At 39.2% G+C, this 72,089-nt stretch overlaps 4 long non-coding RNA genes across 4 annotated transcripts; 2 read left to right on the top strand and 2 right to left on the bottom strand.

Annotated features, from left to right (window-relative positions):
* Positions 1-26,629: 26,629 nt before the first annotated feature.
* On the bottom strand, positions 26,630-39,861 carry LOC123331443. Its single transcript, XR_006548088.2, has 3 exons — positions 39,699-39,861; positions 31,172-31,263; positions 26,630-27,162 (listed from the first exon to the last, which is right to left on the bottom strand). It is a non-coding gene; the product is annotated as an uncharacterized LOC123331443 (long non-coding RNA).
* LOC123331444 lies at positions 26,964-35,506 on the top strand. Its single transcript, XR_006548089.2, has 2 exons — positions 26,964-27,060; positions 35,049-35,506. It is a non-coding gene; the product is annotated as an uncharacterized LOC123331444 (long non-coding RNA).
* Positions 39,862-39,996: 135 nt separating the features above from the next.
* LOC123331440 lies at positions 39,997-55,650 on the top strand. Its single transcript, XR_006548087.2, has 2 exons — positions 39,997-40,378; positions 54,744-55,650. It is a non-coding gene; the product is annotated as an uncharacterized LOC123331440 (long non-coding RNA).
* Positions 48,369-57,869, bottom strand: LOC123465301. The gene is made up of 2 exons (XR_006640500.1): positions 57,813-57,869; positions 48,369-49,257 (listed from the first exon to the last, which is right to left on the bottom strand). It is a non-coding gene; the product is annotated as an uncharacterized LOC123465301 (long non-coding RNA).
* Between the last annotated feature and the right edge of the window lie 14,220 nt (positions 57,870-72,089).

Here is a 72,089-nt window from a genome sequence, read left to right as displayed (position 1 = left end):
CTGTGCTATAGAGCAGGCTCTTGTTAGTTGTCTATCTTATATGTAGTTGAGTGTGGATGTTCATTCCAAGCACCTGATTTACCCCTCCCAATATTTCTCCTTTGGTAACCATACATTGTTTCCAATATCTGCAAGTCTGTTTCTGTGTGTAAATGAGTTCATTTGTACCATTTTTTAAAAAATTAGATTCCACAATGTCAGACTTTATTTTTCTGGGCTCCAAAATCACTGCAGATGGTGACTGCAGCCATGAAATTAAAAGATGCTTACTCCTTGGAACGAAAGTTATGACCAACCTAGATAGCATGTTCAAAAGCAGAGACATTACTTTGCCAACAAAGGTTCGTCTAGTCAAGGCTATGGTTTTTCCTGTGGTCATGTATGGATGTGAGAGTTGGACTGTGAAGAAGGCTGAGCGCCAAAGAATTGATGCTTTTGAACTGTGGTGTTGGAGAAGACTCTTAGAGTTCCTTGGACTGCAAGGAGATCCAACCAGTCCATTCTGAAGGAGATCAGCCCTGGGATTTCTTTGGAAGGAATGATGCTAAAGCTGAAACTCCAGTACTTTGGCCACCTCATGCAAAGAGTTGACTCATGGGAAAAGACTCTGATGCTGGGAGGGATTGGGGGCAGGAGGAGAAGGGGACGACAGAGGATAAGATGGGTGGATGGCATCACTGACTCGATGGACGTGAGTCTGAGTGAACTCCGGGAGCTAGTGATGGACAGGGAGGCCTGGCGTGCTGCGATTCATGGGGTCGCAAAGAGTTGGACACGACTGAGTGATTGATCTGATCTGATCTGATGAGAGATATTATATGATGTTTCTCTTTCTCTGTCTGATTTCACTTAGTATGACAATCTCTAGGTCCATTCAGGTTGCTGCAAATGGCATTATTTCATTCTTTTCGATGGCTAACATTTCGCTGTACCACATCTTCTTTATCCATTCCTCTGTTGATGGATATTTGTGTTGCTTCTGTGTATCGGCTATGTTAAATACTGCAATAAGCATTTGAGTGCATGCATCCTTTCAAATTGTGGTTTTCTCTGGATATGTGTCCAGGAGTGGGATTGCTGGATCATATGTTAGCTCTATTTTTAGCTTTTTAAGGAATCACCATACTGTTGTCCACAGTGGTTGTATCAACTTACATTCCCACTAACAGTGTAGGAGGGTACCCTTTTCTCCACAACCTCTCCAGTATTTTTTTGTGTTTTCTGACCTGTATGAGGTGATACCTCATTGTAGTCTTGATTTGCATTTCTCTGATAATTAGTGATGCTGAGCATCTTTCCATGTTCTCTTTAGCCATTTATATGCCTTCTTTGGAGAAATGTCCATTTAGGTCTTCTGCCCATTTATTTATTTAAATTTTACATAGAGTATATGAGCTGTTTGTATATTTTGGAGATTAAACCTTTGTTGGTCACTTTATTTGCAAATATTTTCTCCCATTCTGTGGCTTGTCTTTTCACTTTGTTGATGGTTTCCTTTGCTGTGCTGAAGCTTTTAAGTTTAATTAGATCCCACTTGTCTATTTTTGTTTTTATTTTCATTACTCTAGGAGGTGGATCCAAAAAGATATTGCTGCAATTTATGTCAGAGAGTGTTCTGCTATGTTTTCCGCTAAGAGTTGTATAGTATCTGGCCTTACATTTAGATCTTTGATCCATTTTGAGTTTATTTTTCTGTATAATGTTAGAGAGTATCCTAATTTTGTTCTTTTGCATGTAGTGTCTCAGCACCACTTATTGAAGAGACTGTCTTTTCTCCATTATATATTCTTGACTCCTTTGTGGTAAATGACTTGACCATAGGTACGTGGGTTTATTTCTGGAATTTCTATCCTGTCCTGTTGATCTATATTTCTGTTTTTGTGCCAGTACCTTATTGTTTTGATTACTGTAGATTTGTAGTTAAAATTCTTATACTATTCAGTTCTGTGGTCCTAAAATACCAGAAATCTGTACTTGTCAAAGTCTTTTTCATGAATCTCCTTGCAGATGACTTAATTTTGCAGAAATACTCTTGCACAGCATCAGAGTAAAACAATAACTCTCCAAAAGTGACATAACATATAAAGACCTGATGAGAGTTCATTAAATAATGGAAGGAGCAAGGATATCTGCTTATTTCTGTGAAATTATAAGATAATAACTAGAATTATGACTGATAGCATTATTCTAGGACATATCAGATTTCCAGGAATTTTACACAATTTTTCTGGAACACATACACCTATATCAAATACAAACAACATAGAGAAGGCTTAGCATTACTTCTTATTTGATAATTCTTTCCATGTAATTTAAGATATCAAGTAAGCCTAATTAGTTTAATATCTCCCTTTTTATTAGAAGAGAAACAAGTCTTTTGAGATGTTCTGGGGACCCTCTGGAAAACCTCAGTTAGTTCAAAGTTAAATTCATTTAGAATTTGAGTTTTGGAAAGTTTGTTAAAAAATATCAAAGTTGTTTTAAAACACTTGGTCAAATAGGATCATAAGTCATTATGAAGTAATACTCAATTATCCATTTAACCACAGTGACAATTAAACCCTTTGCCAGATAAATACAGAAAGTTAAATAGTTGTTTTTTTAAAAATGATCTTAGCTTTTTTAATAGAGAAGATTGGGTGTGCTTAAGTAAGCAAAGACCTAGTAAAGACAATGCAGAAAATTATTTTTGCCAAAACACAGAATCTTTGTTTCCTAGGCAGATTATTTTAAAAGATAAAGAATCTTTCACAATTTCTTACACAGAAGAAAATATATTTTATATTTTTTAGGAACATATGCGTTCTCATAGCAAACTTTTCAATGTGGCACAAAATATGTTTACTACTAAACTCAAATATATTTAGTTTCTCTGTAAAATTAAAACCCAAACAGATAAACCTATGTTCAATAATTAATGTTTCAGTATTTTATCTTACTTGGAAATCATCTAGATATTTAATAACTGTCTGTCATTTAATTTAACTAAGGGAAAATTTAAGGATTCAGGTTACCAAAAAGATTTGCAAACTATTTGCAAAGTTCACATAAAAATTTCTTATCCTACTTACATATATTTAATTTACTTATTCTTAACAATTATATTAGACTACCCACAAAAGAGGCCTCCCCGGTGGCTCAGTGGTAAAGAATCTGCCTGCAGTGCAGGAGACGTGGGAGACTCAGGTTCAGTCCTTGGGTAGAGAAGATCCCCTGGAAGAGGGCATGGCAACCTACTCCAGTATTCTTGCCTGGAGAATCCCATGGACAGAGGCACCTGGTGGGTTGCAGTCCATGGGGTTGCAAAACGTCGGACACAACTGAGGCTACTGAACACAGCACAAAAACTCCATATGACATGAGACAAAGTCAGCCAGTATTTCCAGCTATTTTTCTGACTGACAAATTTTGTAAGTAAGGACTTTAGTTTCCTAAGGCCAGAAGTTTGTAAAACTTGCAAGCCTTTTGAGATACATGAGGAAAGTTATTGAGTTGGTAAAAATAGGTGAACTTTGATGCCTCTAGAGTTGCATTTCTAGTTTTGTGAAGATTTGTAAGATAAAACAGTTCCTCTCAATTCCTCAAAGAATTGGATTGCAGCTTATTGACATCATAGGTTGACCCACGCATCGAACAACATCATCTTTAATTTGCGTTTTTTATATTAGGGAAAAGATTTCTAGATAAGATGGAAATCAAAAGATTTCTATAGTCTGGATTTAGAAACTATTTGCCTTTGGAATGTTTTAGTAAACCCTTTTGTAAAGGCTTTAAAAGGTTTTTTTTTTTTTTTTTTTCCTTCCCTCTCTGGGAATGTAGTTTCATTTAAGCTGAAGAGAGGAAAGGAAAAAATAATTTCTATCAGGCTCTAAATATTAGCTGCTAATTTCTGACCAAATTCTGACCACGGAGCTGCTTAAAAAACAAAACAAAACTTTAAAATATCTTGTCAGGTTTCAGCTGGCATAAATAGTAAGTATTCCTAGCAGTATTAAACAACTCCATGTGAAACCAGAGAGAACAGGATGGGGCGCAAACTTTAAAAGAATGACATAGCCCAAGGACACAGCATAAACTGATTTAGTCAGTTCAGTCACTCAGTTATGTCCAACTCTGTGCGACCCCATGGACTGCCGCATACCAGGATTCCCTGTCCATCACCAACTCCCGGAGCCTACCCAAACTCATGTCCATCACGTCGGTGATATCCAAACATTTCATCCTCTGTTGTCCCCTTCTCTTCCCGCCTTCAGTCTTTCCCAGGATCAGGGTCTTTTCCAGTGTGTCAGTTCTTCACATCAGGTGGCCAAAGTATTAGAGTTTCAGCTTCAGCATCAGTCCTTCCAATGCATATCAGGACTGATTTCCTTTAGAATGGACTGGTTGAATCTTCTTGCAGTCCAAAGGACTCTCAAAGGTTTTCTCCAACACCACAGTTCAAAAGCATCAATTCTTTGTCACTCAGCTTTCTTTATAGTCCAACTCTCACATCTATTCATGACTACTGGAAAAACCATAGCTTTGACTAGAAGGACCTTTGTTGGCAAAGTAATGTCTCTGCTTTTTAATATGCTGTCTAGGTTGGTCATAGCTTTTCTTCCAAGGAGCAAGCGTCTTTGAATTTCATGGCTGCAGTCACCATCTGCAGTAATTTTGGAGCCCCCCCAAAACAAAGTATCTCACCATTTCCATTGTTTCCCCATCTATTTGTCATGAAGTGATGGGACCAGATTCCATGATGTTAGTTTTCTGAATGTTGAGCTTTAAGACAACTTTTTCACTCTCCTCTTTCACTTTCATCAGGAGGCTCTTTAGTTCTTCTCTTTCTGCCATAAGTGTGGTGTCTTCTGCATATCTGAGGTTATTGACCTTTATTCTTGCCATCTTGATTCCAGCTTGTGCTTCATCCAGCCTGGCATTTCGCATGATGTACTCCACATGTAAGTTAAAGAAGCAGGCTGGCTATATACAGCCTTGATGTACTCCTTTTCCTATTTGGAACCAGTCTGTTGTTCCATGTCCAGTTCTGACTGTTGCTTCTTGACCTACATACAGATTTCTCAGGAGGCAGATCAAGTGGTCTGGTATTCACATCTTTTGAAGAATTTTCCAGAGTTTGTTGTGACACAGTTAAAGGCTTTGGCATCGTCAATAAAGCAGAAATAGATGTTTCTCTGGAACTCTCTTGCTTTTTCGATGATCCAGCAGATGTTGGCAATTTGGTCTCTGGTTCCTCTGCCTTTTCTAAATCTAGCTTGACCATCTGGAAGTTCATGGTTCATATACTGTTGAAGCCTGGCTTGGAGAATTTTGAGTATTACTTTGCCAGTGTGTGAGATGAGTGCACTTGTGCGGTAGTTTGAGCATTCTTTGGCATTGCCTTTCTTTGGGATTGGAATGAAAACTGACCTTTTCCAGTCCTGTGGCCACTGCTGAGTTTTCCAAATTTGTTGGCATATTGAGTACAGCACTTTCACCTCATCATCATTTAGGATTTGAAATAGCTCCACTGGAATTCCATCACCTCCACTAGCTTTGTTCGTAGTGATGCTTCCTAAGGCCCACTTGACTTCGCATTCCAGGATGTCTGGCTCTAGGTGAGTGATCACACCATCGTGTTTATCTGGGTCATGAAGATCTTTTTGTGTAGTTCTTCTGTGTATTCTTGCCACCTCTTCTTAATATCTTCTGCTTCTGTTAGATCCATACCATTTCTGTCCTTTATTGTGCCCATCTTTGCATGAAATATTCCCTTGGTATCTCTAATTTTCTGGAAGAGATCACTAGTCTTTTCCATTCTATTGTTTTCCTCTATGTCTTTGCACTGATCACTGAGGAAGGCTTTCTCATCTCTCCTTGCTATTCTTTGGAACTCTGCATTCGAATGGGTATATCTTTCCTTTTGTCCCTTGCCTTTAGCTTCTCTTCTTTTCTCAGCTATCTGTAAGGCCTTGTCAGACAACCATTTTGCCTTTTTGCCTTTCTTTATCTTGGGGATGGTCTTGATCACTGCCTCCTGTACCATGTCAGGAACCTCCATCCATAGTTCTTCAGGCACTCTGTCTATCAGATCTAATCCCTTGAATCTATTTGTCACTTCTACTGATTAGAACCAGATAAATCCAAGATGGCAAACAAGTTGAATTTCACTATACTCTGAGCCTCAATATACATTCATTGCAACACTTCAGCAAGCTACACAATACACCCACCAGTGGCATGAAAGTTCTGAGGCCAGTCCGCAAGGGTAAACAGTGGTCAGTGGCCCAATTCCTGGAATTCTCCACTCCTCCCTTGGAATAGTTGGAATAATCCTCCCACTTATTAACCACACCATATTTTAATGCCAGTCTCTCCTTCTGAAATGGCCCACGCTCCATCTGTGGAGTGTTGCTCTTTAAATGAACCCAATTCTTACCTATCACTTTGTCTCTCAGAGAATCCTTCTGCCATGAGACATCAAGAGCCTGAGCTTCATAAGTCCTGAAAACGAGTGTATGGCCTCAGCTAAAAGACCATGGGTTCAAGTCCCAAACTGGATTTTAGCTAGGTTCGAGTCCCAGCTGTGTGGGTTTACATCCCAGTCAGAGGTACATGGTTTTCCTTGGACTCTAGAGACATCCCCAAAGAGGATGGATGCAAAAGATATTTCATTTTCCTCTTTCTATTGGGTACTATGCATTTAGGAGAGCTGACTTTAGTAATAATTCTCATCGTTAGTTTCTGCCTGTTTTCCTAGGTCCCCATCTGCAGCTTTGGTATCTACCAGAAATTGGCAACATTTTCCTTTCATTTTAATTTTTGTTTTCCCTTGTCTCTTTAGGAGAATAACATTGAATCATAAAATTGAAAAAATGAAATGTAAAATCCCACATTGAAATATAAAATCAAATGGGGGGGGGCATCTATATGGGAACTTTCCCTTAAGAGTAGATATGGAGATGTCTCTAAGGTCATTAATTTGGTGGACTTTTGTTTATAGTCATGCAAAGGCAATTCAGCAACTAACCACCATCACTACCAAAGGCAATTCAGACATATTATTAGAATGAATTCTCAAATAAATGAGGATAGAGGGAAGCAGTAGGAGTTACATCAGGCTTATTTGTTTAGGTACCTCTTATATCATTAATTTTTCATTAACCTTTGCAGTGAATCTTTTAATGAAGCTATTTTGGAATTCTGAAAACTTTTGGAGGCTTCTGCATACCGATTAAAATAGGTATCCCACTCTGCTTGCTTAATCTGAGAACCTTAACTTTTAAGCGCACTTCCTAATTGAAACATTCCTCATAATGGCCATGGTTATTTCCCTGAGTGCTGACAACAGTTTGGTAGGACCCTTAACTGCAAATGGAGTTTAACCCATGTTTCTGTCCAGCCATATCTAACCACAAATAGGATGTAACCCCTCATTTCTGTCTCAGTATTTTGGGAGGCCCCCAAACTGATGGTTACCAAGCTATGTTCTCATGACACAAAATAATGACCTTGTCTGATTCTAGGCTGTTTTTAGTAATATTTTTCCATTTTGTAGATATTTATTGCTTCTAGGGCTCTAATTCTTAGACATAAAATAAGCAAGTATTCTGGAAGGTGGTGTGCTTAACTCTATAGAATTTAAGGATTCTATCTCTTTTAGTTAAACCTTTGGGTCTCTTGGAGCCAAACTAATATCTGAGAGGGATGTGCCACTGGTTTGGGAATTGTGCATGATTTCACACACAGTATCTTGTTGTACAGAAATTTTCTTGAGATTGGCGGATGCCCTAGAGTCAATTTAACTCATTCTGTAATCAACTTACTCTAACATGGCGGGGGTCTTAGAGTGAGCGGGCAAGCACTCTAACAGCTTTGAAATGCTCAACCAAGGTTCATCAATTCTGCACCCCCCCCACCCTTTTTTTTTTTCAGCTTCTGAGATTCCCATTAGCAGTGGCCCTTACTGGACCCAGTTAAGCTCAAGTCAAACCTAGTCTGATCTCCGTTTAGTTCTGGACCCAAACCATTTTTTAAGATGGACCCAGTCCAGTGTTTAAATCAGATCCAGTCTGACTCTGGCCAGTTACCACCAACAGATTCCAATGTGGAATCTTGGGATTGAGAAAAGACCTGAACCAGCAGACCAGAAAGGATGAGAACTGTGGGCTGATTCCAAAAAAAGGAGGGACTACAGCTGCCACTGGTAGTTCCCACTGTGGAATCAGGGACAAAACCAAGGGCTTGGGTTCCCAAGAAATGGGGAACTGTGAAAAGCCAGTTAGACTGGGAGCTAGATGCAGACAGCTAAGCTCAGAACTGAGAGGAATTTAACACCCGGGCCTCAGAAGACAGAACTCAAAAGGGTTCATGGCTACTATGCCAGTGTTACTCATTGTCCCAAAGCTGGCATAGTCTCCTTTGATCCCACTGCTGCCAGCAAGTCTGTTAAAAAAAGTCAACTCAATAAATTTGAAGAGCTCATTGGCTTTATTCAGTGATTCAAGAATCAGGAAATATCCTATATGGATATTCTGAGGACTGCACAAAATGGAAGACTTTTATAGGCAGAAGGGGGAAAAGTATGGATTGTTTCAGATAAGGTCATCTTCCTTTACAGGATGAAAAAAGTCCATCAGGGAATTGCTTCCTTAGTGCTGACTAGGAAATTCTAGACTGGATGATTAAGATTATACTCCTGAGGGAGGTTGAGTCTACAGTTAGGTTAGGTATTAAATGTTGATTTGGTGACATGGGTTTAGCACCTGTGACTCCATTTTGGGCCTGTTGTCGCTTTCTTAACAGAAAAAAAAAAAAATGCATAAAACTTGAGTGAAAGATAGATAAACTTGCCTTTGGGTGATTTAATTTAAAATTCAAAATGTTCAGAGAGGTAATGAAACAAATATAGGTAAAATGTAAAATGCAGAGAAAGTGTTAACAGTTGTGTAAAGATAAATGAGAGTTGGACCATAAAGAAAGCTGAGTGCCAAAGAATTGTTGCTTTTGAACTGTGGTGTTGGAGAAGACTCTTGAGAGTCCCTTGGACTGCAAGGAGATCCAATCAGTCAATCCTAAAGGAAATCAATCCTGAATATTCATTGGAAGGACTGATGCTGAAGCTGAAGCTCCATCATGAGCATATTTGGCCACCTGATAGGAAGAACTGACTGACTGGAAAAGACCTTGATTCTGGGAAAGATGGAAGGCAGGAGGAGGAGGGGATGACAGAGGATGAGATGTTAGGATGGCATCACCAACTCCATGGACATGAGTTTGAGCAAGCTCCAGGAGTTGGTGATGGACAGGGATCACCTGTTGGTGATGGCGTGCTGCAGTCCATGGGGTTGCAAAGAGTTGGACATGACTGAGTGAACGGAACTGAAAGATAAACTTTTTGGGAGTTTATTTGAATAAAATTTGATTCAAACTGGGCTGCACCAGAATGGTAATGGTTAGGAGTGCTCCTCCACTAGGAGCCAGGAGAAAGACTTTGTGTACAGAGAAGGTGTGGAAGCTAGGAAAGGAAATTATTTGGCTGCATGTGTGTGTGCTCAGTTATGTCCAGCTCTTTGTGACCCCTTGAACTGTAACCCACCAGGCTCCTCTGTCCATGGGATTATCCTGACAAGAATACTGGAGTAGGTTGTCATTTCTTTCTCCAGGGGATCTTCCCAACCAGGAACCGAACTTGAGTCTCCTGCACCGGCAGGTGGATTCTTTACTGCTGGGCCACCAGGGAAACCATGGCTTAAAAATTAGTTGGCTGTTTGTGATTGGTTGTCCTTTGGTTTCAATCTCTTAACCTTGAGGCATTTATAGGCTTAAGTTTCAGTTTGCTTACATTGGCCATGACTTCAGTCTAATGTCCTCCTTGTGTAATTAATTTGACATACTAAACACTACAAAACAGACCATAAAATTAAATTTAAAGAATGTTTATAAAGATGACTCATCAAATGACATAATTTTCAATATTTAAATGGACAAAACACAACATTTTAAAATAAATTATTCAAGAGTTTCAGGGGCTTGCCTGGTGGCTCAGTGGTAAAGATCCACCTGACAAATATACAATGGGGCAAAGACAGCCTCTTCAATAAGTGGTGCTGGGAAAACTGGACAGCTACATGTAAAAGAATGAAATTAGAACACTTCCTAACACCATACACAAAGATAAACTCAAAATGGATTAAAGACCTAAATGTAAGAACAGAAACTATAAAACCCTTAGAGGAAAACCTAGGCAGAACACTGGATGACATAAATCAAAGCAGGATCCTCTATGATCCACCTCCTAGAGTAATGGAAATAAAAACAAAAATAAACAAGTGGGACTGGATTAAACTAAAAAGCTTTTGCACAGCAAAGGAAACTATAAGCAAGGTGAAAAGACAACCCTCAGAAGGGAGAAAATAATAGCAAATGAAACAACTGACAAAGGATTAATTTCCAAAATATACAAGCAGCTTGTAAAATTCAATACCAGAAAAACAAACAACCCAATCAAAAAGTGGGAAAAAGACCTAAACAGACGTTTCTCCAAAGAAGACACACAGATGGCTAACAAACACATGAAAAAATGCTCAATATCACTCATTATTAGAGAAATGAAAATCAAAATGACAATGAGATATCACTTCACACCAGTCAGAATAGCCATCAGCAAAAAGTCTACAAACAGTAAATGCTGAAGAAGGTGTGGAGAAAAGGGAATGCTCTTTCACTATTGGTGGGAATGTAAATTGATACAGCTACTATGGAAGACGGTAGGATATTCCTTAAAAAACTAGCAATAAAACCACCATGCTGCTACTGCTACTGCTAAGTCACTTCAGTTGTGTCCGACTCTGTGCGACCCCATAGACGGCAGCCCACCAGGCTCCCCCATCCCTGGGATTCTTCAGGCAAGAACACTGGAGTGGGTTGCCATTTCCTTCTCCAATGCATGAAAGTGAAAAGTGAAAGTGAAGTCACTCAGTCGTGTCTGACTCTTCGCCACCCCATGGACTGCAGCCTACCAGGCTCCTCCATCCATGGGATTTTCCGGGCAAGAATACTGGAGTGGGGTGCCACAGCCTTCTCTAAAAACTACCATATGACCCAGTATTCCCAAGCCTAGGTATATGCCCTGAGAAACCAAAACTGAAAAATACACATGTACCCCAATGTTCATTTGCAATAACTAGAACCTAGATGTCCATTGACAGATGAATGGATAAAGAAGTTGTGGTACATATACACAATGGAATATTACTCAGACATAAAAAGGAACACCTGTGAGTCAGTTCTAATAAGGTGGATGAACCTAGAGCCTATTATACAGAGTGAAGTAATTCAGAAAGAAAAAGATAAATATCATATACTAACGCATATATACAGAATCTAGAAAGATGGTACAAGAATTTATATGCAGGACAGCAATGGAGACACAGACATAGAGAACAGACTTATGGACATGGGAAGACGGGAGGAGAGGGTGAGATGTATGGAAACTTACATTGCCATATGTAAAATAGATAGCCAATGGGAATTTGCTGTATTTCTCAGGGAACTCAAACAGGGGCTCTGTATCAACTTAGAGGGGTGGAATGGAGAGGGAGATGGGAGGGAGGCTCCAGAGGGAGGGGATATATGTATACCTATGGCTGATTCATGTTGAAGTTTGATAGAAAATAACAAAATTCTGTAAAGCAATTATCCTTCAATTAAAAAATTTAAAAAATTAAAAAAAAATAAAAGAATTCACCTGCTAATGCAGGAGATATGGGTACAATCTCTGGGTTAGAAAGATTCTCTGAAGAAGGAAATGACAACCCACTCCAGTATTCTTGCCTGGGAAATCCCATGGACAGAGGAGCCTGGCAGCTGTAGTCCATGGGTCGCAAAAGAATCAGACACGACTTAGTGACTAAACAACATATTATCAGGGATAATTATGAAAAGGGATAGAGCACTGAACTCCCTGGGAAGAGAGAATTATCACCTTGGTAGGAATTATTCTTAGGGTGGCCTAAGAATTCCTAGTGTGGCCCACCTCTGTGCAGCTCTGAGACCTGGGAAGGCCAAATTGCCACCAATGACAGAGGTTGTTATTTCTTTGGATGATTCTTTTCATTGTTGCAGATTTAAAATGTTGGCAATCTTGTTCAAACAATGCTTGAAGAGTAATGAATTGACATGCTTTGTGTGTATTTTCTAATTCTTTCAAGCAGATCTCCAAATATTAGGATAGTAGAGGGAAATGTGTGTTCCAGTGGGTAACTACACATTGTCTACAGCACATCCTTCCAGGTTATCTGACAGTGATTTTGTGGGGAATATTTCACAATTCCAACATTTGTAGATAACGATGCAACAAAAAATGATTCTTGTCTATAGACATACAAGCTCTGTTCTGTGCTCAGTTGCTCAGTTGTGTCCGACTTTTTGCGATCCCATGGGCTATATAGCCTGCCAGTCTCCTCTGTCCATTGAATTTCTCAGGTAAGAATATTGCAGTGGGTTGCCATTTCCTTCTCCAAGCTCTGCCCTATAGAAATTCAATTCACTTACTTCCTTTCATTGAGGAACTAAGCTAGTTTTGTCTCTTTTTCACATTCATTTCAACATGCCTTATCTATAAATGTGTCTGTTTGAATTCTCCTTTGAACAGATTATAGAATTTTACCCATTAATGAGTTAGGAAAGGCTTTAATATGTGCTCACTTTCAGATCTGTATGAGTTACAATTTACTGTTTTTTTTTTTTAATTGATCTTTAATGTTACTTAAGAAACAAGCTTCCATTTACAGCCGATTAGTTGAAATGAGTGATCAGAACTTATATTTAAGAGGCATGCTGTATCTGCCCATACCAATTAAACATATTCTCTGCTTAGTGAATATGGTAAAGAACTTTTTGCACTAATCAGCTTCTCACTAATCAATCATTTTCAGTTTGATCGGCTTCTCTGCAAGGGATGCAGGAAAGGATGGCTCGCCCAAGAGTAATCTCTGTAACTACCAGTTCTTTCTGCATCTTTCTACATAACAGTTCTTTCAGACTGTTTTTCCTTTCTTACAGGGCTGATACTATTCTGTGAAGTACAGAGCTGAATTTGCTGTTGATCTCAAAACTGCTGACTGTTCAATTACACTTTATGCAGAATTATTGTTGTTTAGTCGCTAAATCTTGTCCCACTCTTTGTGACCCCATGGGCTGTAGCCTGCCAGGCTCCTCTGTGCGTGTAATTCTCCAGGCAAGAATACTGGAGTGGGTTGCCATTTCCTTAACCAGGGGATTTTCCCAACTCAGAGATCAAACCTGCGTCTCCTGCTTGGCAGATAGATTCTTTACCACTGAGCCACCTGGGCTTCCCTATGTAGAATTTTGAAAGTCCTAAAAGAAAACCTTTTGTCTTCTCTTCTCTCACAATACTTCTGACACCAAATGTGTGGGGGATTTACCCACACCAACTCTTTCTCCAATTCTCTGAAGACACCAACTGGGTGTCCTACAGTTTAATTAATTTCTGACACCCGCTGCCTGTCATTAGTGCAGACCCACAGGTTAAAGACTCAGTATCACGAGACTGCCTCCCTCAACTTCAGACATCAATTCCAAGTCCAGGTTGTCACATGTGGTTCTCATTGACTCTAAATCAGAAATTCCCATGACCTTCCCCTAAGATATGGTAATTAAACATGGCTCACAGAACTCAGGAAAATAGTTTACTCACTAGATTACTGGTTTATTACAAAGGATACAACTTAGGAACAGCCGCAATGAAGAGATGTGCAGGGCAAGGTCTTGGGGAAGGGGTACAGAGCTCTCTTGGAGCACACCACCCTCTTAGCAACCTGAAACTCTCTGAATTCCTTTGTCTAGTGTTTCTATGACAATTCCTTTACTTAAGCATAATTAATTAAATAATTGGCCATTCATGATTAAGTCAATCTTCAGACCCTGTCCTCTCCCCAGGGCTCAGGTGGTGAGGCTGAAAGTTCCAACTCTCAAATCACTAGGTTGGATTCCTGGCAACCAGCACTGCCAATTCATAGAGGTTTTTCCAAAAGTCACTTCATTAACAAAAACTCAGGTGTGGTTGAAAGGGGACTTGTTATGAATAATAAAAGACCCTCCTTTCACCTTCCTGTGCCCATAGGACAGAAAGCCACACTCCAACAGTGGGTATCTGCTGCCAAGTAAGAGTTTATTTCAGTACACCAAGCAAGAACAGGCAGCTCAAGCTCAAAAGACCTAAACTCACTTTCAGGTGAGGGTTTTTAAAGACAACATTAGGGGAGAGGATTGCAGGATGGTGATCAGCTGGTAGACTTTCTTCAGATTGGTTGGTGGTGAAGTAACAGGATGATGTTTAGGGAATCTCAATCATCAACCTTCTGGATTCAGCCAGTCTGGGATCAGCATATAGTCACCATCCTCTACCAGAGCGGGTGTTAGTTTCTGCAGAACAGCTCAGAGATGTCCATCAACTGTTTCTATATCCATTTAGGAGAAACCAGGAGTGCGTTCCTGTGTGTGTGCTGAGTTTCTTCAGTCAAGTCTGACTCTTTGCTAAGACTGTAGCTAATGAGGCAGTGGAGTAAATTCTCAAAATGGCTCCTCTGTCCATGGAATTCTCCAGGCAAGAGTACTAGAGTGGGTTGTCGTGCCCTCCCCCAGGGGATCTTCTTGACCCAGGGATTGAACCCATGTCTCTTGTGTCTCCTGCATTGGCAGGAGGGTTCTTTACTGCTAGCACCAACTGGGAAGCCCCAGGAGTCCTGCGACTCTTGTCCTAATCATTAACTGTTTGAGCCTACTCTCTGGGACTTGAAGGCCTGTGGGCTTTTGTAAACCCGCAAGTTCCCCCCACCCCCGACCCGAGGTCCTGCTTGGATTCAGAGGGATAGGACAGTAAGTAATCCTGGGTAATATATATGAATTCTTTCTCTTTTTTCCTACATCTCTCTAGAAGGTAACATAAACATATTTCTTTTTCCGTTAGAATTTTGTATCTAATCTAAAGATACACTCAATAAGCATGGAAATCTTAACTAAGATGTAAATTTTTCTTTAAGAGGGGCATAAAAAAATAAAATACATTACTTAGAATTCTTTACCCAATTACTTTCACTCTATCATAGTTTCTGAGGATGCCAGCTGTGTTTTCCTTGTGGTAAAGACAGGCAATTTGAGTAAATTAAAGAATGTTTGCAATTGATGTGTACAGAGCTGTCCTTGGAAGTATACATGGTATTTTCAAGATGAAAGAGTCTAATAAGTGTTTCATCTTTTCAGTGTTAGGACTGGTAAGATGCTGTCCTTTTTCTTTCTCAATTATGATTATAAAACTAACATGACCTGAAATTTTATATAATAATATCTGTATGAGTTTCCTAGGGCTGCTCCTGCAAAATACCACTGCCTGGTGGCTTAAAATAGCAGCAATTTATCATGTCACAGTTCTGAAAGTAGAAATCGGAGATAAGATGTTGGCAGGGTTAGTTCTTCCTAATAACTATGAAGAAGAATCTATTTCATGTCTCTCTCTCATCTGGTCATCAACTGGCAATTTGTTGTTCCTTAGCTTGTGGAAACATTACCCCAGTCTTTGCCTTTTTCTTCACATAGTGTTCTCTGAATATGTATGTTTGTGTTCAAATTTCTCCTTTTTATAAGGACACCAGTCATACTAGTCCGATATGATCTTGTCCTAACTTAATTAACTACATCTATGATGATGATAGCATATTCAAAAGCAGAGACATTACTTTGCCACCAAAGGTCCGTCTAGTCAAGGTTATGGTTTTTCCTGTGGTCATGTATGGATGTGAAAGTTGGACTGTGAAGAAGGCTGAGTGCCGAAGAATTGATGCTTTTGAACTGTGGTATTGGAAAAGACTCTTGAGGGTCCCTTGGATTGCAAGGAGATCAGCCCTGGGATTTCTTTGGAAGGAATGATGCTAAAGCTGAAACTCCAGTACTTTGGCCACCTCATGCAAAGAGTTGACTCATTGGAAAAGACTCTGATGCTGGGAGGGATTGGGGGCAGGAGGAGAAGAGGACGACAGAGGATGAGATGGCTGGATGGCATCACCGACTCGATGGACGTGAGTCTGGGTGAACTCCGGGAGTTGGTGATGGACAGGGAGGCCTGGTGTGCTGTGATTCATGGGGTCGCAAAGAGTTGGACACGACTGAGCGACTGAACTGAACTGAACTGATGATGACCCTATTTCCAAATAACATCACATTCTGAGGTGCTAGGGGTTAGGACTTTAACACATAAACTTTGTCGAGACACAATTCAGCCCAAGAGAATATCACTCACTGGACACCTTCCATATGATTTGGTCAAAGCATAAGCACGTAATGATGGGAAGGTGTTTTCAAAAAGTTTTTCACAGTATTGAGACAATTTACTCATTGTCAGCACATTAGTCAAAAAGAGCCTTACATTCTGATTGTTTATCAAATACAGATGATTGTTAGTGTCCTGTGTGGTTGCTGGTATTGTGAATTATCTGCATGTATTATAAGACTAGTATCACCTGATAGCACAGCTTTTGTTTTTGGTAACTACAAGGAGAGCATGTTTCTCCGTTTCTTGTGGTAGTGATTACTATAGCACATAGATTAAGCTCATGAGAACTGTGCTGGTACCACTGGAGCAGTTTCTACATCAGGCTGGGGATGTCAAAGTCGAGGCTTACTCTGGGGGGAAGTCAGAAGGCAAGATGTCTGGTATAGTTTCTCTGTTTTTTCTTTTCTCCCTCCACCTCCCTGGTTCCCTAGGTGAAGTGGAATACAGAGGGAATGTTTGCTTGATAGTAGCTGTGTTTAGAATCAGACCTGGGCAGTGATAATGCATGCAGAATATATCCAGAGTGTAATACTAAAATAGTATGTATATCCAAGTTTATAAAATAAATTTCTTTTTACTCATTTATTCATTCATATATCCATTCAGCAGTCATTGAGAACCTCTATAGATTAAGGGTTAAGGTCAAGTGCTTGGGAGTTAAGATATATATGAATTATAATCTAGATTCTATTATTAACTAATTACACGACCTTGGGCATTTTCTTTATATTTCTGAAACTCAATTTTCTTATCTGTATATATTTGAAATAATAATACTGTCTTGATAGATTAAATTATACATTTGGGGGTAAGAACCCCCATATCTCAATAGCCTGAAATGACAAAAGTTTGTTTCCTTCTTAAGCTACATGTCCTTCATTGCTGGCTAAGTTCTCTATACCACATGGGCTGTCCTCCAGAACCACAGAGCAGCCAATATTTGGAACATTTCCCATTGCTATGGGAGACGGAAAAAGAGATCTAGAGGAGCATTTTTATCATTTTTGCTCATAACATACTGGCCAGAATCAGTCACTGACCCACTCAACCACAAGGGACCAGGAATTGCTTTACTATCACGGAGAGTGGGCAAGACCTGGTGAGCAACACACAGACTGTCACAAACCCCCTTCTGTAGGGTATAAAGAAGGACTTCATGCAAGTATTTGTGTGTGTAAATATATAAAGTGCCTGGTACAGTGACTGATAGGGGCATGTTAGACTCTCAGTAATAATAGTAGCTATTATTATTCTTGTACATTATCACTATTAATCACCTGTATATGCCAAGCACAGAGCTAGGTACTGGGAAGCCATAGGCTATCAGTGAAACTCCAACTGGGGGCAAGGAGTGAGACAGCTGTGACTTAGGAAGGCTATCATCCCTTACCTTGAATGAACAAATTAATAAACCCAGTTTGTTAATTGGTCATAAGGGAAGTGGGCTAAAGCAGTGTCTAAATATTGTCTCATTTAATCCTCACCCCATCCTATAATTAAGGATATTTATGCCAGTTCACAAATGAGGTAAACACTAATTACCTTTTAAAAGGACTACCAATTTTTACTCCCATCAACAATATATAATAATAATGCATGTTTCCTTGCATCTCCTCCACAACTTCCAGTTACCAATCTTTTAAATGTTCATTAGGAGACATTTAGGAAATAAATAAAAATTTATGGCTGCTTTAGTATATATTCCTCTGATTACTCAAGAAGCAGAGAATAATTTCTTATGCTCACTGACTGTGCTTTTGTGTACTGATAATTCATATCTTTTGCCCATTTTCTTGTTGGATTGTTGATTTTTTCTTATTGATTTGCAAGAGTCCTTTAAATATTGTAATAGCAATTATTTGTTATATATGTTACAAATATTTTCTCTAAGTCTCTTGCTTCTCTTTAATATTACATGTATCTTTTACTAATACAGAATATAAAATCTTATGTGTGTATGTATCATGTATTGGTCAGTCTTTTCTCATGGCTTCTGGACTTTATATGCCAATTCAGAATATCTTTCCTACTGAAATAAAAATAATTCTTTATATTTTGTTCTATTAAGTTTCTTTTCATAGTTTACTTTTTAGACAAGACAAAATTAACTTTTGCATAAGTTCTGAGATAGGGATCTAATTTTATCTTTTCCTAGAGGAGTCATTTGTCTCAAATTCAATTATTGATTTGGAAATTCTTAATTACATACACACACACACACACACACACACAAAAACACACACACACACAATTTTCTAGACTATTTTCCCCCCATTGGCATTACTATAGTGTTTTAGAAACCATAGCCTTATCGTATGTCTTAACAGCACTGAGGATTGATCCTCTCTCATTGTTCTCTTTCCAAATATTTTTGTCAATCTTGTGCTTTGTCACCATGAACTTTTAAATCTGATTTTTAAGTCCCACAAACTATTCTATTAGGATTGCCCAGATGTATTGATTAATTGGGGAAGAATGACAGCTTTATACTGTTGAAGTTTCACATTCAGGAACATGATGTATCTTTATATTTATATCTACCTTTCTGCCTTGCAATAAAGTTTGATAGTTTGCTTTATGTAGGCTTTACATATTTCTTTTGAGTGTTATTCTCAGGTATCAATGAGCTTAATTGCTATGCTTTTGAATGGAATAAATGTTTCCATTATGTTTTCTGCTTTAATATTGTTCATATATAAACTTTATTTTTGTTGTTGAGCTTGTATCACTGGCTCCCTAAATTTTTACACTGGATTCAACAGTTTTTCATTTGATTCGTTTGGATAGTCTAGAAGAAAACTGTAGAATTTACAAACACAACTTTTTGTATAGCCATTCTTATTGGGAAGATAGAAGCCACTTAAATATTTACCACAAACGGAACGTGAAACAAGAAAGTGGTTACAGAGGTGAAGGGACCCTTAAAAAACTACATCAGCAGTGACGAGATAACCCAGGGGTTATTAACAGCAGGAAGCCACATTACTAGATTGAAAAGATAAAGAGAAGAGGCAGGGTTAATGGAGCCTAGGGACCAGCTCACCCTCAAAAAGCTGGAAGCTTCGTGGGCCAGTCCCGTGGGAGTCATGTAGGAGGAAAGCTGCTATTTTCTTAGCGTTTCTTTTTGATTTCTTTGTAGCATGTGAAAATGACAGCCCTTGTTTAACTCTCCGACATTTCATTGTCCTTTGATTTTTGTTGCTGGGCGCAGAAATGGTGTTTTAAAGGCAGATGTAATAGTAATAAAATAAGGATGGTGACAAATTCAGGGTATTTGTTCTTTGGGGGCTATGTATAGTTTCTCCATTAACTTTCTTTTATCTCTTTATATGCTATCCTTTAGATACGCATTTTTATCATGACTTTAAATTTTAGATACATTCCAAATTTTGCTTCTGGTTAGAATCTTTCTGGTCTGTCAGTTATTACAGCTCTTTATGAATAAATTGCCTCCTGACTTTGGTGAATCATTTATTGACACCAAAACCTTGGTTTACTTTGTTCTTTTCCTATTCTAACCAGCAGACCACCTTTCTCCCTTCCCTTTAAGCTATAGCAATAATATGTGGATTTAAGTCTAGGCTCTCCTACTAGTGGATTTGAAATCTTAGGTGAGTTAATTTATGTATGCGTTAAGAATTTACATGTAAATGGGATTTTCTGAGTAAAATGGGATTCTTTATTTTCCAACTTTATAAAGATAAAAGTAACATATAATACTGTGTAAGTTTCAGGTGCACATTTTTTAAAATTCATGCTTAAAATTTGTAATAAGAATAATTGTTTTAGATCATGAACAAAAATCCTATGACTTAGGGCTAAGTTATCTTTGGTAACATAAAGGAGAGCAGATGAAATCAAACAGTAAAGTGAGAATCAAGATTGTAGGGAAGTAACAAATGGTGACAAAGAAGGCAAATCAGAAATGATGAATAATTTCAGTCATATAGGAGAAAAGGGTTTTCAGGGGAAATGTGGAAAATCAGACAATATGCTATGTGTACAAAATTTGCAGAAGGCAGAAATCTATAAACAGTTAAAAGATAAATAAAATTTCCAAGCAACTGTTAAAATCTTGTTGAAGATGGGAATCATGAACTTGGAGAAAAGCTAGATGGAATATTTTTGTGACACCACTCAGAAAAACTCAGGACTTATTTAATACTTGGAATTTTTGAGTAGCATATCTGTTTTGCATAATATGCAGAAAGGAGGATCAAATGAGACAGAGATCCTTGAAGGTTAGAGGTCACAGTGAAATTGTTTAACCAAATTTCACTCTGGAAAACACAGCAAGTGAAACCAAAAATGACCTGATATGTAGAGAAAATAGAAAATAGGACCAGAAATCTTAAAAACAGGGACAGCAATTGTAAGCTTATGATAACTACTCTTTCTCCTCTATCTTGATTCTCAAATCTTAATTCCCATTAAAAATTAGCTTCACTACGATGTGATAACTATAGTTATCACTGCAGTATGATTCATAGGAAAGTTGTTAAGAAAGTAGAGCCTAAGAGTTCTCATCACAAGGAGAGTTTTTTTTTTCTTTTCTTTTTATTTTACCTTATGAGATGATGGATATTAAGTAAACCTATTGTGGTAGTAATTTCACAATGTATGCAAATTAAACCATCATGTTGTACACCTTAAACTTATACAGTGGTATATGTCAGTTATTACTCAATAAAAACTAAGAAAAATAAAACAAAAATCAAAACAAACAAACAAAAAAAGCTGCTGCCAGAGAAGTTGTACAAGGCTGAAAGGAGGTGGGAGAAATACCTAGGCTTCTCCCTTTCTCCACTCTCCAGTCAGTCTCCTACTCTGCCTGCCATCTTTTGGATTTAGCTGGACACCAGCTGAAAAGGAACCAATACTGCAGAGATTGCCCACCTATGATAGTGAATCTGAGCACAGGTAGGTCTAGAATTGGATCACTTTCAAATATTTATGCCTCTAAATTCTTTTTCTCATTTAATTATACTGGTGAGGACCAGCAGCACAAATTTGAAGAGTGCTATGGATAGGACATCTCTGTGCTTATTCTTGATTTTTGAAGGGTTACTTCTAATGTTACAATCTTAAATGGGATGCTGAGGAATTGAATCCTTTGTAACATACACTGAGATGATAATATAAGAATATATTATATATGTATATATATACATTAATTTACTATATTGATGTGCTGAATTGCACTGATAGACTTGCTAATGAGCGGAAGTGAATCAGCCTTCCGTTGTTTGGAAAAACCTTACTTTGTAAGTATATTGTTCTTTTTAATAAAGTGCTATATTAGATTTATCCATATCTTATTTAGGACTTTTATATCTATGTACATAGGTGTTATGAAACTAGAAAATTATGCTAGCCTTGAGAATGAGTTAAGACCCTTTCTATCTTTTCTATGCCATATATATTTAATATAAAGTTTTCCTAATCTTTTTTTTGAATGTTTGGAAGAACATCCACTTAAAACCTGATGTTTGATAGAGCGGTGGTGGTGGTGGTTTAGTTGCTAAGTTGTGTCCAACTCTTGCAACCCCATGGACTGTAGCTTGCTGGGCTCTGTTCATGGGATTCTCTAGGCAAGAATACTGGAGTGGGTTGCCATTTCCTTCTCCAAGCAATAGAGTATTCATAACCTTTTCAAGTTCTTCTATGATTATACTCTCTTTCTTCAGCCAATTGCTAAAATTTGCTTTAGTAAACTTTCATTTAGTCAGGAAGGCAGGAGAGTTTATGGGCATCTGGGTCTCCAACTCTTAGCCAGCTGCCTTGAAGACAGTCCCTTGTGTGGTTGAGGGAGGTTGCATAACCAGGATTGTTGTTCTAAAACTGATGACTTGCTTCTGTAGGAGAAATATGTATCTCATTAGGTGTCAATTTGGAGAATGGTATAAAGAAAGAGGACACTTATTCCATTATTTTAGGGATACATGTATCTGACTGAACCTCACTCAGAAGAAAAGTGGTACCAATGTAGCCAAGGACATGCTGTCTCAGGGATAATCTCCCAGCCATCTTTTCATGTGTGAAGCCAGAAAGTGCTATCATATAGGGATAGAAATTGGGCAGTTCCCAGGGTGAGCGACTTCAGCTAATTAAATACACTTTAAGACCAGAGGTTTCTTTTGTAACCTTAGAACCAGTCCTAAACTGGTCCATTTTCTAACAAGATACTGAGTTGTTTTTCAGAGACAACAGAAAACCATCAGTCATGTAGCTGAAGCACACACAGAGGAGAAATTTTGGCCTCAAACAATGCCTGGAGCCAGTGTTTCCCCCCTCACAGAGCCAAAGAACTTGGAAATGATCTGAATGTCAGAATCTTCTCAGAAGTGAAGGGTCCAGTGTCCAGGAAGAGCTGGTGCTGAAGCACCTTTATCATACCTTCCTCTAAAGGGCCAAGTTCTAAGCCCTCCAATGCAACCTGCTCGCCAGCACTTCCACATAACAGCCCTCCTCCTCTAATTCAGAGACGTTTGACCAAAACCCAGATCTGGGACACAGATATGAACTGTGCCTTCTGTATCTTTGCCAGCAATAAAGTTTTTTCTCAAAAGCTGATGCTGTAATATTGGCTTCTGTGTTCACTGGGCATCAAGCCCTTTGCTTGGTAACACTCTTGTGTTGTTCACCAAAGTTGGGAAAAGAACTTAGTTTTCTCACACTACCCTGCTGTAAAGCAAGAAATGTTTATTTTTAAAGTGACTACAGATTATGAAATGTATTGTCTTACACAAATTTAAAGCCGACATGTGACACTATGAGGCATCTATGGAGAGGGATAGATTTCTTCACACCTCGATCCTATTTTGATTTAGGGGAAATGAGGTTAAAACTGACAACCAGGGCAGCCTTACAAGAAAAAAGAAGTATATTTCTATGTTAGTCTGTGGTTAAATTCATGTAAGCATGACCATTGTTAAGGTTAGCTTTGCTTTGAAGGGAAATGTTTTCAGTTGATTTTATGTGTGAACTCCCACCACCCTCCACCACCACCAAAGTCACTGCATGCTCTTTGTGCTTCTACCATTTTTACTGCACTGTATATTAACCTATGCCTGGTTCCCACCTGCAACCTCTCTCATTCTTTCCCCTATCCCCATGGGATGGCAGAACAATCCGGATAAACCGTATTAGGAGGAAAGAAATAAGAAATAGCTTCCTTGTTCCAGGAATGTGCTCTGTGTTTTCCAGATGTTAAATGAGGTAATTGCCCCAAACAATGGTTCTCAAACCTAAAGATGGATCATGTGGGTTATTATTTTTAATCTGATTCTTGGTATGGAAATTTGAGATCTGCTGACTTAGCTACAAGAGCTCTGCATTCTAGTTAGGTGAACTTTCATTGAATTGAATACATGTTTGCCACTTACTATGTTTGTGGCATTGACAAGTGTACTAACCATTTAAAGATTAGTCTCTTCTTTAGAAAATGAGTATATTAATAACAGTATTAAGAACCAGTTCAGTCCAGTTCAGTCACTCAGTCATGTCTGACTCTTTGTGACCCCATAAATTGCAGCACGCCAGGCCTCCCTGTCTATCTCCAACTCCTGGAGTTTACCCAAACTCATGTCCATGGAGTTGGTGATGCCATCCAGCCACCTCATCCTCTAAATGAGATTAAATGTGTCTATTGAGGGCTTAGCAGAATGCCTGAAACACTGTCAACAATCTTGGTATGGAAATTTGAGATCTGCTGACTTAGCTACAAGAGCTCTGCTTTCTAGTTAGGTGAACTTTCATTGAATTGAATACATGTTTGCCACTTACTATGTTTGTGGCATTGACAAGTGCCCAAGTCAGAAGACCTGGATTATTCTCATAAGTAGTGTGTTACTTTGGACAATTTATATAATTTCCTTGTCCCACTATTTAATCATCTGCAAAGTACATTTATGTTTTTCTTTCTATTTTTTAAAAAATTTGTGATATGTTTTTATATCTCTTAATCTTCAAATGGGCTTCCCTAGTGGCTCAGATGGTAAAGCGTCTGTCTGCAACACTTTATATGGCATTATTTATCATTTGGAGGAGAAACCCTTAACAATGAATTAATATGTGGTAGATGGGGAATTGAACATAAGTTCTCTGATATTCCCTTGTGGCTCAGATGGTAAAGGATCTGCCTGCAATGAGGGAGACCCAGGTTCAATCCCTGGGTAGGGAAGATCCCCTGGAGAAGGAAATGGCAACCCACTCCAGTATTCTTGCCTGAGAATCCCATAGACAGAGGAGCCTGGTGGGCTACAGTTCATAGGGTCGCAAAGAGTCGGACATGACTGAGAGATCATTCTTTTGTTTCTATATCACATGGTCCTCAAATAAAGGACTTGAACTCAAAGCAATCTATAGATTCAATGCAATCCCTATCAAGCTACCAATGGTATTTTTCACATAACTGGAACAAATAATTTCACAATTTGTATGGAAACACACAAAAAAACCATGAATAGCCAAAGAAATCTTGAGAAAGAAGAATAGAACTGGAGGAATCAACCTGCCTGACTTCAGGCTCTACTACAAAACCACAGTCATCAAGACAGTATGGTACTGGCACAAAGACAGAAATATAGATCAGTGGAACAAAATAGAAATCCCAGAGGTAAATCCACACACCTATGCACACCTTATTTTTGACAAAGGAGGCAAGAATATATAATGGAGAAAAGACAATCTCTTTAACAAGTGGTGCTGGGAAAACTGGACAACCACCTGTAACAGATTGAAAGTAGAATGCTTTCTAACACCATACACAAAAATAAACTAAAAATCAATTAAATATCTAAATGTAAGGCCAGAAACTAAAACTCCTAGAGGAAAACATAGGCAAAACCCTTTCTGACATAAATCACAGCAAGGTCCTCTATGACCCACCTTTCAGAGTAATGGAAATAAAAGCAAAAGTAAACAAATGGGACCTAATTAAAAGCTTTTGCACAATGAAGGAGACTGTAAGCAAGATGAAAAGGCAGCCTTCAGAATGGGAGAAAATAATAGCAAATGAAGCAACTGACAAAGAATTAATCTCAAAAATATGAAAGCAGCTCATACAGCTCAATACCAGAAAAATAAATAACCTAATCAAAAAATGGGCCAAAGAACTAAACAGACAGTTATCCAAAGAAGACATACAGATGGCTAAAAAACACATGAAAAGATGATCAACATCACTCATTATCAGAGAAATGCAACTCAAAATCACAATGAGATACCATCTCATGCTGGTCAGAATGGCTGCTATCAAAAGGTCTACAAACAATAAATGCTGGAGAGGGTGTGGAGAAAAGGGAACCCTCTTACACTGTTGGTGGAAATGTAAACTAGTAGAGCCACTATGGAGAACAGTGTGGAGGTTCCTTAAAAAACTGGAAATAGAACTGCCATATGACCGAGCAATCCCATTGAGGAAACCAGAATTGAAAGAGATACGTGTACCCCAATGTTCATCGCAGCACTGTTTACAATAGCTAGGACATGGAAGTAACCTAGATGTCTATCGGCAGACGAATGGATAAGAAAGCTGTGGTACATATACACAATGGAATATTACTCAGCTATTAAAAAGAACGCATTTGAATCAGTTCATATGAGGTGGCAGAGAAGGCAATGGCACCCCACTTCAGTACTATTGCCTGGAGAATCCCATGGATGGAGGAACCTGGTGGGCTGTAGTCCATGGGGTCGCTAAGAGTCGGATACGACTGAGCGACTCCACTTTCACTTTTCACTTTCATGCATTGGAGAAGGAAATGGCAACCCACTCCAGTGTTCTTGCCTGGAGAATCCCAGGGAGGGGGAGCCTGGTGGGCTGCTGTCTCTGGGGTCGCACAGAGTCAGACATGACTGAAGTGACTTAGCAGTAGCATATGAGGTGGGTGAACCTAGAGCCTATTATATAGAGTGAAGTAAGAAAGAAAAACACCCATACAGTATATTAATGAATATATATGGAATTTAGAAAGATGGTAATGATGACCTTATATGCAAGACAGCTAAAGAGACACAGATATAAAGAACAGACTTTTGGACTCTGCAGGAGAAGGTGAGGGTGGGATGATTTGAGGGAATAACATTGAAACATGTATATTACCATATGTGAAATAGATCACCAGTCCAAGTTCAATGCATGAAACAGGGCACTCAAAGCCAGTGCACTGGGACAACTCTGAGGGATGGGATGGGGAGGGAGGTGGGAGCGGGGTTTAGGATGGGGGACACATGTACACCCATGGCTGATTCATGTCAATGTATGGCAAGAACCACTACAATATTGTAAAGTAATTAGCCTTCAATTAAAATAAATTAATTAAAAAATAAATAAAGATACCATAAAAAAATGAAGAACTACAATGTCAAACTGTGTAAAAATGCAGAAAAATTGAGACCCATTGTGAGGGTCCAAGTGGCCTTCAAATATGAACTTAAAGCCCAAATTCCAGCTGCCAATGTGAAGTTGTCTCCCCACAACTTCCATTTCCAGTGTCATCACTCCCCCACAGCTAAGATATTCAAAGGAAGAGAGCAGAGGAACCCAGTCACACTGGTAAGACCAAGAGTGGATTCAAATCTGCTTTCTGAACAGTGTTTTTGAGAGATATGACCTCTCTTTTGCTGCAGACTGCCTCCCTCCCTGTACAGTCACCAGAACCCTGGGAGTAAAATGAGCTGCATTCTACCAAGTTGAAGTGTCTTCACTTGAATTCTGGAGGCCACAGGTATGCAAGTAGAGTGAGGTTTTTCCTGTTTCCTCAGATCCTTCTGCATTCATGTTTTGTTTTTAACATTCTTAGAGGATACCAAGGAAGGGGTGACAGAACCTAGAATTTAAAGAAAGAGCAGGAGTTATAGAACTGCTGGCTAAAAACTGCGATGTCCAAAGCTGATGATGAAAGATGGGAAGTACCACATATTCCCAAAGAGTGCCAGCAATTAGGATCAGTCTCCTGCCTGCAGGACTTACCACCAGGTGACAGTGTATAACCAGCAGTTCACTATCTATCAATCTTGCCCAGGTATCCCAACTCAAAATAAGAAAAGCATGGAAGAGATGGACTAAATGTTAGGAGTGGCTTATTTTTGTTTCCTTCTTAGGGTGTGATGATTTCTCCCCTCCAAAGGCGAGGAATGGGGTTCTTTAGAGCTCCTCATAACTGTTGGGGGTATCCTCCAAGCCGGATAGGTTAGCAGTTGTTATTTAAAGAATGCTTAATGTGCGGTAGAACCTGTAGACACAACTTGAATGTCTTCAGAGTAGTATGGAGGAAGAGTTCTTGAAGGATGTACTGTGAAACAAGGAATTCCCTTGTATTATAGGGTGGGTAGAGTTTTTGCCTAACCTGAGACACTTTTGAAAGTGAAAGGGGACACTATAATTATTCCTGGACAACAGTTGTAAAATATGTCAACCAGTATGTCTGATTATCTAAATTTACTTTAGTATACTTCATCACAGAGAGTGTGATATATGCATGCTAATTACTTTTAATCTACAAACCCTATGGGTAATTAGTTAGTATTTGAAGACCTCTAATTGGCAAGAGTGAATGTCAATATTCTAGGAATCAGCAAACTGAAATGGACTGGAATGGGTGAATTTAACTCAGATGACCATTATATCTACTACTGCGGGCAGGAATCCCTCAGAAGAAATGCAGTGGCCATCATGATCAACAAAAGAGTCTGAAATGCAGTACTTGGATGCAATCTCAAAAATGACAGAATGATCTCTGTTTGTTTCCAAGGCAAACCATTCAATATCACAGTAATCCAAGTCTATGCCCCAACCAGTAATGCTGAAGAAGCTGAAGTTGAGTGGTTCTATGAAGACCTACAAGACCTTTTAGAACACCCAAAAAAGGTGTCCTTTCCATTATAGGGGACTGGAATGCAAAAGTAGGAAGTCAAGAAACACCTGGAGTAACAGGCAAATTTGGTCTTGGAATAAGGAATGAAGCAGGGCAAAGACTTATAGAGTTTTGCCAAGAAAATGCACTGGTCATAACAAACACCCTCTTCCAACAACACAAGAGAAGACTCTACACATGGACATCACCAGATGGTCAACACCGAAAATTACATTGATTATATTCTTTGCAGCCAAAGATGGAGAAGCTCTATACAGTCAGCAAAAACAAGACCAGGAGCTGACTGTGGCTCAGACCATGAACTCCTTATTGCCAAATTCAGACTGAAATTGAAGAAAGTAGGGAAAACCACTAGACCATTCAGGTATGACCTAAGTCAAATCCATTATGATTATACGGTGGAAGTGAGAAATAGATTTAAGGGCCTAGATCTGATAGATAGAGTGCCTGATGAACTAGGGAATGAGATTCATAACATTGTACAGGAGACAGGGATCAAGACCATTCCCATAGAAAAGAAATGCAAAAAAGCAAAATGGCTGTCTGGGGAGGCCTTACAAATAGCTGTGAAAAGAAGAGAAGCGAAAAGCAAAGGAGAAAAGGAAGGATATAAACATCTGAATGCAGAGTTCCAAAGAATAGCAAGAAGAGATAAGAAAGCCTTCTTCAGCGATCAATGCAAAGAAATAGAGGAAAACAACAGAATGGGAAAGACTAGGAATCTCTTCAAGAAAATCAGAGATACCAAAGGAACATTTCATGCAAAGATGAGCTCGATAAAGGACAGAAATGGTATGGACCTAACAGAAGCAGAAGATATTAAGAAGAGATGGCAAGAATACACAGAAGAACTGTACAAAAAAGATCTTCACGACCCAGATAATCACGATGGTGTGATCACTCACCTAGAGCCAGACATCCTGGAATGTGAAGTCAAGTGGGCCTTAGAAAGCATCACTACGAACAAAGCTAGTGGAGGTGATGGAATTCCCGTTGAACTATTCCAAATCCTGAAAGATGATGCGGTGAAAGTGCTGCACTCAATATGCCAGCAAATTTGGAAAACTCAGCAGTGGCCACAGGACTGGAAAAGGTCAGTTTTCATTCCAATCCCAAAGAAAGGCAATGCCAAAGAATGCTCAAACTACCACACAATTGCACTCATCTCACACGCTAGTAAAGTAATGCTCAAAATTCTCCAAGCCAGGCTTCAGCAATATGTAAACCGTGAACTTCCTGATGTTCAAGCTGGTTTTAGAAAAGGCAGAGGAACCAGAGATCAAATTGCCAACATCCGCTGGATCATGGAAAAAGCAAGAGAGTTCCAGAAAAACATCTATTTCTGCTTTATTGACTATGCCAAAGCCTTTGACTGTGTGGATCACAATAAACTGTGGAAAATTCTGAAAGAAATGGGAATACCAGACCACCTGACCTGCCTCTTGAGAAATTTGTATGCAGGTCAGGAAGCAACAGTTAGAACTGGACATGGAACAAGAGACTGGTTCCAAATAGGAAAAGGAGTTCGTCAAGGCTGTATATTGTCACCCTGTTTATTTAACTTATATGCAGAATACATCATGAGAAACGCTGGACTGGAAGAAACACAAGCTGGAATCAAGATTGCCGGGAGAAATATCAATAACTTCAGATATGCAGATGACACCACCCTTATGGCAGAAAGTGAAGAGGAACTCAAAAGCCTCTTGATGAAAGTGAAAGTGGAGAGTAAAAAAGTTGGCTTAAAGCTCAACATTCAGAAAACGAAGATCATGGCATCCGGTCCCAACACTTCATGGGAAATAGATGGGGAAACAGTGGAAACAGTGTCAGACTTTATTTTTTGGGATCCAAAATCACTGCAGATGGTTACTGCAGCCATGAAATTAAAAGACGCTTACTCCTTGGAAGGAAAGTTATGACCAACCTAGATAGCATATTGAAAAGCAGAGACATTACTTTGCCAACAAAGGTTCGTCTAGTCAAGGCTATGGTTTTTCCTGTGGTCATGTATGGATGTGAGAGTTGGACTGTGAAGAAGGCTGAGTGCTGAAGAATTGATGCTTTTGAAGTGTGGTGTTGGAGAAGACTCTTGAGAGTCCCTTGGACTGTAAGGAGATCCAACCAGTCCATTCTGAAGAAGATCAGCCCTGGGATTTCTTTGGAAGGAATGATGCTAAAGCTGAAACTCCAGTACTTTGGCCACCTCATGTGAAGAGTTGACTCATTGGAAAAGACTGATGCTGGGAGGTATTGGGGGCAGGAGGAGAAGGGGGCAATAGAGGATGAAATGGCTGGATGGCATCACTGACTCGATGGACGTGAGTCTGAGTGAACTCCGGGAGTTGGTGATGGACAGGGAGGCCTGGCGTGCTGCGATTCATGGGGTCGCAAAGAGCTGGACACGACTGAGTAACTGATCTGATCTGATCTGAATTGGACATGCACACTCCCAAAGTAGTTGGTTAACGTTTGAATGACTGACTAATCAGGAACCCACTCTCAGAATGCACATTGGCTTCACTTATCTTTGTTACTTAGCATAATGAATATTAGAAAATCTTCATTATTGGAATCAGTGGTGCTCAAGATGTGTGGATAGACTAGTAATATTGTGCAGCCAGTTTTCTCCCTTCTATGAACAAGGTATAACTACTCATGGAATTCAAAAGCGTTCACTATTTGGAATGGCTCCCTAGGTTTAGGATTCCAAGGAAATTGAGAGACTGTTTTCAATTTCATAATGGAACATTTTGTTACTTGACCCTGACCAGAAGGCTAACTGAATATCCTTGCATCTGCATGGCTGGACAGAAAGCTAGAATTTGATTAGACCTACAGTACAAGTTGTAAGACTGTTTTACTGCCTTCCATAACATTTGCCTGTATGGGTAGCAAATTTACTGTAGTATACCACGTGGTACCAAGGTTGAGGGGAAGGACCCATTCAGTCTTTACTCACCTCTAACCATAGGACACTATAGATATCCTCTATGAAGATCCAAACTGGCTTAGGCCACTGTGTGATACTTGTCATTTTCAGCTTCCTCCCCACTATGGAAAGGAAAGGATGCTTGACATAAGTACTTTGAGATCTGGGGTATGATTGAACTTGTGACAGATGCTCACTGGGGCCTGGAGATTTCTAACACAAGGGGGCCAATTGATTAACATATGCTTCCTGAAGTAACTGTGTTACAATGCAGCTAGGAAGTGGACGTGGGGTGGGGGAAGCAATTGCTAAGAGGTCCAATTATTCCAAGATCCTTGGATAGTGTGGAAGAGGATTCCAAATGAAGGAACCCAGAGATTACAGGAGGCACAGGAGCTCTGGGCTGTGGACTAGACAAGGGGTTGGGCACTGCATCATTGGAAAGTCCATGGGAGACATCATTGTCATTTCAAAAAGGGGCTTGCTTGATTGGGGGAGGGGCAGAGTGAAGTTTTACATCATTCCAAGGAAACCATGCACAATGATTATGCAGTGACCACTGCATTGGCAGAGGCTTTCAGCCTTAGCTGGCAGAACCAGAACAAGGCGGTGGGGAACCCCTTTCTAATACTGAAAGTAGTCTCCCTGTGGGCTTCCCAGGTAGTGATAGTGGTAAAGAACCCGCCTGCCAATGCAGGAGACATACGAGATGCGGGTTTAATCCCTGAGTCAGGAAGATCTCCTGGAGGAAGGTATGGCAACCCACTCAAGTATTCTTGCCTGGAGAATCCCATGGACAGAGAAACTTGGAGGGCTAAGGTCCATAGGCAAAGAGTCGGACATGACTGAAGCAACTTGGTACCCATGCAGTCTCCCTAACAACTCTGTTTCCCATCCCTCTTCCCTGTCCCCATAACATAGGTCCTAGAAGAGAAAGAGAGAATATAGTTCTCAGAGCCTCTTTCTTCCTCCTCACTTCAAACTCTCAGAAATAGGGAAATGGATATTTTACTAAAGATTTTTAGGCTAACCAGTGGTTTAATGATGTACCAAGAGAAGGAATTGATGAAATTCTAACAGTTTATCTCTGTTCTTTCTCCAAATTCTTCCCTCATTTGTCCTAGAAAAACTCCCCTAATTTTCCTTTTACGTATGGTTTAAATTAGTAGCTTCAGTGAGACTGCTACCATCAATTAGGGGAAATCAGTGGAAGTGTTCTTAGACTGTTTCCATAGAGGGAGGGTACAACTGGTTTTGATGAGCTGGAGCCGGAGAAGATAAATGTCCTACAATAAGTAGCAAAGTCCCACACAACAAAGAATTGTACCATGTCTTCCATGATTCTTGAATGTCCTGCTGGACAGACATGTACGTGAGAAGCTCTAATTATCTGAGACAATGGCAACCCACTCCAGTACTCTCACCTGGAAAATCCCATGGACGGAGGAGCCTGGTAGGCTGCAGTCCATGGGTCACTAAGAGTCAGACATGACTGAGCGACTTCACTTTCACTTTTCCTTTCATGCATTGGAGAAGGAAATGGCAACTCACTCCAGTGCTCTTGCCTGGAGAATCTCAGGGATGGGGGAACCTGGTGGGCTGCCATCTACGGGGTCGCACAGAGTTGGACACGACTGAAGCGACTTAGCAGCAGCAGCAGCAGAACTTACCTTAATGTGTGTGAGTATGTGTGTACGTATGCTGTATGGCATGATTTTAATATACACGAGGTCTTTCAGGAATGCAACTACTATGCAAACCAGAAGAGCTTGGTGGCTTAGTTTTAAAATTTTCTGAGAGTGTTTGTCATTTCCAATAATCATATCACTAACAGCCATACTGCTTATGGCATTTGAGAGGCCAATGAAACCTACCAATATCAGTCTGCATTGATAACTATTGCAATCTGGTGATTCCAACATTGGCAAAAGCATCTAACAACCTCCTTAAGTGTTATAGCATAGTCAAGGCTAAGCAGTTACACTAAATACTATTCAGATATTATTGTCTTTTCCTAATTAGGCTTGCCAGGTTTAACAAATAAAAATATAGGAAGCCAAGTTACATTTAAATTTCAGATAAGCTACAAATAAATTTTTAGTGTTAAGTATGTGCTAGATATTGTCTCTGGCAATCCTATTTATAGTACATTTAGGAAATTTTATTGAATTGCTTGAAATGTGTGTGACTAGGAAATATTATTCTAATAATTTAATTTTTGAAGGTTAAAGGGATGCTATCTAATATTTAACATAAGAAGGAATCAGTGGAGCTAGATAGAACTTAAAACTACCGGCTTAGTGCAAAACAGATATAGCAAAGGAGGAACTGCATGTCCACAACATGCTTCTGGGGCAGAGTCTCTGTCCCCAACTTGACCCACTAAAATAGTTAAATAAATGTTCTCTCTCTCAAAAAAAAAAAAAAAAGAAAGAAATTCTTACAGAGAATTGTGCTGCCCCTCAGCCAGGAAAGAGGATGGCAACCAGAGGCCACTGACCAACTGCTCTGGGTTTGCTCTGCTTTGTTTCCATCTTGTAAAGTGTTTCTCATTAGTTATCTATGTTATACATAGTATCAACTGTGTATATGTATAGCACAGGGAACTCTACTTAATGCTCTGTGGCTGAATGGGAAGGAAGTGGAAAAATGGGGGATATATATATATATATATATATACACACACACACACACACATAGGGTTGATTCATTTTGCTGTACAGTAGAAGCTAACACAACATTGTAAAGCAACTATACTGCAATAAAAATTAAATAAAAAAATAATTGTGCTGCTAAGGAATAGGTTTTCTTCATTTTGATTTATATTTTTAAATCTAGATTTAATCAAAGTACCTGTTCTCACTATAGGGAGGAGGTGCTCTACAGCATTGATAACCTAAAACACCTGAAACATTGTACCAATATTTTCTCTCCTCAAACCTCCTGCTCATTTTATAATGCTTCCCAGACACTAAGATAAATTTTCTGTGTCTTTTGAAATAGATATATAGCTTTAATTTCTGCAACTTTAATATTTAATTAAAATATTGCTACCAAAATGGGTAGAATAATATTTTAAGATGGTATACTCTATTGAAAAACAAAGACTGAATTATGGTTTTTTGATTAGATTCAGGGAAAATCAGAAGACCATAAGTATCAGAATGCCTCTAGCCAAGCTGTATAAGGTTCAGGATAAATCACCAGGAAATGTACAAAGGGCAGAGATATTTTATGGTTGAGAAAACTGCAGAAGAATAAATAGGTAAAAATGAAATAATCATCATTAAGAGGAGGAAAGGCTTATCTGGTTTATCCTGATAAAATTACAGTTACTGGAGCCAGGATGATCTTCCAGCTTTGCCATCAGAACATATTATTCCCTGCTTAAAACTCCTTAGGGACTTTGCATTGAACTCAAAATAAAGTTCAGAATTCTCTACAAGCTCCTGCCTGACCCGTTTCCTGATTCTTTCTCCAGCTTAACCTCACGTATCTGCTCCAGCTTCACTGGACTCTGTTCACTTAGGTGTTTTTCCTTAGGCTCCTGCCATAAGGTCTTAGAACAGGCTGTTCCCTCTGTCTGAAACCTCTGTACCCTTCATCCTTCGTCTGCATCAACTGTCATTCAGGTCTCAGTCCATATATATTTCCCTAGACTTGCTTTAGGGCCCTCACTATATGCTTCATAAGGAGGGGTGTTTGGGGGAAAATGGATGCATGTATATGAATGGCTGAGTCCCTTTGCTGTTCACCTGAAACTATCACAACATTGTCAATTGGCTATACTCGAATATAAAATGAAGTTTTAAAAAGTCCATTTAATCCATTCAATACCATTTGATTAATGCCTATCATTAGTTATAGGGTTCGGCTTAAATCTGTGTATGATGTTTCTCATTTTCAGCTTCCTCCCCACTATGGGAAAGAAGAGAATGCTTGATGTAAGTCTCCTGACACTGGCTTGGACCCTAAACCCTTGAATATCTATATTCCCTACAAGACTACAGGGGGCTTCCTTTATGGCTCAGCAGGTCAAGAATCCTCCTGCAATGCGGGAGACATAGGAGATATCGGTTCGATCTCTGGGTCAGGAAGATCCTCTGGAAGAGGAAATGGCAATCTGCTCCAGTATTCCTGCCTGAAAAATGCCATGAAGAGAAGAGCCTGGCTGGATAGTCCAAAGGATCAAAAAGAGTTGAATACAACTGAGTGACTAAGCATGCAGAAGACTACAAGCTCTGTTAAGTCTTGGGTCCTACCTATCTTTATAACCATCATCTACTGACTGATAAAATAGGCACTTAATATGTGACTTTTGATTATAGTAATGTTGTTAAATGTCATCTTTGAGATTAAATAAAAATATATATTCCTCATATAGTTTAGAAATATAGGAATCATATTTCTCTAGTTTTCTTAGCATTACACTGGCAAACTCAGGTGTATATTAAAAAAGACTGATTCATTTACTTAATATGAGTTCAGAACCTATCATGTGTGCACAGTGCTAGACAGTGGGGATACACAGGTGGAAAAAGTTGGCAGGCATGAATCCAGCTGTAAAGGAAATTTGAGCAGAAAGCAAAGAGGGATTAACACATTTTGTTATTTAACTGGAATGCTGATGAGCTTCATGTGGTAAAGATTAGGCGCTAAGGGAGACTATGATAGATGACCTGCTATAGATCCAGTGTTTTTGTCTCCCTGTAATTCATAGTTGATGGTGTTGGAAGTGGGTCTTTGGGAGGTGATTAGGTCATGAAGGCAGGGGCCTCTTGAATGTGATTAGTGCTGCCACAAAAAAGAGACCTTATGGAGCTCCTGAGCCTCTTCCACTGTGTGAGGTTACAGTGAAGCGGGCTCTCACCTGGCACTGAATCTGCTGGCAACTTGATCTCCGACTTCCCAGCTTCCATAACTATGAGAAGTATGTTTCTGTGGTTTATAAGCTACCTAGTCTATGGTGTTTTGCTACAGCAGCCCAAATGGAATAAAACAGGAGTCCTTGCCAAGCTGAGAGTGTCTGAAGAAGTGACATTTAACCTGAGGTTTGAAAGAGTAGGCTTGCTTGGTGGCTCAGATGATAAACTACTTGCAATGTGGAAGACCCAGGTTTGATCCCTGGGTCAGGAAGATGCCCTGCAGAAGGTAATGGAATTCCAAGGACAGAGGAGCTTGGCAGGCTACAGTCCATGGGGTCACAAAGAATCGGACACTACTGAGCACCTAATACTTTCACTTTCACTTTGAAAGGGTGGTGTGGCAGTGTTGGGTAAAGTGCCTTAGAGGAAGAGGAAATTTGTATGAGGAGGCTTTCAGAGGAGAAAAAGGATGGCCTTGCTGGAGGTAGAATATGAGTATCAGCTGATTAACAAGCTCCCCAGGGATTCTGATGTGGACCCAGGCATGCGAATCATTGGGCTGGAGCTTTTCTATTCAAAATGTGGTCCTGGTCCCTGCCATGTCAGAAGTTTATTGGGCCTTTCTTAAGTCTCAATCAAAATCTGTGTATCAAAATCTCCAGGTGATTCATATAGAGGTTACAGTTTGAGAAGCACTGTGTTAGAAGAACTTAAAAAGAGAAAAAGCCAACATATACTAAGGGTGGTGTGTGTGCACGCTTTGTTGCTCAGTTGTGTTTGACTCTTTTGCAACCCCATGGATTGTACCAGGCTCCTCTGTCCATGAGATTCTCCAGCCAAGAATATTGGAGCAGGTTGACATTTCCTATCCCAGGGGATCTTCCTGGCCCAGGGATTGAACCCGCATCCCTTGCATGGGCAGGGAAGTTCTTTACCACTAAACCACCTGGGAAGCCCACTAAGGGCAGTGCTCAGAGAATAAGGGCAAGAGTGACTGGAGCTAGCAGAGGCCTAGCTAGCTAGCCTCCAACTGAAGCTATTGGAGCAAGCAGAGCTCAGATCATGTAGAGCTAAGAGCAGTGTCTCCCAAGAGGAGGCGATATAGCTCAGTGAGTGTAAGAGGCAACTTAATAGAGTTTAGAAACAAAATGTGAGCATCTATCTATCTGTTTAATTATATCTATCTATCCATCCACAACTATCTATAATCTAGTATCTATTTAAAGTCTATTTTTTATCTTCATATATTTTGACCTCAAAAGATAAGAAAATAGTAATACCATTTTGTTTTGGCTGCACTGTGCGGCATGCGGGATCTTAAGATCCCAGACCAGAGTTTGAACCCATACCCCCCACAGTGGAAGTGCAGAGTCTTAACACAGGACCGCCACAGAAGTCCCTACCATGTTTCTGATGACTGTTCCATAAAGCCAGGACACTATCAGTTTCAGTAAGGTGGAATAAGAGAAGCTAAACGTTCTATGTGAAAACCTCACATGACAAAGAATTTTAGAACCATGTTCTCCGTGGTGAATACATGTTATTAAACATTTGTCCAAACCCATAGCAGGTATATCAAGAGTTAACTAATGTAAGCTACGGACTTTGGGGAACTGGGAGATGTCATTGTAGATTCATCAGTTGTAACAAATGCAGCACCTCTGGTGGGAAAGCCTGCCAATGGGGGAGGCTATGCATGTGTCAGGGCAGAAGGTATATGGGAAATCTATGTACCTTCCTCTCAGGTTTTTTTTTTTTGCTTGTTTGTTTTTTCACGTTTTTATTGGAGTATAGTTGATTTACAATGTTGTGTTAGTGTCAGGTGAACAGCAAAGTGAATCAGTTATACATAGGCATATATCCACTCTTTTTTAAGATTATTTTCCCATATAGGCCATTACAGAGTATTGCATTCCCTGTGCTAAACAGTAGTTTCTTATTAGTTATCTATTTTATATACAGTAGTGTGTATATGTCAGTCCCTATCTCCCAATTTATCCCTTCCCACCTTCCTCTCAATTTTGCTGTGAACCTAAAACTGCTCCCGAAATGAAGTTTATTAAAATATAACAACATACAGTATTTAATATGTGAATCACACCATCCTTCCTCAGTCCATCTAAGCACCAAGTTTTCACATGTTGTGTATTGTATGTGAGTTATTTGGATGTGAGTGCCCCCAAGGCAGAGATAACAGAGGCAATCTCATTTGTTTGTTGGCTTTTAGAAAACTTCACTTTGATGTATGCCATGTGTACTCAGATAAATGAATTTAAAGATATATCTCCTGGTTTTATTTAGACTAACTACCTCAAAACTGGATATCCACAAGGTGTGAATAAAAGGTTAGGAAACCTTTTCTCCTTCTGCACAAGAACTTGCCCTTTTGTTAGCTTTTCAGCTCCTCGCTTAGAGTCCTGTTAAAGCTAGTGAATCAAATAGGTTGCTAGGCGACATTACTTACTGGTAAAAATGACTAAGTAAATGGCTACAACTGGACCAGGGGAACTGTAAGTTCCTAATGGGAACATCATAGCTTTTGGGTGAGAGTGGTGATCCTAGAGCTGATTATGTCCCTATAAGAACCCCAGAAGTTATGCCTATGGAGTTGCTTCAAGAGACACTGGTTACCAGGGTAGATCCTGAAACAAGCCAATATGGATTTGATAACCTTGAACCTGAGCTGTCATAAAGGAAGGTCAGAGTTCACTCCCTGGACAATGGCAAGAAGTGTTGAAGGACTCTGGCAGAAGAGGAATGCTTAGCTCTGACTTCTGGCAGGCTGTATTCCTAGCCTATATTATTCTGAACAAATCTGAAGCCAAGTGTGACCTATAGTAGTTCAAGAATATGAATATTCAGTAGAGCCTTAAGACCCCCTAGTAGGCATTGCAATAGCCTCAAAGGATTCCTGCAAAAAACTTGCTGTTTGGAAATAATACTAATAATACAAACACAGCAAACTAGAAGAAAATGTCAGCATCAATACTTCTTTGACTTCGAGTACAAACTTCACCAGTCACATTGCAAGATTTAAACCAGTGACACCCTAGCCAGATCTAGTAGGTCTAGTAAGAAGTGAAAAAATTGGAATTATCAAGAAAACTCTTTGAAATAGGAATATAAATCCAGTATTACTAATGATGTATGTTTTTCAGGTACATGGTTATATATCAAGTGTCTACTGTGCATTCAGTTATTCTGAGATGTAAGAGTATATATTATGCCATGAATTATGCTAGTGGGATGAAACTATTGTGGTTAGCAAATGTTTAAGAACTAAGGTTCTGGAATTCTATTAAAAATATTTTTTAACTGATGGTAAAAGAGTTTCAATGCCATTAGTAAATAAAAGCAAAGTTTAAAATATTTTTCTTTCATATCCTTTTTAAAACTTCCATTTTTGTGTATATTTAAAATAAATAATACATCATTCTGTAAAACTTGCTTATATATACTACAGATACATGCTGAATTTTTTTTCACTGTGGACCTGGAGAAAAGTATTTGGAGATCACTGCTGGGAAGTAATGATTCTTGATTCTGACTAGCACTGGAGTCAACTTTTCAAACCTTTCAGAATGCTTGAGCTCCTTATCACACATACAGTGTTAGAATTTCTGAGAACGAAGCCCAAGGATTAATACTTCGGAAAGCTCAACAGGTAATTCTGAGGTAGAACTGTTACCTACCTGCCAGAGTCCATCCCCAACCAGGGTCCTTCCTTCAGCACGGTGTTGTGTGGGTCCATAGATGGAGTTTTTGGTTGAGAAACAAAGAAAAGCTTTGATCAGAGAATGGAGAGGCCGCAGCTGCAGCTCTAGTGTCCAAGCTCTGGCGCACAAAACGCAATCAGGGCTGCCTTATAGGGTTCTGGTGGGAGCACAATCAGGGCTGCCTTATGGGGATCTGGTGGGAGCACAATCAGGGCTGCCTTATGGGGATCTGGTGGGAGCACAATCAGGGCTGCCTTATAGGGATCTGGTGGGAGCACAATCAGGGCTGCCTTATAGGGTTCTGGTGGGAGCACAATCAGGGCTGCCTTATAGGGATCTGGTGGGAGCACAATCAGGGCTGCCTTATAGGGATCTGGTGGGCGGGGAGGGGGGGTTTTCTCAGGTCGTGCAGTGCACCTGTGCTGCTCACGCAGTCTTTCTGCACACCACTCGGGATCACAGCGCCCTGCAGTCTGCTCACGGCCCGTCCCCACCGCCACCTTCAACTGCTGCGCCTGCACGTGGCTCTCGTAGCTACAGTATTGGCTGAAGTCTTGCCGTTGGCAGTAGGAACTCTGGTGTGAAGGGCCGGATACAAGCCGTCAGCACGCAGTCCGGGAGCAAGCACAGATGGACTAAGTACAAAGGAATAAAAGGTTAGATTTTATTTTATTACCTAGATTCTATTTCTCCTTCCCAGGAACTGTTACTGAGCTTAACCAGGGACAGGGCCATGCCAAGTGGTCACAGTCTAGAGACAAGGGTAGAGTTTTTCAAAATATCTCCGTTCTCAGACTACCTGCAGCAGAATTACCCGGGAGAGGGGGCTTATTGAATCAGAATCTTGGGACTATGTTGTCGTTATTTTGTTGCTAAATCGTGTCCAGACTATTTTGCAAGGCATGGGCCATAGTCTCCTAGGCTCCTCTCTCCATGGGATTTCCCAGACAAGAATATTGGAGTGGATTGCCGTGTCCTCCTCCAGGGGATCTACCGGACCCAGGAATTGAACCATCATCTTCTACATTGGCAGGCCAATTCTTTACCACTGAGTCACCAGGAAAGCATGGGACTATGTAGATGCTCTATATTGGGTGCTATGCTAAGACTTTCGCTTCTATTAATATTTTATATTAAACTCGCAAATACTTTTAATGTGGAAGTCGTTCTCATTTTATAAAAGAGAATACTGAGGGTTAGAGAGGATAAGGGACCCTCAGGATAAGAGTCACAGAGGTGTGCAACGGAAATGTGAATTGTTAATGAACTCTATGGGCTTCCCTGGTGGCTTAGATGGTAAAGTATCTGCCTGCAGTGTGGGAGACCTGGGATTTATCCTGGGTTGGGAAGGTCCCCTGGAGGAGGGCATGGAAACCCACTCCAGTATTCTTGTCTGGAGAGTCCCCATGGACAGAGGAGCCTGGTGAACTATTGGGGTCACAAAGAGTCAGACATGACTGAGCAACTAACACACACACAGCAAGCTCTGCAGAGTAGTCTTATACACGTCAAAGTCTGAGAAGCACCGGAACAGAGTAGAGAAAGTTCCCTCCTCATTGGTCATCTTCATATTAAGAAATTCCAAAGCCATCACCAGAAGCGATTATGGTAGAGAAAAATTAACTTTCTGCCCTTAAACATGCAGAGCAATAATAGGAGTTCATCAGTATGAAATATATTCACATTAAAAATGCTCTGGTTTAGCGTTTATATTATTTTGATAACTCCTTTATTATAATATAGTGGTTGTTCACTGGAAAAGCTTGTAACAATAGCTGTCCTCTGTTATTTCACATTATGCATATGAGCAGAATAAATATAAGTTAATTTTAAAAATTTGAGTATAATCAAGGTTGACAAAAGCTAATTAAATAGGACATATGCAGAAAGGCTTTTAATTAGCCTTTAAAAAATTGCCACTTATCTTGTTACTTCAACTCTCAGGAAGAAAGGAGCCAGAAAAAAAAAAAATGGCAAAGCATATGCATGTGGAAGAGGGCTAAAGGCAGCTGGGCACAAAGGCAGTTGTTAAAAACATAGGAGAGTGGCTAAGGCAGAATGACTCTGACCTTGTGTTTAAGAGTTGTTATCTAACTAAATGGAGGGGAAACTTAATAATAATTCTCCCTGCAGGGATTAGCTAAATTCATATCATCATATTGGGAAATAATCAGTTAGAAGAGAAATAAAGTGAGGCAGGTGGTTTCTGGCAACACACCCCAAGAATTGTGTGTACTTTACAAAATGTGCATGAGTGTACGTGTGCACACAGAGATATGAAATGTTTATGTTTCATGCATGCTAAATTAAATTATCTTGCAAATGTTAGCATTTTTGGTCTTTTTGGATGAGTAAAGGTAGAAAATTTGCGTGGCATAGGGGAGAAGGCAATGGCACCCCACTCCAGTACTCTTGCCTGGCAAATCCCATGGACAGCAGAGCCTGGTAGGCTGCAGTCCATGGGGTTGCTAAGATTCAGACACGACTGAACGACTTCCCTTTCACTTTTCACTTTCCTGCATTGGAGAAGGAAATGGCAACCCACTCCAGTGTTCTTGCCTGGAGAATCCCAGGGACAGGGGAGCCTGGTGGGCTGCCATCTCTGGGGTCGCACAGAGTCGGACACGACTGAAGAGACTTAGCAGCAGCAGCAGCAGCGTGGCACAGTACAGCAGACAAATTTAATTGACCCCACAGTATCAGTGAATTTTTGTTGCTGTTATTTAGTTGCTAGGTTGTTTCTGAATCTTTTGTGACCCCGTGGACTGTAGCCTGCCAGGTTCCTTTGTCTATGAGATTTCCCAGGGAAGAATGCTGTAGTGGGTTGCCATATCCTTCTCCAAGGGATCTTCCTTTTGCAGGGATTGAACCTGTGCCTCCTGCATATGCAGGCAGATTCTTTACCACTGAGCCACCAGGAAAGCCCTCATTGGTGAATACAGTGTTTTAATTTTGACCACACTATTAACACTAAAGGTGGAAAAATTCCACATAAAATTCCAGAGCTCTGTTTTGCTTTCATTATGGGCAGAAATGGCAACATTTAATCTCTGTTCCTATTGGCACTCACACTGTCCAGTATGCTCAGCTCAGGCCTTTTTATTCTTTTACCTGCATTTAATTTGTGATGTCTCTTCTGGAGGGATAAAATTAAGAAGTGATATGTAGGAGGGAGGAATTTATCACATCTTTATTCTATGATTGGTACTATTAGCATAGACTTGTATGCTAAGATTTTTATATTCTTTATTTAAAACTGTCAAACCAAATTTGCTAGATGAAAATACTGAGATTCAGAGAGAATAAGTCCACCAAAGTCACACAACTTGTGGCAGAGGCAGGAGGAAATCAAGATCTGTTTTGGCTCTTTCTGCTATTGTATGATCATGACATAAATGTTAAAACAGAGTTAAAATAGTGTCCTCAGACTCCTATGTGTGCACATATTTTCCTTCCTCTTCTGACTACTATTGGTAGTGAGTTTTGTTTTCAGATATCTTTCTGCTGCATCAGATCTATGAATATCAGAGAAAACATCAACAAATGTTTATTAATTAACAGCTGTATATGAAAGGTAATGAACTAGATTACATGTGTTAGATGTGGCCACAGTTTAAAACAGAATAGAGGCATTAAGAAAAATGCACAAATAACTTCAATACTAAATTCAGTGAGTGTTGTACAAAGAAATTGCTACAGAAGATGAGAGAAGAAAGAAATCTTTTAGTATGTGTGGCATAAACTCCTGGGTAAATTGTATGATCATTGGCTATTACTGTTTATCTTGCTTTCTTCCTATGTTCTCAGGTCTCTGGCTGATATATATCTCTCCCTATTATATATATATCTGTATATTATATATATAATATACAGATATATATAATGTGTGTGTTAGTCACTCAGTCGTGTCCAACTCTTTGTGACCGCATGGACTCCTCTGTCCATGGAATTCTGCAAGATTACTGGAGTGGGTTGCCATTCCCTTCTCCAGGGGATTTTCCCAATCCAGGATCTAACTCAAGTCTCCCACACTGCAGGCGGATTCTTTACCGTCTGGGCCACCAAGGAAGCCCATGTGTATTATATATAGAACTATCTATATTATATATACATACATATAGTCAAAATGTTGGAGAAGGCAATGGCACCCTACTTCAGTACTCTTGCCTGGAAAATCCTATGGATGGAGGAGCCTGGTGGGCTGCAGTCCACGGGGTCTCGAAGAGTCACGACTGAACAACTTCCCTTTCACTTTTTACTTTCATGCATTGGAGAAGGAAATGGCAACCCACTCCAGTGTTCTTGCCTGGAGAATCCCAGGGACGGGGGAGCCTGGTGGGCTGCCATCTATGGGGTCGCACAGAGTCGGACATGACTGAAGCGACTTAGCAGTAGCAGTCAAAATGTACATGTGTATATAGAAATAGATTAAGATATAATTGTTTATACATACCTGAATACATGGAATAGGCTAGGAGAATAATCTAGAACTCATCATAGAATCACACAAGTCAGAATCTAGACCCTTGATTTTAGTAAATGTCAGATGCTAGTATGATAAATATCAAGAGATAGTATAGAATAGTGGTTAAGGGTCACACTATCTGGGCTTAAATCCCAGCTATGCTATTTATTAGCTGTATAAACTTGAGCAAGTTATTTGATCTCTCAGTGCCTTAATATGCTTGTTTATAAAATGGGGATAAGAAGAGGGTACCTGCCTTCTGTGCTTCTGGTGAAAATTAACATGAGCTAATACACATAGAATAGTGTCTTTCTCAAGATTATTTTAGAGTTAGCTATTATTATTATTACTACAATGTAATACACTGATCTTTCAATATTAAAATAAAACCATGTTTAATGTTATCCATTTTTGGCATATCTCTTTACTTAGTAATGTAAGGAATCATCTATTCAGAAGCTGCTCTTTTTAAGCCATTGCACAGTTCCCTCTCACTTCTGGGTTTGATGTAAGCCCAGCTTGTTTCATGGTTAGCACCACAAGGAAAATTCTAAGAAAGTGGAAGAAGCAAGAAGAATAGATCTTATGTAGTATTGGTAGTCTGTGATGAATGAGCCTCAGGATAAACCAACCTGCCTGCCGTCTTCTCAATTACTCTGGGATCTAAGGTACCACAGTCAGAACCCAGATGCGTTTTATGGCTCAATGTGGAAAAGTTATTCTTTCCCCCCAGATTCTTATTTAGGTTACATGCCCAATTTTTTTTTGTAAAGGAATCAGGGACATATAAAGACACAGGTAAGATTTTAAGTTTCTTTGTAGATAATTATTTTCTGTTTCACTTTTATGGGAAAATACAGATCTTGCACTGACCAAAAAATACCTAAGATATTTTTGAAGTTTTATTCATATGTAGTAAATGCTATCTGTTAACATTATAATTGTTCATTAAGTTTTAAAAGTTAAATATTAAATCCATAAATTTATCTTTTAAACTACTTTGATGGTATAAACAATCCAATAACTTTCTTGAGGTAAATGGAACATAACAATAGAACATAGCAATAGAACAATAGAGCCTCATTTTTAAGTGTATAATTATTTGCATTTAAGATAGAAAAAGCATTCAAAGTGATAAAGTTTAATCATGTCACTTTGCAGTCAATTGCCTTTGCAACTCCTGGCCTCAGGAAACAACTCATCTGTTTTCTAAAATTGTAGAGTAGTTTTATCTGTTTTAGATTTTCATATAAATGGAATAATATGCTATCTTTTTATATGCATGGATGCATGCATTTATCGGTCATTTGTATATCTAATTTTATGTAGTGTCTGTGGAGATCTTTTGCCCATTTTTAGATTGGGTTTATTGTCTTCCTATTGGGTTGTAAAAGTTCTCTAAATACTCTGGACACCAGTCCTTTATCAAATATTATGTATTGTGAATATTTTCCCAGTTTGTGGCTTGCCTTTTTATTTTATTAATTCTGGGTTTTAAAGAACAGAACTTGAATATTTTTATGGAGTCAGGTTGAATCTTTATTTACCTTTTATGACCTACCTTCTGAAATTACGTAGAACTACTTCTGTGGTATTCTGTTAGTAAAAGCAGTTGCAAAGATCTGCCAAGGTTCAGGATTGACTCCATCTCTTGATGCAGGGCAGAAAAGTTCTGAAAAGTATGTGGGTTGAGAAGTATTGTAGTACCAATTTTGCAAAATATCTTCCAGTGTCTTTAAAAAATGTGTCAGTTTCATCTAATAGTCAAATTCATTAGTGCAAAGGTATTCATGCTAATCTTGGTGGTGGTGGTGGTGGTGGTTTAGTTGCTAAACTGTGTCTGATTCTTGCGACCCCATGGACTGTAGCCTGCCAGCCTTCTCTATCCATGGAATTCTCCAGGGAAGAATACTGGAGTAGGTTGCCATTTCCTTTTCCAGGGGATCTTCCCAACCCAGGAATTGAACCGGTGTCTCCTGCACTGGAAACAGTGTCAGACTTTATTTTTGGGGGCTCCAAAATCACTGCAGATGGTGACTGCAGCCATGAAATTAAAAGACTCTTACTCCTTGAAAGTAAAGTTATGACCAACCTAGATAGCATATTGAAAAGCAGAGATATTACTTTGCCAACAAAGGTCTGTCTAGTCAAGCCTATTGTTTTTCCAGTGGTCATGTATGGATGTGAGAGTTGGACTGTGAAGAAGGCTGAGCGCCGAAGAATTGATGCTTTTGAACTGTGGTGTTGGAGAAGACTCTTGAGAGTCCCTTGGACTGCAGGGAGATCCAACCAGTCCATTCTGAAGGAGATCAGCCCTGGGATTTCTTTGGAAGGAAAGATGCTAAAGCTGAAACTCCAGTACTTTGGCCACCTCATGCGAAGAGTTGACTCATTGGAAAAGACTCTGATGCTGGGAGGGACTGGGGGCAGGAGGAGAAGGGGCGACAGAGGATGAGATGGCTGGATGGCATCACTGACTTGATGGACGTGAGTCTGGGTGAACTCCAGGAGTTAGTGATGGACAGGGAGGCCTGGCGTGCTGCGATTCACGGGGTCGCAAAAAGTTGGACACGACTGAGCGACTGAACTGAACTAAACTCCTGCACTGCAGGTGGAATCTTTACCAACTGAGCTATCAGGGGAGCCCTATTAAAGCCCTATTAGAAGCTTAGATCATTGGCTTAGGCTTTTATTCTTTTTTAATACAAGCATTTAAAATTATCAGCACTTCTAGACATGCATCTCATGAATTCTGATATGCTGTGTTTTTGTTATCACTCAGTTAAAATATTTTCTAATCTTTCTTTTAATTCTTTGACTCAGGGCTATTTAGAGATGTTATGTTTAATTTCCAAATAAGAGGATTTTCTACCTTTCTTTCTTTTTCTTTTTTTGATTTATTATTGGAGTAAAAGCCATACAACATAAACCCAATCAGTCCTAACTGTACAATTCACTGGCATTTAGAACATTCAGAATTTTGTGGAACCATCACTGCTTCTAGTTCCAAACCATTTTGATTATTCTTAAAGGAAAGCCTGTCTCCTTAAAGGAGTCATTCTAAATTCCCCCCTCTTCCTGGCACCTAGGATCCCCTGTTCTTTCCTGTCTCTATGGACTTTCCTGTCCTGGATATTTCATACGAAAATTGAATCATGCGACATGCAACCTCTTATGTCTGGTTTCTTTCACTTAGCACAATGATTTGTCTGTTCTTCCATGTTGCATCATGCATCAGTACTTCATTTCTTCTTATGGCTGAATAATATTCCACTGTGAGAATATAGTTTTATTTTTCTATTCATCAGTTGAAGGACGTATGTTTCTAACTTTTGGCTCTTGTGGGCAAGTTTTCTTTTTTTTTGAATGTTTGTTCTCAATTCTTGTGGGCATGTTCTTAGCTGTTCTGGGAATATGACAATTCTATGTTTAACTTTTTGAGGACCCATAAAACAGTTTTCCATAGTGGCTGCACTTTTTTGCATTTCTACTGAGCAGTGTATGCAATGTCTTCACATCTTGCCAACATTTATTTTCTATTTTTTTTTTCCTATGGCCATTATAAGATATATACAGTGGATGAACAGGGGTATCTCATTATGTTTTTAACTTGCATTTCCCTAATGCCTAAGGACATTGAGCATCTTTTCCTGTGCTTGTCGGCCATTTATTTATCATCTTGGTAAAAATATCTATTCAAGTCTTTTGCTCATTTTTTTAAATTGAGTTTTTTGTCTTTTTGTTGTTGAGTTGTAAGAGTCCTTTATATATTCTTGAGACTGAATGCTTATGAGATATATGATTTGTAATTATTTTTCCCCATTATGTCGGTTGTTTTTTCACTTTCTTGATACTGTGTTTGAATGCACAAGAGTTTTAATTTTTGTTGAAGTGTAAGCCATCATTTTTTTCCTTTGGGTTTTTAGTGTCATATGTAAGAATCCATTGCCAATCTATGTTTATAAAAGATTTACCACATGTTCTTGTTGAAGAAACATCTTTCCTCATTGTATAGTCTTGACACTCCTGTTGAAAATTAGTTGGCCATAGGTGTATGGATTTATTTCTAGACTATCAGTTCTATTCCATTGGTCTATATGTGTATCCTTATGCCAATGTTTTTCTCTTAATTACTGAAGTTTTGTGGTAAATTTTGAATCCAGAAGTTTTAGTGCTCTAACTTTATTATTCTTTTTCAAGATTCTTTTTGGCCATATGGGTCCCTTGAAATCGCATATGAATTTTCGTATCTAATTTTCCATCTGCTAAAAATAGGCCATTGATATTTCAATGGAGATTGCATTGACTCTGTAGATTTCTTTGGGGAGTATTGCCATCTTAACTCTATTGATTTCCATTCCTTGAATATTGACATCTTTCTATTTATTTAGGTCTTCTTTCATGTCTTTAAGCAATGTTATAAGCATTAGTCTTTAAGCAATAGTTTCCAGTGTACAAGCCTTGCAACTTTTTGGTTAAATTTATTCCAAGTCATTTTAACTGTTTGATGCTATTGTAAATTGAATTGTTTTCTTGATTCTTTTTTTTGCTAATTACTTGTTACTATAGAAATACAACTGATTTTTACATGTTTATCTATATCCTGCAACTCCATTGAATTTGCTTATTAACTTTAATAGATTTTTCCAGATTCTTTAAGATTTTCTATATGTAAACTTATGTCATCTATAATAGAGATAATTTTGCTTATTAATTTCCAAATTGGATGCCTTTAATTTCTACTTTTGTTTTGGGGAAAATTGATCTGGTTAAAACTTCCAGTGCAATGTTGAATAGAAATGATGAAAGTGGGAATCCTTGTCTTGTTTCTGATCTTAGTGGGGAAAACTTTCTGTCTTCCATCATTAAGTATAATATCACCTGTGTTATTTAAAAAAAAATAAATTTGTAGTTTTTGGGGTGTTTTTATGTACTATTTTAAAGATATTTAATTCTGCTATGGTCACAAAACATATTTTTTATTGCCTTTTAAATTTATGGAGGTCTGTTTTGTGACCTGACTATGGCTATTTGGTGAATCTCTATATGCACTTTAAGAGAATATCTGTTCTGAAGATTTTGGCTGTGCGTGTGCTCAGTTGTATCTGACTCTCTGCAACCCCATGGACTGTGGCCTGCCAAGCTCCTCTGTCCTTGGGATTATCATGGCAAGAATACTGGAGTGGGTTGCCAATTCCTCTTTCAGGGGATCTTTCCTACCCAGGGCTTGAACCCAAGTCTTCTGCAGCTCCTGCACTGGTGAGCAGATTCTTTCCCACTGAGCCACCTGTTCTATAATTGTCAATGAGGAAAAGTTGATTGATAGTTTTGTTCAAGTCTTTTGTATTTTGCTAATTTTCTACTTGTTTTATCAATTATGAGACAGGAATGTTGAGATTGTTTCAACTGTAGTTAGTGATTTATCTATTCTTATTTTCAGTTCTGTCAGTTTTAGTCCGTGTATTTTAAAGCTCTATAATTACATACAGACTCATTTAGGATTACTATGTCTTCTTTGACAAATCAACCCTTTAATCATTATGAAACCCACTTTACCATTGGTAACATTTTGTGTCCTAAAGCCTAATTTACTGATGTTAATGAAGTCACTCTAATTTTCTCATTATTATGGTGAAATATTATATCACTTATGATTCTTTTACTTTTAACCTGCATCTATGTAAAGTGAGTTTTTATAGATAATGTAAAATTGAATATTGCTTTTAAGAAATCTTGCCAGACAATCTCTGCTTTAAATGAAATACTTAACCATATGCATTTATTATTTTTTATAATTTTGTTTTATAAATTTGTAAATTGATAAATTTGTTTTATAATTTTGTTACTTTTTAATATTTGCTCTCTCTGCATTTTCTTCCTTATTTTCTTTTCTTAACTTCTTTTGGATTAAGTGACTTTTTTTAGCTTTCCATTTTATCTCAACTGTTGGCTTATTAGCTATATCTCTTTTTTTTTTTTTTTTTTTTTTTTACAGTTTACTAAGATTTATAGTATATACCTTTAACTTATCACACTTTGTCTTCAAAGGGCTTCCCAAGTTGTTCAGTGGTAAAGAGCTTGCCTGCCAGTGCAGGAGACTTATGAGATGCCGGTTTGATCCCTATGTCAGGAAGATCCCCTGGAGGAGGGCATGGCAACCCACTCCAGTATTCTTGCCTGGAGAATCTCATGGATAGAGGAGGCTGGTGGGCTACAGTCCATAGAGGTGCAAGGAGTCGGGCATAACTGTAGTGACTTAGCATGCATGGATGCCCTTAGCCTTCAAATAATATTATACCATGTCACATATAATGTTGGAGAAGGAAATGGCAACCCACTGCCGTGTTCTTGTCTGGAGAATCCCAGGGACCGGGGAGCCTGGTGGGCTGCCGTCTATGGGGTCGCACAGAGTTGGACACAACTGAAGTGACTTAGCAGCAGCAGCATCACATATAATGTAAGAATCTTACAAAGATAAAATTCCATTTACACTCGCCCATCCTTTGTGTTATTGCTTTGTTACATTTCTCTTCTACATGTATTATAAATCCCCAAATACCTTGTCATTTTTATTGCTACTAAAGCCAATAATCTAAATAATTAAAAAATGAGAAAAATATATTGCAGTATGGTATGCAAATATATCAAATCAACATATATACCTTCAGCTTATACAGTGTTGTTTGTCAGTTATATCTCAGTTAAAACGTGAGAAAAAATTGTTATTTTTACTCACGTCTTACCATATTCAGCATGCTGTTTTGCTCTTTGTATTTCTATGTTTCTGTAGGGTATTTTTTTCCTACTATCTGAATCCTTCTTGAAGTTCAGAGCTCACAGTGATTTTTTTCAGCTTTTGTTTACATGAAAATCAAAGTGGAAATGGAATGAATGAAATGTTTTTATTTCTCCATTTTTGAAGAATATTCTCAGTAGATATAGAATGGTTAATGGGCCATTTTGTGTGTGTGTGTTTTCATCAGTTCAAATACATTATTGCATATCTTCTCTCTTGCACATTTTCTGATGAAATGTCCACTGTTTCTCTTATGTTTGCTTCTACATCTTGTGTGTGACCCATATGCTGTTTTTGGTCCCTTTCCCACTCTATTGAGGCTTTTGTTGTTGTTGTTTAGTTGCTAATTTATGTCCAGCTCTTTTGCAACCCCATGGACTCTGTCCTACAGAGCCCTACAGGCCCCTCTGTCCATGGGATTTTCCAGGCAAGAGTACTGGAGTGGGTTGCCATTTCTTCCTGTAGGAGATCTTTGTGACCCAGGGATCAAACTGGCATCTTCTGTGTCTCCTACATTGGCAGACAGATTCTTTTATCATTAAGCACCATGGAAGCCCTTATTGAGGTATAATTGTCAAATAAAAATTACATACACCATACACACAAAAAAATTGTAACTATGTGATGTGATGAAAGTGCTAACTAACCTTATTTTAGTAATCACTTCTCAATATATTTATTAAATCATCACATGTATACCTTAAATTTACATTATGTTATATATCAATTATCTTTCAATAAAGCTGAAAAAAGAGCTAAAGGAAAACAATCCAATATTATTTTAATTACTCTAAATATATATAAATAAATACAAATATATATATATAAAGTATATTTAAGGTATACCTGTTTTTTCTTTCTGTTTGCTTTTAAAAGTCTTTTTTAATCCTTGATTTTCAGCAATTTGATTATAATGTGCCTTGATGTAATTTTCTTTGTTTTTAACCTGCTTATGGTTTATTGAGTTTCTTGGATCTGAGATTTATAGTTTTCATCAAGATTAGAAAAAGGTTTACAATTATTGCATTCATTTATAAATATTTCTTCTGTTCCGTTCTTCTCTTTTTCCCCTTGGTCTCTAACTGCATTCATGTTTGATTGCTTTTTATTGTCCACAGCTCACTGAGGTTTTGTTAATTAAAAAATCAATTTTTCACATTGTGCTTCATTTTGAATAGGTTCTATTTTTAGGTCCTCAAGTTCACTGTTCTTTTCTCCTGAAATATCTAATCTGCTGTTAATCACATCCAATGAACTTTTTAAAAATAAATTGCATTTTTTATGTTTAGAAGTTCTATTTAGCTTTTTAAAATAATTTCCATTTCTCTTTTTATTATAGTCATGTTTTTCTTTAATTCTCTGAGAATATTTATAGCAGTTATTTTGATATCTTTGCCTGATAATTTCATCATCTCTGCCATTTTGGGGTCTGTTATTATTTACTGATTTGTGTCTTTGTTATGGGTAACACTTTTCTCTTTTTCACAGTTACAGGCACTTTTGATTGAATTTAGGACATTGTGAATGTTAATATTGAGTCCTGGATTTTTTTTTTTTAAATCTCAAACTTCATTTTACTAGGAAGTTAAGTGACTGGTAGGTTGGCATTGTCCTTCCTAGTCTTGTTTTAAAGTGTTTTAGGGTAAGTCACAGAGAAGGCGATGGCACCCCACTCCAGTACTCTTGCCTGGAAATCCCATGGACGGAGGAGCCTGGTAGGCTGCAGTCCATGGGGTCGCTAAGAGTCAGACACGACTGAGCGACTTCACTTTCACTTTTCACTTTCATGCATTGGAGAAGGAAATGGCAACCCACTCCAGTGTTCTCGCCTGGAGAATCCCGGGGACGGGGGAGCCTGGTGGGCTGCCGTCTATGGGGTTGCACAGAGTCGGACACAACTGAAGCGACTTAGCAGCAGCAGCAGCAGCAGCAGCAGGGTAAGTCAGTAGTAGTCCTTACATTAGAGTTGCATTAGAGTTACATAACTTTGCTAACAAGTCATGACCTTCCATGTGCCAAATGTTCAGTAAGGTTTTGTACTCTTGCTGATTAGAACTTTACCATCTCTGATTTGTGTATAAGTTCTAGGAATGATTCAGCTGATAGCTTCTTGGTAGTTCTTTTGCTGGCCTGACGGCATTTGTACTCATCAGCAGACTCAAGGGAATTTTCTATGCTGATTTCTGGAGCACTTTCTTTGAAGTGCCCTCCCCCACCCCATATTTTACCTTGTCCCAAATATTTCAGCTGTGTCATTCTCCTCCAAGTCCAAACTCTGTCCTATCAATTTATAGTTCAGCATAGCTGCTATGATCTGCTTGAGTTTTTCCTTTGTCATATTCAAAAAAGTACTCCCAGGCAGATGGCCAGGGTGATCCTAGGGTTCATTTCATTTGCCTCCCTTCTCTAAAAGATCTCAGTCCTGTGTTGCCTGTTTCCAAAATTTGAAAACACACATTTCTTCTTATTTCTGTCATGTTTTTTAGTTCTTTATGGGGGAAGGATAACACCAGTACCAGTTATCCCAATATAGTTGTTGTTCAGTCGCTCAGTCATGTCTGACTCTTTGAGATCCCATGGACTGCAGCACGCCAGGTTTCCCTGTCTTTCACCATCTCCTGGAGCTTGCTCAAACTCATGTCCATTGAATCGGTGATCCCATCCAACCATCTGAGCCTCTGTTGTCCCCTTCTCTTCCTGCCTTCAACCTTTCTTGGTATCAGGGACTTTCCAGTGAGTTGGCTCTTTGCATCAGGTGGCCAAAGTATCAGAGCTTCAGCTTCAGCATCAGTCTTTCCAATGAATATTCAGGGTTGATTTCCTTTAGGATTGACTGGTTTGATCTCCTTGCAGTCCAAGGGACTCTCAAGAGTCTTCTCCAACACCACCGTTCAAAAGCATCAATTCTTTGGAAATGAGCTGTCTTTATGGTCCAACTCTTACATCCATACATGGCTACTATAGCATTAAGCTGTCATTCCTTGGAAATCTGTCAGTAGGTTACAAGGTCCTACCCCAGCCTGAGTTTCAAGTATTATGTGCTTTGAAGTAGAAGTGAGGCAAGACAGTCATTTTCTATCTTCTTCCAACATCTGCCATCCCCTCTCATCCCAATCATATATTGAACCCCTACTTTGTGTTCAGGGCCAATCACTTTCTTATTTTATTAACTATTTTTTTTTGCCAGTTTAAAAACACAGAACTTTATAGGCCATATTTCTGATCATATTAATGAATAAATGTAAACAAAAAGACAAAAAATAACAACCTTGAAAACTGAGTTAAACATACCTGTGAGTATAGACTATAGACCAAAGGAAAAACAATGAGCCCCCAGAGTCTTTGAAACCCCTGAGTCTTTCCAGACTCAGGAAAAAGTGTATATAATTTCAATCATGTTTATTATTAAAGAAGATTAAAAAAAGGAATCCAGGATCTAAAGAAATTAGAAAACAACAATAATATAAGATAATATGGGAAGAGTGAATTTATTATTTATAAATTTATTTACAAATTATAAATAATTATATAATTATAATTATATAATATAATATACAAATATATGATTATACAAATATATATTATATTTTATATAAATATATATAATTATATATAAATATATAATTGTAAATAAATATTTATAAATTATTTATTATTATTAGCTGGCCCACACTGACTCCACTTTGTCAGCTCTATCTTAGGTCCACATTCCTACTGCCTGAGCATGTGCATTTGTAACAAATTCATAGATGCTGTTTAGATTTCTGATTGTGACTACACTTTGGGAACCACTGACATCCAGGCTGGAGAGAGAAAGGCCCTGGTATTGAGGATCAAGTGATTGTACCTGTGAGGAGAGTGGGTTGCAGAGACTGGAAACCATGCAGGGCTTGATGACATGGTCTACCTTTCTGAGTTTTCCTGACTATCAATCCATCTACCGGCCAACTTCTTCTTGAGCCAGACAACCTCACCTCCTACAAAAGAGATTACAGCATCATTAGTTATAATGAGATTTTATATTAATAAGGATTTATTGCTACCTATAAAATACATACTCTGATGGTATGCTACCAAGCAGTCTGTCCTAAATGAGAGGAACCCAACGTTGTCTGACAGAATAAATGGATGAAATACACTGTGTAATGCACTATGTTTCATTTTTATGTTGTGTGTTGACATTCTCATTTTCTGAATTCAACAGCATGTCATTAGTGTGGTTTCTGAGTAATTTTCATGATGTAACAAGAGTGTAACATTTTCTGAAACCACTGGATTAATTAATCCAGATTTATCTTCTCAGCATCCCTGGTAAGTAAAGAGCTGTATCAGTTCTACTGCTAGGACCCTCTGACTTAGAAGGAGAAAGAGGAGTTTGTGATTCAGCGTATGCTGGTACTTAGGGACTGGGGACTGCTGGACTATTTCTTCTACAGTCAGTTTCCTTTGTTTACTTTTAATTTTTTTGTCATTGTATTAATACTTTGACTCCAGTGTACAAATTAGTGTGATTCAGTAATGCAAACATAACTGGCAGTGCATATTCCCCACCAACCTGCTACAGTTTCTTAATTCCTACTATGTTGGACATTCTCTTAGGTTATCTTAGGTAATGGAGGTTTAATGTAAGGATGAGTAATGAGGAAATAAAGTTTGTTTTCTATGTACATGAAGGGTCTATTGTGTGTGTGTGTGTTTTTATTGAGGAAATAAAGTTTTTTAAACTCCAGTTTTAAGAATTTAAGTAAAGACAGTGAAATCACAAGACACAATTTTCAATGGTATCTAGTAATAAATTTTGACTAAAGAATCTGAGTAAAGATGACCAAGTGGGCTTTATCCCAGGGATGCAAGGATTCTTCAATATCTGCAAATCAATCAATGTAATACACCACATTAACAAATTGAAAAATAAAAATCATATGATTATCTCAATAGATGCAGAGAAAGCCTTTGACAAAATTCAACATCCATTTATGATCAAAACTCTCCAGAAAGCAGGAATAGAAGGAACATACCTCAACATAATAAAAGCTATATATGACAAACCCACAGCAAACATTATCCTCAATGGTGAAAAATTGAAAGCATTTCCCTAAAGTCAGGAACAAGACAAGGGTGCCCACTTTCACCATTACTATTCAACATAGTTTTGGAAGTTTTGGCCACAGCAATAAGAACAGGAAAAGGGGAAAAAAAGGAATCCAAATTGGAAAAGAAGAAGTAAAACTCTCGCTGTTTGCAGATGACATGATCCTCTACGTAGAAAACCCTAAAGACTCCACCAGAAAATTACTAGAACTAATCAATGATTATAGTAAAGTTGCAGGATATAAAATCAACACACAGAAATCCCTTGCATTCCTATACACTAATAATGAGAAAACAGAAAGAGAAATTAAGGAAACAGTTCCATTCACCATTGCAACGAAAAGAATAAAATACTTAGGAATATATCTACCTAAAGAAACTAAAGACCTATATATAGAAAACTATAAACACTGGTGAAAGAAATCAAAGAGGACACTAACAGGTGGAGAAATATACCATGTTCATGGATTGGAAGAATCAACATAGTGAAAATGAGTATACTACCCAAAGCAATTTATAGATTCAATGCAATCCCTATCAAGCTACCAATGGTATTCTTCACAGAGCTAGAACAAATAATTTCACAATTTGTATGGAAATACAAAAAACCTCGAATAGCCAAAGCTATCTTGAGAAAGAAGAATGGAACTGGAGGAATCAACCTGCCTGACTTCAGGCTCTACTACAAAGCCACAGTCATCAAGACAGTATGGTACTGGCACAAAGACAGAAATATAGATCAATGGAACAAAATAGAAAGCCCAGAGATAAATCCACGCACCTATGGATACCTTATCTTTGACAAAGGAGGCAAGAATATGCAATGGATTAAAGACAATCTCTCTAACAAGTGGTGTTGGGAAAACTGGTCAACCACTTGTAAAAGAATGAAACTAGAACACTTTCTAATACCATACACAAAAATAAACTCAAAATGGATTAAAGATCTAAACGTAAGACCAGAAACTATAAAACTCCTAGGGGAGAACATAGGCAAAACACTCTCTAACATAAATCACAGCAGGATCCTCTATGACCCACCTCCCAGAATATTGGAAATAAAAGCAAAAATAAACAAATGGAACCTAATTAACCTTAAAAGCTTCTGCACAACAAAGGAAACTATAAGCAAGGTGAAAAGACAGCCTTCAGAATGGGAGAAAATAATAGCAAATGAAGCAACTGACAAACAACTAATCTCAAAATATACAAGCAACTCCTCCAGCTCAACTCCAGAAAAATAAATGACCCAATCAAAAAATGGGCCAAAGAGCTAAATAGACATTTCTCCAAAGAAGACATACAGATGGCTAACAAACACATGAAAAGATGCTCAACATCACTCATTATCAGAGAAATGCAAATCAAAACCACTATGAGGTACCATTTCACACCAGTCAGAATGGCTGCGATCCAAAAGTCTACAAGTAATAAATGCTGGAGAGGATGTGGAGAAAAGGGAACCCTCTTACACTCTTGGTGGGAATACAAACTAGTACAGCCACTATGGAGAACAGTGTGGAGATTCCTTAAAAAACTGGAAATAGACCTGCCTTATGACCCAGCAATCCCACTGCTGGGCATACACACTGAGGAAACCAGAAGGGAAAGAGACACGTGTACCCCAATGTTCATGGCAGCACTGTTTATAATAGCCAGGACATGGAAGCAACCTAGATGTCCATCAGCAGATGAATGGATAAGAAAGCAGTGGTACATATACACAATGGAGTATTACTCAGCCATTAAAAAGAATACATTTGAATCAGTTCTAATGAGGTGGATGAAACTGGAGCCTATTATACAGAGTGAAGTAAGCCAGAAAGAAAAACACCAATACAGTATACTAACGCATATATATGGAATTTAGAAAGATGGTAACAATAACCCTGTATACGAGACAGTAAAAGAGACACTGATGTATAGAACAGTCTAATGGACTCTGTGGGAGAGGGAGAGGGTGAGATGATTTGGAGAATGGCATTGAAATATGTATAATATCATATATGAAATGAGTCGCCAGTCCAGGTTCGATGTACGATATTGGATACTTGGGGCTGGTGCACTGGGATGACCCAGAGAGATGGTATGGGGAGGGAGGAGGGAGGAGTGTTCAGGATGGGGAATACATGTATGCCTGTGGCAGATTCATTTCGATATATGGCAGAACCAATACAATATTGTAAATTTTAAAAAAAAAAAAAAAAAAAAAGATTTACTCTCCCACCTGAAATAAATCAGATAATATATATGGAACAATGGCTTTCAAGTTTCCATTCAGGCAGTGAAGAAAAGTGATTCCTGAGAGCTGAAAGGCAAATAAGGTGAGCCCTATGATTTCCCCAGCTTACTGTGTTGAGAGAATTTCCAGACTGCAACACAGAGAGCATGAACCCAGATTGAGCCTGGCATATGCCCCAGGTAGAAGAAATGGAGCTGAAAGTCCAGTAGGCCAAGGCGGTTAGAGTTCCAGGAGAGAGTATCAGAAAAGAGAACCACACAGGGATCAACAGTGGACAGATCAGCACCTATGTATGGGGACGCTACCTGAGACATGGGAGGGAAACACCAAAAGGATTATGGGTAACAGCACTAGGGCCTATTCTAATGTTTTTATGTCCTCAACCCCTCGACACACATTGGAAAAGAGTATTCTTGGGTATATGGTCTTTTCTCTCCATCTTCTCTTTCCAGAATCTCTGCCTCCTTTGAGGAGAAGATACAGACTTGGCAATCAAGCTGTTTACTTGTAGGGTCAGGACAGAATATCTCTGCTACACTGTCTCCTGTGTTCTGATCTTTCCCAGCCAAAATTTATGTAACTGAATATTGTGGTCTGAATATTTCTGTCTCCCCCAAATCCATATGTTGAAGTCTATTTAAAAAAAAAAATAGGTAAAAGCCTTAATTAAATGGAGTAAGGAGAGTAGAGGGGGAATTCTCATATCCTGTGACAATAGCTGATCAAGAAAAGAGACACTTTTTATTTTTTGGCAAGGACTCAGCCAATGAAATGCCATGGATTCTCGGTTTACTACATTCCTCCTGACTTCCTTTTCCTCTCTAAAAAAGAGTTCTCCTTCCCTTGCCAATGGGGGGACTTGCACATGGCTCCCCATGGTTGCAAACCCCAAATTGTAGTTCTCTGTTGATTCTTAGCAAACTCGTCATTGCTGGAAAATATCTGCTAATCTGTTTATTCCAGGTCTACAAGTCCTCATCCCAATGTGAGGTTATTTAGAGATGGGGCCTTTGGGGAGTGATTAGCTTTAGAGAATGTTATGAAGGTAGGATGAATTAGTGTCCTTAAACGAAGTGGATCTTCATGACCCAGATAATCACGATGGCATGATCACTCACCTAGAGCCAGACATCCTGGAATGCAAAGTCAAGTGGGCCTTAGGAAGCATCACTACGAACAAAGCTAGTGGAGGTGATGGAATTCCAGTTGAGCTATTTCAAATCCTAAAAGATCATGCTGTGAAGGTGCTGCACTCAATATGCCAGCAAATTTGGAAAACTCAGCAGTGGCCACAGGACTGAGACATGGGAGGGAAACACCAAAAGGATTATGGGTAACAGCACTAGGGCCTGTTCTAGTGTTTTTTGTGTCCTCAACCCCTCAACACACATTGGAAGAGAGTATTCTTGGGTACATGGTCTTTTCTCTCCATCTTCTCTTTCAAGAATCTCTGCGTCCTTTGAGGAGAAGGTACAGACTTGGCAATTAAGCTGTTTTCATTCCAATATGAAAGAAAGGCAATGCCAAAGAATGCTCACTACTGCACAGCTGCACTCATCTCACAGGCTAGCAAAGTAATGCTTAAAATTCTCCAAGCCAGGCTTCAACAGTATGTGAACCGTGACTGTCCAGATATTCTAGCTGGATTTAGAAAAGGCAGACAAACTAGAGATCAAATTGCTAACATCTGTTGGTTCATCGAAAAAGCAAGAGAATTCCAGAAAAACATCTACTTATACTTTATTGAATATGCCAAAGCCTTTGCCTGTGTGGATTACAACAAACTCTGGAAAATTCTTCAAGAGATGGGAATACCAGACCACCTGACCTGCCTGCTGAGAAATCTGTATGCCGGTCAAGAAGCAACAGTTAGAACTGGACATGGAACAACAGACTGTTTCCAAATTGGGAAAGGAGTATGTCAAGGCTATATATTGTCACCCTGCTTATTTAACTGGAATGAAGCACTAGATGGAATCAAGATTGCTGGGAGAAATATCAATAACCTCAGCACCACACTTATGGCAGAAAGCAAAGAGGAACTAAAGAGCCTCTTGATGAAGTGAAAGAGGAGAGTGAAAAAATTGGCTTAAAACTCAACATTCAGAAAACTAAGATCATGGCATCTGGTCCCATCACTTCATGGCGAATAGATGGAGAAACAATGGCAACAGTGAGACACTTTATTTTTTCGGGCTCCAAGAGTCACTGCAGATGATGACTGCAGCCATGAAATTAAAAGATGCTTGCTCCTTGGAAGAAAAGTTATGACCAACGTAGACAGCATATTAAAAAGCAGAGATATTACTTTGCCAACAAAGGTCCTTCTAGTCAAATCTATGGTTTTTCCAGTAGTCTTGTATGGATGTCAGAGTTGGACTTATAAAGAAAGCTGAGCACCAAAGAATTGATGCTTTTGAACCGTGGCATTGGAGAAGACTCTTGAGAGTCCCTTGGACTACAAGGAGATCCAACCAGTCCATCCTAAAGGAATCAGTCCTGAATATATATTGGAAGGACTGATGCTGAAGATGAATCTCCAACACTTTGGCCACCTGATGCGAAGAACTGACTCATTTGAAAAAACCCTGATGCTGGGAAAGATTGAAGGTGGGAGGAGAAGGGGATGACAGAAGATGAGATGGTTGGATGGCATCACTGACTGAATGGACATGAGTTTGAGTAAACTCCAGGAGTTGGTGATGGGCAGGGAAGACTGGTGTGCTGCAGTCCATGGGGTCGCAAAGAGTTGGACATGACTGAGTGACTGAACTGAACTGAAAAGAAGTGGAAGAAAACAGAACTCTTCCTCCACCGTGTGAGGACACAGTGAGAGGGCAGCCATCTGTAAACTAGGAAGCAGGCTTTTATCAGGAACTGAATCTGCCACCACCTTGATCTTGGACTTAGAAATAGTTATGTATAATCTTAGAAACCGTCTTGACCTCCAGAACTGTGAGAAATAAATGTTTATTGTTGAGGCCACCAAGGCTTTGGCTTTTTATCAGAACAACCTGAGATGACTAACACACTGAATTTCTAGCATGCATATAGTTTGTAATGTACACAGCCATATTAATAGTAGGTAGCTGGGCTCCAGGTGTGTGTGTGTGTGTGTGTGTGTGTGTGTGTGTGTGTGTGTGCATGCGCTCAGTCATGTCCAACTCTTTGAGACCCTGTGAATTATAGCACACCAGGCTCTTCTGTCCATGGGATTTCCCAGGCAAGAAGAGTGGAGCAGGTTGCCATTTCCTACTCTAGGGGATATTCCTGACCCAGGGATGGAAACTGCATCTCTTGTGTCTTCTGCACTGGCAGGTGGATTCTTTACCATCAGCAGCACCTGAAAAGCCAGGTGTTTGCCACTGCTCAAATTGAGGAGCAGGTACTAGCAGAGTGATGAGAAGTGCAGGGTCTGGAGAAGGTGGCAGGGATCTGTGTCTGGATGTACATGTAGATAGCTTTGTGACTCTGGGTAATCTAAGTAACCTTTCTAAGCCTCAGTTTCTTCAAGGTATGGAATGGAAGTTACAATTGTAGAATCTTCCTTCTAGGATGAATTTAGAGGATTGTATGATAATATGTGAAGCATAGTACCTGTCACATACCAGAAGGTATCCCCCAAGTCTGAATTTCTGGAAGCCCATACAAGTGCCCTATGGAGATTTTGGTTTGCTAGGTTATCAGTGGGCAGTTTACAGGTTGATCATAGCTACTGCATTTCAGTTCAGTTCAGTTGCTCAGTTGTGTCCAACTCTTTGATACCCCCAAGGACTGCAGCATGCCAGGCTTCCCTGTCCATCACCAACTCCTGGAGCTTGCTCAAACTCATGTCCATTGAGTCGGTGATGCCATCCAACCATCTCATCCTCTGTCATCCCCTTCTCCTCTTGCCTTCAATATTTCCCAGCATAAGGGTCTTTTCAAATGAGTCAGTTCTTTCCAATGAGTCACATCAAGTGGCCAAACTATTGGAATTTCAGCCTCAGCATCAGTCCTTCCAATAAATATTCAGGACTGATTTCCTTTAGGATTAACTGGTTGGATCTCCTTGCAGTCCAAGGGGCTCTCAAAAGTCTTCTCCAACACCACAGTTCAAAAGCATCAATTCTTCGGTGCTCAGCTTTCTTTATAGTCCATCTCTCACATCCATACATGACTACTGGAAAAACCATAGCTTTGACTAGATAGATCTTTGTTGGCAAAGTAATGTCTCTGGTTTTTAATACACTATTTAGGTTGGTCATAGCTTTTCTTCCAAGGAGCAAGCATCTTTTAATTTCATGGCCACAGTCACCATTTACTATCTGCAGTGATTTTGGAGCCCAAGAAAATAAAGTCTCTCTGTTAGCAAATCAGTGGCCATGACTGCCACCCAGAATGCAAACTTGTTCTCCAGGACCATTTTGTTCCCACTCCCAGGGCCTGACAGGGCGAAGAGCTCTGACTCAGGCAGCCAAGGTGACTCTAAAGATTGGTTTCTTCTCCATAATCTCTTGCCAATGGGGAGAATTTGGAAGTGTTCTTAAGAGCTTTTATGCAATTCAAGTGTTTCTAGTGTAAATAGCCCTAATAACTTGATCCAGTTCCATGGAAGTGACTGATTGTTCTGGACTATATTTATGTACCTTTCTGCATTGCTATCTTCTAATTAGTCTCTAATCACATAACCATTTTCATGCCATGGATCCCTTAGGTAGTCTGTAGAAGCCTATAGACTCCACAGAATCATGTGATAAATGCATAAAATAAAATATCCAAGGTTATAAAGACATCAATTACATTCAAATACAGTTATCAAAATTAAAAAATGCAATTTATGTTCTTTATTAGTACATTCAATAAGAACTGTAGCAGAAAATAATAACTGCTCTAATTTTGAGGTAGCAATGAATATAAACTGTGTCTGGAAATCTGCAATAGTTGTAATATGTACTATAAAAATATCTATGATTTCTATTATTGACAAAGTTACAGATTCTCTTAATTTTATTGTGATTTGTAATCTACAAATCACAATAAATGAAAGTACATGTTAAATAATCAATAAGAAATTTGTGCAAATAAAGATGTTAAGTTTTTCCACCATCCAAGTTCAGGGGCCTCTGAATTCTTGAGGGGTTATATACATAGACTTCTTTTCTTCTTCAAATGGATACATGGCCAAAAACCAGACAAACTTCAGGAGTCTAGATATTCCTCAGTTCCAATATGCTGTTAGGCATTTTAAATAGGAAGTGTTCGTGCAAGGGCATGGGGTGTTAAGGTGGATGTTAGGTACACAGCAGGTAACTGGAAGTATCTGAAATGTCAGGTGCATCATGGGGAGTGTTTGGTGCCTACAGAAATTTTCTTTTTCTTCTCTCCTATCCTCTTCACTCTCCCCCTCCCCGTTCTTCCTCCTCTCCCTCTACCTCCTTTTCCTTCCCTGCTTTATGCCTCCCATCCTATGTCTTTCTTCTAATGGAAATGCCTGAAGCACAGAGAACCATGTCTTCTAATAATTTGGTCATAGGCCTTCCCATCACTGTAACTTGTAGGGTGTGTAACCCACAGAAGACTTTTAATTAGCTTAAAGATAGGCTGTATGTGAGAGTTGTGAAGATGAAATCCAGGCCGTGATATTTGGTAGCTCAGATAGTAAAGAATCTGCCTGCAATGCAGGAGACCCAGGCTCAATTCCTGGGTCAGGAAGATTCTCTGAAGAAGCAAATGGCAACCCACTCCAGTATTCCTGCCTGGAGAATTCCATAGACTGAGGAGCCTGGCTGGCTATGGTCCATGGGGTTGCAAAGAACTGGACAGAGTGAAGTGATTTAGCAGGCAAAGGGGTGAGGTAGTAGCTTCTCCTAATTTATTTAGAGTGGCTTTTAATTTTTTAGAACCCTGAGTAATATTAATAAGAACATTTTATATTGTTATCTAATATCCACGTATACTTGTACAGATTACATATGTACATGCATGTATGCTTGTAACTGAAACAATGTTCCAAGATCATATGTTATGGGATGCATTCCGATATTTTTATTCTATTCTATCTTGTTCCATTCTATAATTTAGTTCAGTTCAGTTCAGTCACTCAGTCGTGTCCGACTCTTTGCGACCCCATGAATCGCAGCATGCCAGGCCTCCCTGTCCATCACCAACTCCCGGAGTTCACTCAGACTCACGTCCATTGAGTCCGTGATGCCATCCAGCCATCTCATCCTCTGTCATCCCCTTCTCCTCCTGCCCCAAATCCTTCCCAGCATCACAGTCTTTTCCAGTGAGTCAACTCTTCGCATGAGATGGCCAAAGTACTGGAGTTTCAGCCCTAGCATCAGTCCTTCCAAAGAAATCCCAGGGCTGATCTCCTTCAGAATGGACTGGTTGGATCTCCCTGCAGTCCAAGGGACTCTCAAGAGTCTTCTCCAACACCACAGTTCAAAAGCATCAATTCTTTGGTGCTCAGCTTTCTTCGCAGTCCAACTCTCACATCCATACATGACCACTGGAAAAACCATAGCCTTGACTAGATGGACCTTTGTTGGCAAAGTAATGTCTCTGCTTTTCAATATGCTATCTAGATTGGTCATAACTTTTCTTCCAAGGAGTAAGTGTCTTTTAATTTCATGGCTGCAGTCACCATCTGCAGTGATTCTGGATCCCCAAAAAATTAAGTCTGACACTGTTTCTACTGTTTTCCCATCTATTTCCCATGAAGTGATGGGACCAGATGCCATGATCTTCAAAATATGCTAAATAAATTTCATCCTCTAATAGGTTGTCATCTTCAGTTTGAAAAGAAGAGATTCTGAGAATCCAAAAAGAAATATATTGAAATGTATTATACTGCAAAAAACACTGTAATGCTGTTTTCACACAGTGAAAATTATTGGTCCCATGTAGGAAAAGGGAAATGGATGGAAGATCCTGTATTTCTCCTTTACTATTGCCTGCAGGATCTTAGTCTTTAAAGTCAGTCTTAACATTTAGAAAAGTACAATGACTTCCTCCACATAGAGTCTGTACTTTTTCTGACACTACATTTTGATTAAATAACTAGGTCTTTGCTGCCTCTTGGTAGGGTGTGGCTCTTCAGATGTTTGTTTTGGTGTGATTTGTTGTTTAGTCCCTAAGTTGTGTCTAATTGTTTGAGACCCTGTGGACTGTAGCCCAACAGGCTCCTCTGTCCATGGTGTTTTCCAGGCAAAAATAGTGGAGTAGGTTGCCATTTCCTTCTCCAGGGGGTCTTACCAACCCAGGGATCAAACCCAAGTTTCCTGCATTGGCAGGTGGAGTCTTTACCAAGTCCCCAGGGAAGCCCTTAGGTGTGAGTGTGGAGTCTTTAACACTTTCGTACTCGTACTGTTTTTTTGTCAGTCTTCCCATCTCATGGCTCCTGGAGTGGAGGAGTGTTCTATCATGAGTTTATCCTTTGTACTACTGTTTTTCAGTTAGTTCAATAGACAATCAAATCACATCATCCTCACCAACCATTTGGATTGTGCCTGAAAAGGAAATTCTCTCTCTTGGGGACAAATGGATGACAGAGGCTCTTAAATGAAGAAGGAATGATGACAAAATCAAGGCACTGAGCCTAGTCATGTCAGTGAGTGAGTGCCACTGGGATGTCTAATTATGGGCTTCCCAGGTGGCGCTAGTGGTAAAGAACCCACCTGCTAATGCACGTAGACTTAAGAGACCCAGGTTCGATCCCTGGGTTGGGGAGATCCCCTGGAGGAGGGCACAGAAACCCACGCTGGTTTTCTTTCCTGGAGAATCTCTGGTAGGCTACAGTCCATAGGGTCGCACAGAGTCAGACATGATTGAAGTGACTGAGCACTCATACATGTCCCTACCTAGGCACTGAAGCTTTTGGCCCCTGCAAGTTGTGGAGAAAAGCTACTTATTATTTCTTACTCATAGAGTACCTGACATTGTGGTGAACTTCATAAGGCTCTCCAAAAATGTCCCAGTGTCAGCTCAAAGATTCCTGGACTTATAAAGCTGACATTAGCACCTTACACAGAGCAACAAACAGGAAAAAACAAAACACAATGGTTTTGTTCACAAACAATTCAGTCTCTTCTTCTTGTCTTTTTCTACTCTGAGAGTTTTTTTTTTTTTTTTTTTACTTTTGTGATTCACTCAGATTCATTCTCAACTCAGTAAGAGAATAGCTATAATATGCCATGTAACCAATTTATCTGTAAAGTCATTACCCATATAATTTGATTTTAATTAAAAAGTGCTTCTGCACTTTCCTTTACTTATCTGGTTTAATACCCACTGAAACATATTTTAAATCAAATTGTCTTCTTGAATAGAAAAAGCCTTATTTTTAATGATATTTTTGTATTGTATGGGATTCATAGAAAGTGAAAGCTGCTCCGTCAGGTCCGACTCTTTGTGACCCCGTGGACTATACAGCCCATGGAATTATCCAGGCCAGAATACTGGAGTGGGTAGCCGTTGTCTTCTCCAGAGGATTTTCCTGACTCAGGGATCGAACCTTGGTCTCCCGCATTGCAGGCGGATTCTTATCAGCTGAGCCACCAGGGAAGCCCTTATGAGATTCATAAGTAGGCCTTTAAATTTTCACTCCTAAGTTATTGGACTGAACCTGGCAGACTAAATGAAAATGTATATTGTACTCATCCAGTGGTTGATTAGTCATTTGTTCCAACCTGCCCCCTACCCCACTCCCCCCACCGCCACCGAGAGTACCTATTTGGTATAGGACAGGTGCAACCACAGTATAATAATGTAGAGTCTATGGCATTGTTAATGGGTGGGATCCACTAGAAAGCCAAGGATTGGTTGCTACAATTATTCTTATCAATTCTCTATTGTTTATTTAGAGAGTCCTGAAGCCAGACTCTGAGCTCTGTTAGCTGTAAACTCATGAAGATGCCTGTGGGGATTGTAGCCTGGAGATGGACATTGTGAATAAAAACAAATGCTTTCATATTGAGTGTGGCAACTAGGAAGGAAGACAAATAGCAGCAGAGCAAAGATCCCTCATTTCTCTGTGGTAGAAGGATAGCTTTGATAAGAGTCTCCACATGGCAGCATCCTTGGGGCCGGTTCAGACTTCAACTCTGGAGTCTGGACTATATTGAATTATTCTTAGGTCTTGTCCACATAGATCCGAAGAAATGTGTAGATGCCCTGAGAGGCACAAGCTGCTTCTGAGCTAGCTGTTGAGAACATGTCATTGCCTCCCTGAAGGATCTGGAGAAGAAGGAAGCTGAGGAAAGTTGGACTCTTAGTTGATGTCATGGGCTGGATTCTTGAGTACTTACCTAATGTTTCAGGTTGGTTCTCTGGAAAAAGATGTTGAGATGGAATTTGGTGTGCAGGGTATTTATTAAGGATTAACACCTGTGGAAGGGAGGAGGCTTGTGGGGAAATAGGCTTGCTTGGTCAGAAGTTGATTATGCGCTAAAGGCACCCCTAAGCAATGGCCAACACTAGGGGGCGCTCTGAAGAGCATGCTCATCAGAGTAATAGCTCATGTTGGGATGAAGTTGCTGAGCCTTTATACTCAATCAGTCATAGAATACTGGTTGCCTTTTCAGGGTGTATCTTTGAGTAAGGTGACTTTCTGCAATTGAGGCAAACCCTGAGAAGGTGACAGCTGGAACAAATGTCTCCTCTGGAAGGGGATCTGGGGGGGCACACCTCCAATGTCTACCACAGCTAGTAAGTGATAGAGTTAAAAACTGAGCTGAGCTTGGATGATACTGAATCCAAAGCTATTGGTATACCTTCCCACTTGATTCAATAGGCATTTATTAAAGATTTCATTAGTGCCAGGAACCTTTTTAGGTGCTGAGGGTTCAACATCGAAGGAAAAGAAAAAGTAAAAAATTCTTGCCCTTAGGGAATTACCTTTCAGTTGGGCGTAAGCTGTAACAAAGGAATAAAATACATAGTATATTGGATGGTGATACGTGCTGTGGTGAAAATAAAATAAAAAGGTGGTGAAAACTGTGTGGGTATGATGGAGGGATGGTATAGAATTTATTGCTATTAAAAACAGAATAGCTAGAGAAGGACTCACAAAGAAGAAGACATTTGAGCAATGACCCAAATAAGAGACAGAGGAGTGTCTTATGTATGTGTGAGAAACCATTCCAAGCAGAGGAAACAGCCAGCGTAAAGGTCTGAGATTGCAGCATGCCTTGTGTATTCTTGTCATAGCATTCTCTTCCTAGTTTTTTGTGCAGTATAACATCTAGCATAAGCTTTGCACAGAAGGCAGTTTTTTTCCTCTCCAAAACTTCCTTCATTTGTGTACCACTGTGATACTTTTTGTAATATTCATATACCATCTCTGTTGTTGTCATTTAGTTGCTAAGTCATGTCTGACTCTTTTGCAACCCCAGGGACTGTAGCCTGCCAGACACTTCTGTCCATGGCAAGAATACTGTAGTAGGTTGCCGTTTCCTTCTGCAGGGGATCTTCCTGACCCAGGGACTGAACACCCATCTCCTGAATTGGCAGGTGGATTCTTTACCATTGAGCCAATAGGGAAGCCCTCATATCATCTGTACTACTATTTAATTATATATTTTTTTTAATTTTCCTTTTCACATGTAAGTACATTTATTTTAGAAGGAGATTTTGGTTTTGTGAAAATAAATGAAGACCAGACAGTAAAGCGTCTGCCTGCAATGCGGGAGACCAGGGTTCGATTCCTGGGTTGGGAAGATCCCCTGGAGAAGGAAATGGCAATCCACTCCAGCACTCTTGCCTGGAAAATCCCACGGACAGAGGAGCCTGATAGGCTACAGTCCATGGGGTTGCAAAGAGTCGGACACGACTGAGTGACTTCACTTTCACTTTCAAATGAGAACAAGCAAAGATTGTCTATTCAGAGCTTACTATAGCAAGGGATTCAGCCACCATCACCTGTATTTGACATGGACTCAAAGTCAGGCAGGGGAGCAGAAGAGTGGAAAGAATCAGACATGCCTTGATTGGAAGCTATTGGTGCGGGGAAGCTGTAGGTGGGCCAACTAGAAGTGGGGTACTCTACATGATTAATTAGGGGTACATATTTAACTCTCGTTGGTTGGAAATAGGGGCAAAAATTAGGGAAGTCCTCAGTTATTAATCAAGTCCTGGCCATTTTGGGCCCATTGTTTACAAGGGTTTTTGTTTGGCTTCCTGGACTGGTTGATGGAGAAAGTTGTCTGTCTTCTTAGAGTTTTGACTTGTAGATAGTAAATTGGCTTCTTAGACTGGTTACTGTAGATAATAGGCAGTCTTCTTGAGCTGGTTGGTACAGATTGTGGGTCAGAGTTTTATTTTTATATATGGTCTGGCCATTATCCATTTGTGTATTCAGTGTCTCAATTTTATTTCCCTAAAATAAGAAGGTAGCATCATTTAGTAGGTTAGTTCTATTTTCAACATAATTACATATAAGCAACAGCAGAAACAAATACATATACACATTCACATAACTGTTAAAATGACAATGTATCCCATGTGATACCAAAAGGGATGTGTATCACACTTTGTGGTATTGTAGGTGTTCAGTATATATTTTATTTTAAACTGCAAGGCAACCAATATTTAAACAATTTTGAGTATATTTTCATTGATTTAAATTTTTTTCTGCATTAATACTACATTGTCTCCTGGGATGATTAACTTGCCACATCATTAATTTATTCCTTGGTGAGAATTGATCTAAGAAAATTTGTTCAAGGGATTGATGTTAGTTTCCCTAAGATCATGGGGGTTTTGATGCAATAGGGAAATGAAGTGGGCTAATGCTTTGGGAATCCAGAGAGATTGCTTCAATTCAGGTCATTGGTGTTGGGTATGAGGGAGAAAAAGGTGACTAGGAAAACAGAATAAGGGTAGGTGACAAAAACCAATTTTGCATAGGTTACAGGGAACTCGGAACCACATTCCCTGGGCCATGTTCTTCAAACTGGGGGAGAAATTAGCACTTTTTCCCAGCACCATTTTGCTTGATCTTCAGAGACACATCTTTTTGTGTATGCACATCTAATGTGCTTATTCATTTAGTCATTTTGTGTTTTTCTTCCCCAATTGACTGTGAAATCCTTGAGGGTTTCCGGAGTTAGTCTTCCACATGCTTGAACTCCTGCCTATTAGTCCCGAGTTTGCCAAGTAGCAACTGCTCAATAAATGTCAATGAAATTAATTAGCAAGCAAATCTGCTAGGGCCTTTGCATATTGTGATTGTTCTCCTGAGCCCAGTGAAAGTAATGGTCAGCAGATCTGTGTCTTGGCATGGAATTTCACAAACAAATGGGTTCCTATCAAGTGCTTGATGATCAGGTGAAAAGAGAGCTTGGAGGAAGACCAGCTCTCTGATTCTTTGGTGCCCAGGCTCATGATTTAACATTATGCTTTGTAGACATTTGGCCAAATGAAACATATTCTGTGCTCTCTGTTTGATGAATAGCTCCAGTTTTCAACTGTGGAGGTTTGCTTTTGTAAAGATAAGAAATGAGGTGTTTGATTGGAGAATTTGTGGAAAGACTGCCAGTACCCACCATAGGATGGCTTGGCATTTCTTTGTCTATCTTATTTCACATTCAGGAACAAAAAGGACCCTTCCATATTTCTTTTCTTTAGATTTCTTTTCTCATATTTCTGATAGTTAAGGGTTGTCACACTAACTTTGTGTTTTGAGTGTGTGTGTGTGTATATATATATATAAAACATTTCCCTAAGTATGTGAAATCAATCTAATTTAATAAATACATTTTCAGGGGTTTACATATTCTCATGTGAAAGAGTACAAATTAAAATCTTCACAGACTTTAAAAATGATGTAAATAAAACTACCCAAATGACAGCCTGAACTTGTTCAAAAGGAGAGAGTTATGTCATACTTGGTTATCTCAGCCTATTAAGATCTAGAAATAGGAATTTTCTTCTTTTTCTAGAAATAATTAGATGTAGACAGGCTTCCCTAGGCAGTTCAGGTTGCTGGTTAGTAATGACTTTCACAACCTGAAATACACTTAGAGCAGCTCGATGTCTTAGGAAAACCTGTTTTCCCTTTTAGATATTTGGTTATGGTACTTGTTATGATGTCTACAGTTTACTCCCAAAGTACTTTAGTATAGCAGTGTTGTTTGGGGTTTATGTTAGTTGAGGCTATGTTCTAGCAGTAGGGGGTGAATTAAGACTTAGTCAGAATGGCCACTCTTCATAGATGGCTACTGCAAGTACAGCAACCTCTGGTTGACATTAGATATTTTGCTAATTAGCATTGCAAATGTTAGAAATCAGTGTTCATAGATGAAATCAGTATTTGATTGGCATAATAGATTTAATAATTAATCTCTCAGTGAAATTAGTGGTATTTAAGATTATATGGACAAATTGATGCTTTTGAACTGTGGTGTTGGATAAGACTCGAGAGTCCCTTGGACTGCAAAGAGATCTGACTAGTCCATCCTGGAGGAGTCCAGTCCTGGGTGTTCATTGGAAGGACTGATGCTGAAGCTGAAGCTCCAATACTTTGGCCACCTGATGTGAAAAGCTGACTCATTGGAAAAGACCCTGACGCTGGGAAAGATTGAGGGAAGGAGGAGAAGGGGACGACAGAGGATGAGATGGTTGGATGGCATCACTGACTCAATGGACATGAGTTTGGGTGAACTGTGGGAGTTGGTGATGGACAGGAAAGCCTGGTGCTGTGGCTCATGGGGTGGCAAAGAGTCAGACACGACTGAGCAACTGAACTGAACTGAAGATTATATGTCTTGGCTAAAGAGAATCACCGTTATT

This window comes from Bubalus bubalis, chromosome 2 (assembly GCF_019923935.1).
Source record: "Bubalus bubalis isolate 160015118507 breed Murrah chromosome 2, NDDB_SH_1, whole genome shotgun sequence".
Lineage (NCBI taxonomy): Eukaryota > Metazoa > Chordata > Mammalia > Artiodactyla > Bovidae > Bubalus > Bubalus bubalis.
The sequence above is the reverse complement of the archived record's forward strand: the minus strand, read 5'-3'. Positions and strand labels throughout refer to the sequence as shown.